This window comes from Phyllobates terribilis, unplaced genomic scaffold (assembly GCF_046119375.1).
Source record: "Phyllobates terribilis strain yellow unplaced genomic scaffold, ASM4611937v1 Scaffold_1__5_contigs__length_1240528914, whole genome shotgun sequence".
Lineage (NCBI taxonomy): Eukaryota > Metazoa > Chordata > Amphibia > Anura > Dendrobatidae > Phyllobates > Phyllobates terribilis.
In genome coordinates, this window is record NW_027362761.1 from 293,923,215 (window position 1) to 293,995,303 (window position 72,089).

Here is a 72,089-nt window from a genome sequence, read left to right on the forward strand (position 1 = left end):
TAAAAAAAAAAGATGCCATAAGGATGTTAATGCAGATGATAAAAACATTTTTTTTTCTTGATGAATTTCCTATGATTTTTTGATACACTCATATAAACTTAGCCTCACTGCAACGTAGGATTACTTTACTAGAGTTAGTGCAAAATCTAGTATGATTATTTTTCCTGTGAGGTACCAGCTGTGAGGAGGGGGGAGTTTCTCACGCTGCGAGCGGTGACGTCAGTAAGGTTACCGCAGTTCATAGGCCGGCTCACACAGAGTTTACCATGGGAAATGCTGCCTGCGACCTGCGGTAACCCTAATTACGTCACTGCTCGTCATTGCAGCCACGTTCTCAGGCTAAGCTCAGTGTGTTCCGGCTGGCGTGGTGAGCGGTCACATTACCACTCCCCACACTATTAATATGTTGCAGAGTTGTGGATAGTCGTGGTACCCCATCATTATGGATTAACGGCAGACAGGTGAGCAGTACTTTAATTTTTATTTTTAGGTTAATAAATAGGTAAAAGAGGGTAATTGTCAGGGAGTGATTTGTAAAATTAAAGGACTTTCCTCTGTGTGTGATTTTATTAATTTTGACTATGGGTTTAGTAATCTTTATGTAGCTTCACTATATCCGCATCAAACTGTGCAATAACAATCCTCTCTGGCTATTGCATCTTTTCTGCATTTCTTTATGCCCTTCTCCCCTTATTTGATGGGTATTTAGTGCATATGTGAAGCCGCATTTCTATTGTGCTTTTTATAGTGCAAAAAAGCTTTAATTCTGCACTTAAAAAATTAACTGGAGTTTTTTACATGGGTTTTTTTAGTCTCCACGTAGAAGCCTCCAAAGAAAAAAAGCACCAATACCGCAGAGTACACCAGCGTGTTTAGACGCATACTGGGCGAAGTTTTCATGAAATCACATCCGCTTTCCTTGGACAGTTAAACACAGCAGGATTTGTGTCCAAAAGAAACAGCAGAAAAAATGCAGCATTTACCCTACATGTGAACACAGTTTAAATATCTCAGCAAAGTGGATGTGATTTCATGAAATCTCCGCTCTCTGTGCGTTTGAAGATGCTGCTGTACTCTGCGGTTTTGGTGATTTTTTTTCTCAACAGGCTTCAGAGTGGATCCTGAAAAAAATGCAAGGAAAAAAAAAAAAACGCTGTTACATTTTTAAGTGCAGAATCAAAGCTTTTCTGTAGTATTAAAAAAGCATTAAAAACATGGCCTCACATCTGCACCAAAAAACGCATCAAATATGGGGGAACAGGCATAAAAGAAACACAGCAAGCATGCAATAATCAGAGAAGATTGTTATTGCATCATGTGGTGCAGACACCGGCAGAAAACATGCAGAAAAAAAGCAGCAGAATAAAATACAGCATCTACGCAACGTGTGAACACGGCCAAAGCGGTACATTTTTATTACATTTTTATGGGTTTAATAGTGAAAAAATATCAATCACGCCATTTTTTTTACACAATTTACCAATTCTGTAAGCAATCTAATCGCTGTGTTGTGTGGGTCATTACAAATACAGGAAAACCAAATAAGTATTTGTTAATTAATTATTTGTGATGTTTATTCTTTTTTTTAAAAAAAAAAAAAAGCAAATTAAAACTGACATTATTGTAATTGTTTTTCATAATTTTTGAGTAATTTTATAGAAAGAAAAAAATCTTTTTTATTTTCCCTCTACAATACAGAGACATAAAAATACACTGCTATGTACAGATGTATCTCTATGTAATCTGTCTATGAAGTCACAGCCTGCAATACTGATCAAGTACTCCCCATGACATCACCAGAGCCTGTGGAGTGGGCGGTTTCAAATAACACCTAAAGATAGGAAGGTACTGGTAAGGGTGGGATCCCCTGCCCCATTGGAGAGGAGGGGGAAACAAAAATGTGTGAGCTGTGCCTGTCAGGCTTATTTCGTTAGATGGATGGGTGGATGGAAGTCTTTTTTCATCCTAACAAACTATGTTACCATGTTGCATTTCTATTTTAAGTTCAGTTTAGTTCAACTTTGATGGAGCTGGTAAGGCAAATCCATTGGTAAGAGAGTAGACATACTTGCTTATTAATGGTATGCTCGTGGAAAGTTAGTTTTACTTAGGGCACATTTCGTTGCACCAATTTCTGCCATTGAAAATCGGTCCAATATGGTAGAATTGTGTTGTTTCTACAGCAAGTGATAGCTGCAAGCCCCATTCAGATGAAATGTGCCGCCATATACAAGCATACGCAGATCCACTACAGACACTGTTCTTAATAGGTGAGCTACATACGTGGGAAGATGAGAAGTTGTACATTATTCCAGAAAGTTTGTTTTTTTCCAAGGCGGATTTCCCCATTAATACAAAGTAGCAGGTGGGTGGCATTATGTCAGCCATATGGATTCCTCCCATTATGCTTTACAGATAGACACTGGAGACAGCTGGGGCTGCTCCATTATGCAGGTTAGGTCAAGGGAAGTTGTGGAAAATTTTATTTAAGTAAAATCAGTATGATTCTGTCATAATATAAGTGGATTGGCCAGTGAGAGGAAAGAGCATATCCTCCGAGAGATTTCCTGCATATGAAGAAAAAATATTCATCATTACATAATATTGTTTCAGCTGTCTCATAGAAATTTATTTTCATAATGAGGTCCAATTTCATACAGAAAACTTTAACACATCTACAATGTAAAGGAACTTAGATTAGATCACTTATCTGGATCTTATCTTACAATGATAGATAAAGCTTTTTCTTGTTAATAATTGTATCACCGAGATCCAGAAAAACTTAAATTCTAGAAATGAAAGCTCCAATTGGCATAATAGAAAAAGTCAGTAACATTAAGGTAAGAGTAAATTGTATGCCGCGCTCCCTGACAACACGCCCTAGTACTGTTATCATGTGGATGAGGAAGGAATAATGCATAAAGTTACACTTCTGTGAAACTAGATTCTAATTTTAAGCTACAGTTCACATCCATCATTTAGGACAAAGTGTTGACACCCAAAACAAACTCCTAAATCTTTGCCAAAGACCAGCCTGCTGTTTCTCGCAACAAAAGGCACATTTCCAGCTGAGTGGTGGAACACAGAACAAAAACCAACAAATTCAATGAAAAACATTTCACAGTTTCTGTATCTGCAGGAATCACAAGACTTCTTTCCATCTAGTCCCTATTGTTCTAATTGTTCTGATTGGAATGTTCACCTAGCAAAAGGCAAAGGCAAGTGGAACTGACCAGGTTGGCATCGTAGATTGTACAAAGATTCAAACCAAATAAATGTAGTTGTAAATGTAATCATTAAAGGGGTTGAAAGCTTTAATTATATTTTAACAGATGTGTCAGGGACAGGATTTGTAGCACCTACTGATATATAATTGTTACAGGTTCTCCTTCAATTGTTTGGGTTTCCTTCTCACATTATGCAGCTCTGATGTTCTCAGGATGGCTGCTGATAGAGACATGAAACCAGATCTGTCCACCAGCCTCATCCAATTGGAAAACACTGCCCTTGGGAAAGCTGTTTTACAATAGGAGGAAGCTGATGGACAGGTCTGGTCACATGCTCTTCAATCAGCAGCCATTTTTAGAGTAGGAGCGTTTTACTGCTGTGGAAAGCTGCTCTAAGTGCAGGAGGAGAACCTGTAATATTTATATTATAAGATTTAGACAAAATTCTGCAGATTAAGAATGCTTTCAAAAACAGAAGTGTTAATACGTATTTTTAATCAATTAACAAAATGCAAAGTGAAAGTACAAAAGAGAAATCTAAATCAAATCAATATTTGATGTGACCATCAACCTTTGCCTTCAAAACAGCATCAATTTTTCTACATACACTTGCATACAGTTATGGAAGCAACTCGGCATAGAGGTTGTCCCAAACATCCTTTAGAACTAACCACATATCTTCTGTGGATATAGGCTTATATTCATCCTTTTGTTTCTTCATGTAATCCCATACAGACTTGATGATATTGACCATGGCTCTATGGGGACTATATCATTTCCTCCAGAACTCCTTGTCTTCTATAAGCTGAAGATAATTCTTAATGACATTGATTGTATGTTTGGGGGTCACTGTCCTGCTGCAGAATACATTTGGATCCAATCAGACACCTCCATGTTAGTACTGCATGATAGATAAGTATCATGTATTTCATATCTGTATTTCACAGCATTGAAAACACCATTAATCCTGATCAAATTCCAAACTCCGTTTGCTGAAATACAGCTCCAAACTTCCAAGGAATCTCCACCATATTTCACTGTTGCCTGCAGACACTCATTATTGTACCAATCTTCAGCCCTGTGAACAAACTGCCTTTTTTTTCTTTTGTACATAATTTAGTCACATGGGCTTGTTTCCATCTTAAAAGTATGGCTTTTTGGCTGCCATTATTCCATGAAGACCACTTCTAGCCAGACTTCTATGAACAGTAGATGGGTGTAGCCAGATCCCACTATTTGCTGCCAGTTCTAAGCTGATGGCACTGCTGGACATGGGACATCTTCTGATTTCAAAGAGAAATAAGCATAATGCGTCTTTCATCTGTTGCATTAAGTTTCCATGGAGGACCACTGCATCTACTGTCCTCAACGTTGTTGATTTTTTGGTCCTTCTTCAAAAGAGCTTGAACAGAACATCTTGAAACCTCAGTTTACTTTGATTTTCCTGGGTGAGACCTTGCTGATTCAGTATAACTACATTGTGTCATGTTGTTGTGCTCAGTCTTGCCACTGTGTATGACCTGTGACATGAAACTGTCTTCCACAACCTCACATTTGTAGCAGAGTTTACCTGTTCCTGAATCATGACCCAGTTTAAGCCTCCCATGCAGCCACATCTGTTTTAGTTAATGACTGTTTTTCAATCTGCATATGAAAATGATGATCATTATTTCCCATTTGGTATAATTAGCTACTCATACACCTGATTATATTCCTACAAAATCTCTGACTTTATGCAAGTGTACCTAGATGAATTGATGCTGGTTTGAAAGCAAAAGGTGGTCATACCAAATATTGACTTGATTTAGATTTCTCTTTTTTTCCATTCACTTTGTATGTTGCTAATTGATAAAAACTACTATTAAGCCTTAAGGCTGTATTCCCATGATGGGTTTTAGGTGAGTTCTTGATGCTGAATATTATTGCTGTATCAAAAACACAACATCTTACAGTTCAGCAAAGTGGATGGGTTTTATTGAGATTTATTGCATTTTTTTTATGCTGTGTAAAATGACTTGCGGTGTGTGTTTCAAATTCACAACATGTCAATTTCTCTTGAGTTTTATGTGCGTATTTTCCCCAAAGAATTGCATTAAATGTAGAAAATCCACAGGTAAAAAACACATATCCGTTTTTAGAGTATTTCTGTTGCAACACACATTAAAAACGCATATAATCCACACAAAACTGTATCAATAACGTTTTGTCAAAGCCAAATGCTAGTAAGTATCAATACAAACAAAGCAGCCTTATTTAAAACATGACAAACCAAATATAGACAAACAACACAGCGTAAAAAACGCATTAAAAACGCATGATAAAAAAACGTAATCAAAAACATGGAAGTAACCTAATTTATGTAATGGGTGCAGAAATGATGCAGAAAATCTGCTACATCAAAATCTCATCTAAAGCTCATCGTGGGAATGTAGAATTACACTTCAATTTTTGAAAGCACTCTTACTTTGCAACATATTTTCCACACCCATCTAAAATTTTCTGTATAATATTGTATGTCTAATACAAGTGAGCCCTTATAATGTGGCAAACAACCTACAGTTTCGTTCCATTTATGTTTGATGAAAAATTTATGAAAAATCATCATTCAAAAATATATATATAAAACTAACTTTGTTCAATTATATAAAGGGTGGAGTGTGAAGGAAATACATTTTGTGTCTTTTAAAGATATGATAGAATTTAATGATTCTTTCTTTATCGTAAAACATTGTTTGAAAACAGGCAGGGAAATGTTTTACCTCACAGAAAGAATCAGCTACAATCCCCAGCTGTAATGTCTGTATTGTCTTTTGCGTCCTCCCTGCCCAGGAGCTGTGGTATCATCAGACCGTGTTCCGTACACGGTCAGACACAGACATTACCCAGCACACAGCAGGGGACATTTATAAGATTATCTCAGCACAGGAACATTTTATTTAAACACATCCAATTGTGGAACTTATTATTATTATAAGATCTATTGATTAAAATGAACTTTTCTTCATGGGAAAACCACTTTAACCCCTTAAGCCCCGAGGGTGGTTTGCACGTTAATGACCAGGCCAATTTTTACAATTCTGACCACTGTCATTTTATGAGGTAATTACTCTGGAACGCTTCAACAGATCCCCCTGATTCTGAGAATGTTTTTTCGTGACATATTGTACTTCATGATTGTGGTAAAATTTCTTCGATATCACTTGCGTTTATGTGTGAAAAAAACGGAAATTTGGCGAAAATTTTGAAAATTTTGCAATTTTCAAAATTTGAATTTTTATGCCCTTAAATCAGAGAGATATGTCACACAAAAGATTAATAAATAACATTTCCCACATGTCTACTTTACATCAGCACAATTTTGGAATCAAAATTTTTTTTTGTTAGGGAGCTATAAGGGTTAAAAGTTGACCAGCGATTTCTCATTTTTCCAACAAAATTTACAAAAACATTTTTTTAGGGACCACATCACATTTGAAGTCACTTTGAGAGGTCTTTATGACAGAAAATACCCAAAAGTGACACCATTCTAAAAACTGCACCCCTCAAGGTGCTCAAAACCACATTCAAGTACTTTATTAACCCTTCAGGTGCTTCACAGGAATTTTTTGAATGTGGAAGAAAAAAATGAACATTTAACTTTTTTCACAAAAATGTTACTTTAGACCCAATTTTTTTTATTTTCACAGAGGTAACAAGAAAAAATGGACCCCAAAATTTGTTGTGCAATTTCCCCTGGGTACGTAGATACCCAATATGTGGGGAAAAAACAGTGTTTGGGCGCACGGCAGGGCTCGGAAGGGAAGGAGCGCCATTTGACTTTTTGATTGTAAAATTTGCTTGAATAATTAGCGGACGCCATGTTGTGTTTGGAGAGCCCCTGTGTGCCCAAACATTGGAGCTCCCCCACAAGTGACCCCATTTTGGAAACTAGACCCCCCAAGGCACCTATCTAGATGCATAGTAAGCACTTGGAACCCCCAGGTGCTTCACAAATTGATTCGTAAAAATGAAAAAGTGAAAAAAAAAACACTTTTTCATTTTTATGAATCAATTTGTGAAGCACCTGGGGGTTCCAAGTGCTCACTATGCATCTAGATAGGTGCCTTGGGGGGTCTAGTTTCCAAAATGGGGTCACTTGTGGGAGAGCTCCAATGTTTGGGCACACAGGGACTCTCCAAATGCAACATGGTATCCGCTAACAAATTGAATGGAAAATCGGCTCAAATTGTTAGCGGACACCAAGTTGCGTTTGGAGAGCCCCTGTGTGCCCAAACTTTGGAGCTCCCCCACAAGTGACCCCATTTTGGAAACTAGACACCCCAAGGCACCTATCTAGATGCATAGTGAGCACTTGGAACCCCCAGGTGCTTCACAAATTGATTCGTAATAATGAAAAAGTGAAAAAAAAACACTTTTTCATATTTATGAATCAATTTGTGAAACACCTGGGGGTTCCAAGTGCTCACTATGCATCTAGATAGGTGCCTTGGGGGGTCTAGTTTCCAAAATGGGGTCACTTGTGGGGGAGCTCCAATGTTTGGGCACACAGGGACTCTCCAAATGCAACATGGTATCCGCTAGCAAATTGTCGGTTCAAATTGTTAGCGGACATCTTGTTGCGTTTGGAGAGCCCCTGTGTGCCCAAACATTGGAGCTCCCCCACAAGTGACCCCATTTTGGAAACTAGACACCCCAAGCCACCTATCTAGATGCATAGTGAGCACTTGGAACCCCCAGGTGCTTCACAAATTGATTCGTAAAAATGAAAAAGTGAAAAAAAAACACTTTTTCATATTTATGAATCAATTTGTGAAACACCTGGGGGTTCCAAGTGCTCACTATGAATCTAGATAGGTGCCTTGGGGGGTCTAGTTTCCAAAATGGGGTCACTTGTGGGGGAGCTCCAATGTTTGGGCACACAGGGGCTCTCCAAACGCAACATGATGTCCGCTAACAATTTGAGCCGACAATTTGTTAGCGGATACCATGTTGCATTTGGAGAGTCCCTGTGTGCCCAAACATTGGAGCTCCCCCACAAGTGACCCCATTTTGGAAACTAGACCCCCCAAGGCACCTATCTAGATGCATAGTGAGCACTTGGAACCCCCAGGTGTTTCACAAATTGATTCATAAATATGAAAAAGTGTTTTTTTTTCACTTTTTCATTTTTACGAATCAATTTGTGAAGCACCTGGGGGTTCCAAGTGCTCACTATACATCTAGATAGGTGCCTTTGGGGGTCTAGTTTCCAAAATGGGGTCACTTGTGGGGGAGCTCCAATGTTTGTGCACGCAGTAGCTCTCCAAACGCAACATGGCGTCCGCTAACAATTTGAGCCGATTTTCCATTCAATTTGGTAGCGGACACCATGTCGCGTTTGGAGAGCCCGTGATGTGCCTAAACAGTGGAGCTCCCCCACAAGTGACCCCATTTTGGAAACTATACCCCTCAAGGATTTTATTAAGGTGTATAGTGAACATTTTGAACCCAGAGGTACGACACAGAATTTGTTTGCATTAGGTCATCATATTGAATAAGTTGTCATTAGTCTTGAGCGCAAGTGCTCGCTACTTGAGTTTGCATCGGGTACTCAGGTATGCACCATGTACAGCATGTGCTCGAGTGACATGCTCGAGTCCCTGCTCCGCATGTTTCACGGTTATTAGACACCCAAAAAAAAACATGCGGGGATCGCTCGTGCATGGCAGGCAATCCCCGTAAAGTTTTTTTGGCCGTGAAGCAAATGGGGCAGAGACTCGAGCATGTCACTCAAATACCCATGATACTCAATGCATACCAGAGCACCCGATGCAAACTCAAGTAGCGAGCACTTGCGCTCAACACTAGTCGCCATATCGTCATCTTTTTTCTTACTTTTGAAAAAAATCCCAACCCCATCACAACCCTAACCCCAACCCTAACCCCAACCCCAGCCCTAACCGTAGCACAACCCTAACCGTAGCACAACCCTAACCCTAGCACAACCCTAACCCTAGCACAACCCTAACCCCAAACCCAGCCCTAACCCTAGCCCAATCCTAACCCAAGAGTTTATTTTTGACGTCGTTCCTCGTGCGGTATAAGTGATTAGACGACTTTATTCTTCGGGTCGGTGTGATTACAGCAATACCAGAATCATATGGGGTTTTTATGACTGACAGCTGTCACACACAAAAAGACGCATTTTTTGTAAAATCTAGTTTTTGCATCGCCATATTTTGAGAGCTATAATTTTTCCAGATTTTGGCAGACAGTCATGTGACGGCTCGTTTTTTGCGGGATGAGTTGACGTTGTTATTGGTGCCATTTTCAGGCACGTGACATTTTTTGATCGCTTTCTATTCCGATTTTTGGGAGGCAGAATAAACAAAAACCAACAATTCAGGAATTTTTTTTTTTTTTTATTCTGTTCCGCGTGTGGTAAAAGTGATAAGGTAGCTTTATTCTTCGGGTCAGTACATTTACAGCGGTACCACATTTATATCGTTTTTCTATGTTTTGCACTTTTACATAATAAAAGCAATTTTATAGAAAAAAAAAATTTTTTAGCATAGCTTTATTCTGAGAGCTATAACTTTTTTATTTTTCAGCTGATGGAGCTGTATGTTAGCTTGTTTTTTGCGGGACGAGATGACCTTTTCAGCGGTACCATTTTCATTTATATTCGTCTTTTTGATCGCGTGTTATTCCATTTTTTATTTGGCGGTATGGTGATAAAGCATTGTTTTTTGCTTCGTTTTTTTTTTTTTTTTTTACCGTGTTCACTGAAGGGGTTAACTAGTGGGACAGTTTTATAGGTCAGGTTGTTCCGGACGCGGCGATACCAAATATGTGTACTTTTATTGGTTTTTTTTGTTTTTTTTATAATAATATTTATTGATGGGTACATTATATTTTTATTTTTGGTGGATTATTTTATTTATTTTTTTTTTATATTTTTGCAATTTTTTTTTTTTTTTCACTTACTGACAGTTTTTATACTTTATTACTTTGTCCCACTATGGGACTTTCACTTTTTTTTCTCTGATCGCCTGCATGGCACAGGAATGCAGCACCATCCCTGTGTCATACAGGCTATCAGCGCTGCACAGTGAGAAGATTGTTTGGAGATGCACTGCGCATGTCCAAACAATCTTCCTGCTGTCTGGTGACCCGGATGTTGTCATGACGACATCGGGTCGTCATGGCAACACCCGGGAAGCCTTTGCAGACAGCGCTGGAAGCCGGAAGAGGAGGTGAGTATCTGCGATCACCTCCCCTTGCCCCCGCAATGCTGCGATCGGCTGCGATCAACTTCGATCGCAGCATCGCAGGGGTTAATGTGCTGGGAGCGGTGCAGGACCGCTCCCTGCACATAGTACCGGGTGTCAGCTGTGACAATCAGCTGACACCCGGCGGCGATCGCGCCCGCACAGCCTGTGTACGCGCGCGATCGCGATGACGTACTAATACGGGTCTGGCTCTTAAGTCCCAGGTCACAGACGCGTATTAGTACGTCAGATGTTATTAAGGGGTTAAGCACCTGCTTCATCTATACCAATAATTAATTCTCAGTCAAGCAGTTTTAGCTAGTACATTTGGCCCCACATGGTACTTGCAATGTACATGATATTCTCAGTCTCCTGGATCTGTTCAGAGTGATAATTAATACAGATGTGAGCCACTGACGCTAATCTACTTTTGTTATTTTTTTGTCATACATATACACACATATATATATATATATATATATATATATATATATATATATATATATATATACAGTACAGACCAAAAGTTTGGACACACCTTCTCATTTATAGATTTTTCTGTATTTTCATGACTAGGAAAATTGTACTTTCACACTGAAGGCATCAAAACTATGAATTAACACATGTGGAATTATATACTTAACAAAAAAGTGTGAAACAACTGAAAATATGTCTTATATTCTAGGTACTTCAAAGTAGCCACCTTTTGCTTTGATGACTTCTTTGCACACTCTTGGCATTCTCTTGATGAGCTTCAAGAGGTAGTCACCGGAAATGGTTTTCACTTCATAGGTGTGCCCTGTCAGGTTTAATAAGTGGGATTTCTTGCCTTATAAATGAGGTTGGGACCATCAGTTGTGTTGTGCAGAAGTCAGGTGGATACACAGCTGATAGTCTTACTGAATAGACTGTTATAATTTGTATTATGGCAAGAAAAAAGCAGTTAAGTAAAGAAAAACGAGAGGCCATCATTACTTTAACCCCTTAACCCCCGAGGGTGGTTTGCACGTTAATGACCAGGCCAATTTTTACAATTCTGACCACTGTCACTTTATGAGGTAATTACTCTTGAACGCTTCAACGGATCCCCCTGATTCTGAGATTGTTTTTTCATGACATATTGTACTTCATGATTTTGGTAACATTTCTTCGATATCACTTGCGTTTATTTGTGAAAAAAATGGAAATTTGGCAAAAATTTAGAAAATTTTGCAATTTTCAAAATTTGAATTTTTATGCCCTTAAATCAAAGAGATATGTCACACAAAATACTTAATAAATAACATTTCCCACATGTGTACTTTACATCAGCACAATTTTGGAACCAAAATTTTTTTTTGTTAGGGAGCTATAAGGGTTAAAAGTTGACCAGCGATTTCTCATTTTTCCAACAAAATTTACAAAAACATTTCTTTAGGGACCACATCACATTTGAAGACACTTTGAGAGGTCTTTATGACAGAAAATACCCAAAAGTGACACCATTATAAAAACTGCACCCCTCAAGGTGCTCAAAACCACATTCAAGAACTTTATTAACCCTTCAGGTGCTTCACAGGAATTTTTTGAATGTGGAAGAAAAAAATGAACATTTAACTTTTTTCACAAAAATGTTACTTTAGACCCAATTTTTTATATTTTCACAGGGGTAACAAGAAAAAATGGACCCCAAAATTTGTTGTGCAATTTCCCCTGGGCACGCAGATACCCCATATGTGGGGAAAAAACAGTGTTTGGGCGCACGGCAGGGCTTGGAAGGGAAGGAGCACCATTTGACTTTTTGATTGTAAAATTTGCTTGAATAATTAGCGGACGCCATGTTGCGTTTGGAGAGCCCCTGATGTGCCTACCATTGGAGCTCCCCCACAACTGACCTCATTTTGGAAACTAGACCCACCAAGGCACCTATCTAGATGCATAGTGAGCACTTGAAACCCCCAGGTGCTTCACAAATTGATTCGTAAAAAGGAAAAAGTATTTTTTTTCCACTTTTTCATTTTTATGAATCAATTTGAGAAGCACCTGGGGGTTCCAAGTGCTCACTATGCATTTAGATAGGTGCCTTGGGGGGTCTAGTTTCCAAAATGGGGTCACTTGTGGGGGAGCTCCAATGTTTAGGCACGCAGGGACTCTCCAAATGCAACATGGTGTCCGCTAACAAATTGAATGGAAAATCGGCTCAAATTGTTAGCGGACACCATGTTGCGTTTGGAGAGCCCCTGTGTGTCTAAACATTGGAGCTCCCCCACAAGTGACCCAATTTTGGAAACAAGACCCCCCAAGGCACCTATCTAGATGCATAGTGAGCACTTGGAACCCCCAGGTGCTTCACAAATTGATTCGTAAAAATGAAAAAGTGTTTACTTTTTCATTTTTACGAATCAATATGTGAAGCACCTGGGGGTTCCAAGTGCTCACTAGGCATCCAGATAGGTGCCTTGGGTGGTCTAGTTTCCAAAATGGGGTCACTTGTGGGGGAGCTCCAATGTTTAGGGACACAGGGGCTCTCCAAACGCGACATGGTTTCAATTTGTTAGCGGACACCATGTCACGTTTGGAGAGCCCCTGTGTGCCTAAACATTGGAGCTCCCCCACAAGTGACCCCATTTTGGAAACTAGACCCCCCAAGGCACCTATCTAGATGCACAGTGAGCACTTGGAACCCCCAGGTGCTTCACAAATTGATTCGTAAAAATGAAAAAGTGTTTTTTTTTCCACTTTTTCATTTTTACGAATCAATTTGTGAAGCACCTGGGGGTTCCAAGTGCTCACTATGCATCTAGATAGGTGCCTTGGGGGGTCAAGTTTCCAAAATGGGGTTACTTGTGGGGGAGCTCCAATGTTTAGGCACACAGGGACTCTCCAAATGCAACATCGTGTCCGCTAACAAATTGAATGGAAAATCGGCTCAAATTGTTAGCGGACACCATGTTGCGTTTGGAAAGCCCCTCTGTGTCTAAATATTGGAGCTCCCCCACAAGTGACCCCATTTTGGAAACTAGACCCCCCAAGGCACCAATCTAGATGCATAGTGAGCACTTGGAACCCCCAGGTGCTTCACAAATTGATTCGTAAAAATGAAAAAGTGTTTTTTTTTTCACTTTTTCATTTTTACGAATCAATTTGTGAAGCACCTGGGGGTTCCAAGTGCTCACTATACATCTAGATAGGAGCCTTGGGGGGTCTAGTTTCCAAAATGGGGTCACTTGTGGGGGAGCTCCAATGGCTCTCCAAACGCAACATGGCGTCCGCTAGCAATTTGAGCCGATTTTCCATTCCATTTTGGAAACTATACCCCTCAAAGATTTTATTGAGTTGTATAGTGAACATTTTGAACCCAGAGGTACGACACAGATTTTGATAACATTAGGTCATCATATTGAATAAGTTGTCATTAGTCTTGAGCGCAAGTGCTCGCTACTTGAGTTTGCATCGGGTACTCAGGTATGCACCATGTACTGCGTGTGCTCGAGTGACATGCTCGAGTCCCTGCCCCGCATGTTTCACGGTTATTAGACACCCAAAAAAAAGCATGCGGGGATCGCTCGTGCATGGCAGGCAATCCCCGCAAAGTTTTTTTGGCCGCGAAGCATATGGGGCGGAGACTCGAGCATGTCACTCAAATACCCACTATACTCAATGCATACCCAAGCACCCGATGCAAACTCAAGTAGCGAGCACTTGAGCTCAACACTAGTCGCCATATCGTCATCTTTTTTTCTTACTTTTGAAAAAAATCCCAACCCCATCACAACCCTAACCCCAAACCCAACCCTAACCCTAGCCCTAACCCTAGCCCAACCCTAACCAGAGAGTTTATTTTTTACGCCATTCCTCGTGCAGTATAAGTGATTAGACGACTTTATTCTTCGGGTCGGTGCGATTACAGTGATACCAGAATCATATGGGGTGTTTATGACTGACAGCTGTCACACACAAAAAGACACATTTTTTGTAAAATCTAGTTTTTGCATCGCCATATTTTGAGAGCTATAATTTTTCCAGATTTTGGCAGACAGTCATTTGACGGCTTGTTTTTTGCGGGATGAGTTGACGTTGTTATCGGTGCCATTTTCAGGCACGTGACATTTTTTGATCGCTTTCTATTCCGATTTTTGGAAGTCAGAATAAACAAAAACCAACAATTCAGGAATTGTTTTTTTTGTTTTTTTTTTATTCTGTTCCGCATGTGGTAAAATTGATAAGGCAGCTTTATTCTTCGGGTCAGTACATTTACAGCGGTACCACATTTATATAGTTTTTCTATGTTTTGCACTTTTACATAATAAAAGCAATTTTATAGAAAAAATTATTTTTTAGCATAGCTTTATTCTGAGAGCTATAACTTTTTATTTTTCGGCTGATGGAGCAGTATGGCAGCTTGTTTTTTGCCTGACGAGATGACGTTTTCAGCGGTACCATTTTTATTTATATTCGTCTTTTTGATCGCGTGTTATTCTATTTTTTGTTTGGCGGTATGATGATAAAGCATTGTTTTTTGCTTCATTTTTTTTTTTATTTTTACCGTGTTCACTGAAGGGGTTAACTAGTGGGACAGTTTTATAGGTCAGGTTGTTCCGGACGCGGCAATACCAAATATGTGTACTTTTTTTTTCTTTTTTTTTTATAATTATATTTATTGATGGGTATATTATATTTTTATTTTTGGTGGATTATTTTTTTTATTTTTTTTTTTTATATTTTTACAAATTTTTTTTTTTTTTCACTTTCTGACAGTTTTTACACTTTTTTACTCCGTCCCACTCTGGGACTTTCACTTTTTTTATTCTGATCGCCTGCATGGCATAGGAATGGAGCACCATTCCTGTGCCGTGCAGGCTGTCAGCGCTGGACAGGGAGAAGATAGTTTGGAGATGCACTGCGCATGTCCAAAAAATCTTCCTGCTGTCTGGTGACCTGGATGTTGTCATGACGACATCCTGGAAGCCACGGCAGACAGCGCTGGAGGCCGGAAGGGGAGGTGAGTATCTGCGATCACCTCCCCTTGCCACCGCAATGCTGCAATCGACTTCGATCGCAGCATTGCGGGGGTCAATGTGCTGGGAGCAGTGCGGGACCGCTACCTGCACATAGTACCGGGTGTCAGCTGTGACAATCAGCTGACACCCGGCGGCGATCGCGCCCGCACAGCCTGTGTGCGCGATCGCGATGACGTACTAATACGGGTCTGGCTCTTAAGTCCCAGGGCAGAGACGCGTATTAGTACGTCTAATGTTGTTAAGGGGTTAAAAAATGAAGGTCAGTCAGTCCAAAAAATTGGGCAAACTTTGAAAGTGTCCCCAAGTGCAGTTGCAAAAACCATCAAGCGCTACAAAGAAACTGGCTCACATGAGGACTGCCCCAGGAAAGGAAGACCAAGAGTCACCTCTGCTTCTTAGGATAAGTTTATCCAAGTCACCAGCCTCAGAAATCGCAGGTTAACAGCAGCTCAGATTAGAGACCAGGTCAATGCCACACAGAGTTCTAGCAGCAGACACATCTCTACAACAACTGTTAAGAGGAGACTTTGTGCAGCAGGCCTTCATGGTAAAATAGCTGCTTGGAAACCACTGCTAAGGACAGGCAACAAGCAGAAGAGACTTGTTTGGGCTAAAGAACACAAGGAATGGACATTAGACCAGTGGAAATCTGTGCTTTGTCCTGATGAGTCCAAATTTGAGATCTTTGGTTCCAACCACGGTGTCTTTGTGCGACGCAGAAAAGGTGAACGGATTGACTCTACATGCCTGGTTCCCACCGTGAAGCATGGAGGAGGAGGTGTGATGGTGTGGGGGTGCTTTGCTGGTGACACTGTTGGAGATTTATTCAAAATTGAAGGCATACTGAACCAGCATGGCTACCACAGCATCTTGCAGCGGTATGCTATTCCATCCGGTTTGCGTTTAGTTGGACCATCATTTATTTTTCAACAGGACAATGACCCCCAAACACACCTCCAGGCTGTGTAAGGGCTATTTGACCAAGAGGGAGAGTGATGGGGTGACCTGGCCTCCACAGTCACCAGACCTGAACCCAATCGAGATGGTTTGGGGTGAGCTTGACCGCAGAGTGAAGGCAAAAGGGCAAACAAGTGCTAAGCATCTCTGGGAACTCCTTCAAGATTGTTGGAAGACCATTTCCGGTGACTACCTCTTGAAGCTCATCAAGAGAATGCCAAGAGTGTGCAAAGCAGTCATCAAAGCAAAAGGTGGCTACTTTGAAGAACCTAGAATATAAGACATATTTTCAGTTGTTTCACACTTTTTTGTTAAGTATATAATTCCACATGTGTTAATTCATAGTTTTGATGCCTTCAGTGTGAATGTACAATTTTCATCGTCATGAAAATACAGAAAAAATCTTTAAATGAGAAGGTGTGTCCAAACTTATGGTATGTACTGTATATGTTTATGTATGATGTATGTATGTATGTTTATGGGGTACTCGGCAGCCGGGCGGTCGGTTCTTTTGGGATAGTCACGGCGGCGTGACCCGGTCCGTGGCCCAGGGCTGTCAATAAATAAAGAAAAGAGGGGATTAAAGGTTTGGGGATAAAGTTTTGTGACGCCACCCGTGTTATGCGGCTATAGGTGACCGCCGCTGCTGTTCATATGCACTGGGGCCGTTGGTGACGCAGCAGAGATGGTTCAGCTCTCCACGGGTAGAGCTAGGCCCCAGGGCAGTTAAATAGGAAATTTTAGATGTTGGTGGTGTAGTGCAAGGCAGGTGATGCAGCAATTAAGTCAAGGACACAGCAGTCTTCAAGTTTTTACTCAGTTTTTACGGTGCTCCAGGTTACAACTGCTAGCCATGTTATAACAGCCCACCGAGTCCTGTGTCCTCCGGGGAAGTGATCCAGCCAACTCTCAGATAACTTGGGTGCACTTGATCGGGACCCCCTTGTTGTGTATCTTCCCTGGTCGTCTCTCTGCGCTCGCTCTCACCCTCCTTCCCTGCGCCTCACACACAGTATACCGTGCCAGTGGCCGCGGGCTTTGTCGGGCGACGTCCTCTCTTTCCCCTTGGTCGTATATGGCCACCTTTTCAGCGGATGTGTGTGGTTTTTGGCTATAGCACTTAGAGATACCGCAGCCTCCGGTTTGCTAGCTGAGTCTTGCAGTCTTCCACTAGTCTGGGGCCGGTCCCCTACTGCCACCTGATCCCTTCACGGTCGGCGTGAACTCAGGTGCACGGGTAGACTCCGCACTCCCGTGGCCCTAAGATCTTTCTCTGTCTCTGGAGCCCTTCTCTGACTTCCTCGCTCCTCTTATTCTTTCTCTTACTAGGCCCCTCTGACTGGACCCTAGTCCTCAACGGTCCTCACTCACTGCGCTCTTACTCCTAGGACCCCCTCTCTGTCTCTGGAGCCTCTCACTGCTCTAGTCTTCTCTCTTCACTCCCTGTGATAGACTCCTGTCACCAACTGCTCTGACTGACTGACTAACTTTCTAGATCTTTCTACCCGTCTTTTTATACTACCTGTCATGTGACCCATGTCACCAACTGTCTCTCTACGTGGTCCCCTCTACCTTCAGTCCTTCCTTCAGTGCTCCCCTAAACTACTTCCTCCACCCACCTCCTCTACCTAGTTCCTCCCTCCAGACAGGGACAGGGACTGTGCTATCCCTCAGGAGCAATCTCGCCCTTCCCTACTGGAGTGATGTGGTGTTGGATGCGGGTGTGTGAGTCCCGGGTAATGCTCCCCTCCTTACCCGAGAGTGGGGTACCACACCTCTGGCTGAGATGCAGTACCTCTGTGGCGACTGGACCCGCAGGGGCGCCACATTTATGTGTGTGTATGTATATATAAATATATATACACTGTGTGCAGAATTATTAGGCAAGTTGTATTTTAGAGGATTATTTTTATTATTGATCAACAACTATGTTCTCAATCAACCCAAAAGACTCATAAATATCCAAGCTTAATATTTTTGGAAGTTGGAGTGGGGTTTGTTTAGATTTGGCTATCTTAGGAGGATATCTGTTTGTGCAGGTAACGATTACTGTGCAGAATTATTAGGCAACTTAATAAAAAACAAATATAATCCCATCTCACTTGTTTATTTTCACCAGGTAAACCAATATCAGTGCACAACATTTAGAAATAAACATTTCTGACATGCAAAAACAAAAAACAAAAAAAATAGTGATCAATATAACCACCTTTCATTATGATGACACTCAACAGCATTCCATCCATAGCTTCTGTCAGTTTCATGATCTGTTTTCAATCAACATTGCGTGCAGCAGCCACCACAGCCTCCCAGACACTGTTCCGAGAGGTGTACTGTTTTACCTCCCTGTAGATCCCATATTTTATGATGGATCACAGGTTCTCAATGGGGTTCAGATCGGGTGAACAAGGGGGCCATGTCATTATTTTTTCTTCTTTTAGACCTTTACTGCCCAGCCACGCTGTGGAGTAGTTGGATGCATGTGATGGAGCATTGTCCTGCATGAAAATCATGTTTTTCTTGAACGAAACAGACTTCTTCCTGTACCACTGCTTGAAGAAGTTGTCTTCCAGAAACTGGAAGTAGGTCTGGGAGTTCAGCTTCACTCCATCCTCAACCCGAAAAGGTCCCACAAGTTCATCTTTGATGATACCAGCCCACACCAGTACTCCACCTCCACCTTGCTGGCGTCTGAGTCGGAGTGGAGCTCTCTGCCCTTTACTGATCCAGCCTCTGGCCCATCCATCTGACCCATCAAGAGTCACTCTCATTTCATCAGTCCATAAAACCTTTGAAAAATCAGTCTTAAGATATTTCTTGGCCCATTCTTGACGTTTTATCTTATGTTTCTTGTTCAAAGGTGGTCGTTTTTCAGCCTTCCTTACCTTGGCCATGTCCCTGAGTATCGCACACCTTGTGCTTTTTGATACTCCAGTAACGTTGCAGCTCTGAAATATGGCAAAACTGGTGGCGAATGGCATCTTGGCAGCTTCACGCTTGATTTTCCTCAATTCATGGGCAGTTATTTTGCGCCTTTTTTGGCCAACACGCTTCTTGCGACCCTGTTGGCTATTTGCCATGAAACGTTTGATTGTTTGGTGATCATGCTTCAAAAGTTTGGAAATTTCAAGACTGCTGCATCCCTCTGCAAGACATCTCACAATTTTGGACTTTTCAGAGCCCGTCAAATCTCTCTTCTGACCCATTTTGCGAAAGGAAAGGAAGTTGCCTAATAATTAAGCACACCTTATATAGGGTGTTGATGTCGTTAGTCAACACCCCTCCTCATTACAGAGATTCACATCACCAGATTTACTTAATTGGTAGTTGGCTCTCAAGCCTATGCAGCTTGGAGTAGGACAACATGTATAAAAAGTATCATGTGATCAAAATACTCATTTGCCTAGTAATTTTGCACACAGTGTATATATATATGTGTATATATACATTGTGACAGAGTCCCTGGTGTTATATATGAGGGGAGGTACAGTATGTGTCACTCAGGTTGCTCTCCTGTGTGAACTGAGACCTACTTAATTTCTGCCAGCATGTTATATGCTGGGGGTTAACTCTTTTAAACTGTGTGGTTTTATGTGAATGACATAAGATGGGAGGGATTTATTATTATTATTATTTATTATTATAGTGCCAATTATTCCATGGCACTTTACATGTGAAGAAGGGGTATACATACAAGAACAATTACAATAATCTTGAACACAATGTGACGGCGACTGGTACAGGAGGAGCCAGGACCCTGCCCTTGAGAGCTCACAGTCTACAAGGGATGGGTGAGGATACAGTAGGTGGGGTTAGAGCTGGTCGTGCAGCGGTATTGGTGGAGTGGTGGTTACTGCAGGTTGTAGGCTTGTCGGAAGAGGTGGGTCTTCAGGCTCTTTTTGAAGGTTTCCACGGTCGAAAAGAGTCTGATGTGTTGGGGTAGAGAGTTCCAGATTAGGGGGGAAGCATTGGAGAAATCTTGTATGCGATTGTGGGAGGAGGAGATTAGAGGGGAGTAGAGAAGGAGATCTTGTGAGGATCGGAGGTTACGTGCGGGTATGTAGCAGGAGACTAGGTCAGAGATATATGGAGGAGACAGGTTGTAAATGGCTTTGTTTGTCATGGTTAGGGTTTTGAACTGGAGTCTCTGGGCAATGGGGAGCCAGTGAAGAGATTGACAGAGAGGAGAGGCCGGGGAATAGCGGGGGGACAGGTGGATTAGTCAGGCAGCAGAGTTTAGGATGGATTGGAGGGGTGCGAGAGTGTTGGAAGGGAGGCCACAGAGCAGGAGGTTGCAGTAGTCAAGGCGGGAGATGATGAGGGCGTGCACTAGTGTTTTTGCAGATTCATGGTTGAGGGATGTGCGGATCGGGGAGATATATTTGAGTTGGAGTCAGCAGGAAGTGGAAAGGACTTGGATATGTGGTTTGAAGGAGAGTTCAGAGTCCAGGGTTACCCCAAGGCAGCGAGCCTGAGGAACTGGGGAGAGTGGGCAGCCATTGACTATGATGGATAGGTCAGTTGGGGGGGGGTTGAAGGAGGGATGTCATTCACCATACCTCCCCTCAGATTGTGGCTGAGCATGGTTTAAATGTTCAGTTCTGTTTTTTTTCTGCGTTGTTGTCTGGAGAGGCAAGGTCTCCAGACTAGGAAAGCTTCATCTCAGGACAGAGCTGAAAGCTGGGACTACACCCTGTGTGGGCGAATTCCACATACCGTATTTTTTAGACTATAAGACGTACTTTTTTCCTCCACAATTTTGGAGGAAAGTGGGGGGTGCGTCTTATAGTCCGAACATATGTTCCGCTGTGGGTGGTGGAGGGGCTGTGGGGGAGCGGCAGCGCGGGATGAGCGGGGAACAGGAGGCAGCAGCCGCCTGCTGCAGCCTACACTGTGCCCGCTACTAAATAAAATGAATATTCACTGCTCCCCACACCCATGGGAGAACAGTGGGAGAATGAATGGTCACTGCTCCCCATGCACGCAGTCCCGGCGTGGGGAGAGAAGTGACTATTCCGGCACAGCATCGCGCTGTGTGATGGCGCATGGCAGTTACGCTATGCGCGGCTTACACAGTGAGAACCCTGAGGAGGCAGAGCGGGGGACACAGTGATGGAGGAGAGAGGAGATGGGTATATTTGTTTATTTTTTTTCTGTGCAGTGTGACAGGGAACATGGGGTGCCAAGCATACCAGGATGAGGTGGGCCATACATACAGGGATGAAGAGTGCCATACATACCAGGAAGAGGGATGAGAAAGGCCATACATATTGGGATGAGGCATGAGGGGGGCCATACATACAAGGATGAGGGGGGCCATGCATGCAGGGATGAGGCATGAGGGGGGCTATACATACAAGGATGAAGGGTGCCATACATACCAGGATGAGGGGGGCCATACATACAAGGATGAGGGGGGCCATACATACAGGGATGAGGCATGAGGGGGGCCATACATACTAGGATGAGGGGGGCCATACATGCAGGGATGAGGCATGAGGGGGGCTATACATACAAGGATGAAGGGTGCCATACATACCAGGATGAGGGGGGCCATACATACAGGGATGAAGGGTGCCATATATACCAGGAAGAGGAATAAAGGTGCCATACATATCAGGAAGAGGGTGAAGGTGCCACACATACCAGGATGTGTGTGAGGGGGGGCCATACATACCAGGATGAAGGATGCCATACATACCAGGAAGAGGGATGAGGGGGGCCATGCATACCAGGATGGGGGATTGGGCTGCCATGCATACCAGGATGGTGGATTGGGGTGCCATGCATATCAGGATGGGGATGAGGGCCACGTAAAACAGGAATGAGGGGGCCATATATACCAGGATGGGGGATATTAACAGAATTGGGGGACATTACCCCTATAAACAGTGTCAACAGCAGACCCCCTCCCCGTTAACAGGGCATCATGACTACATTTTTTGCTTACATTTTTTTTCTATTTTCCTCCTCTATAACCTAGGTGTGTCTTATGGTCCGGTGCGTCTTATTATCCGAAAAATACTGTACATATGGACTGTGCTATCATTTATCTTTTGTTTTCTCATTGTGCCAGTAAGGTCATGTTTATTGTTGCTGAAGTTGCAGGGCTTTATGCCATATAACAAAGCCTGTAGAGAAAACCAGTTTCCTCAATCTACTTCAGGAAGCAGCGGCCGAGCGAGTCGTCTTACCACAACATATATATATATATACACCGCGTGCAGAATTATTAGGCAAATGCGTATTTTGATCACATGATACTTTTTATACATGTTGTCCTACTCCAAGCAGCATAGGCTTGAGAGCCAACTACCAATTAAGTAAATCTGGTGATGTGCATCTCTGTAATGAGGAGGGGTGTTGTCTAATGACATTAACACCCTACATAAGATGTGCTTAATTATTAGGCAACTTCCTTTCCTTTGGCAAAATGGGTCAGAAGAGAGATTTGACGGGCTCTGAAAAGTCCAAAATTGTGAGATGTCTTGCAGAGGGATGCAGCAGTCTTGAAATTTCCAAACTTTTGAAGCGTGATCACCAAACAATCAAGCGTTTCATGGCAAATAGCCAACCAGGTCGCAAGAAGCGTGTTGGCCAAAAAAGGCGCAAAATAACTGCCCATGAATTGAGGAAAATCAAGCGTGAAGCTGCCAAGATGCCATTCGTCACTAGTTTTGCCGTATTTCAGAGCTGCAACGTTACTGGAGTATCAAAAAGCACAAAGTGTGTGATACTCAGGGACATGGCCAAGGTAAGGAAGGCTGAAAAACGACCACCTTTGAACAAGAAACATAAGATAAAACATCAAGAATGGGCAAGAAATATCTTAAGACTGATTTTTCAAAGGTTTTATGGACTGATGAAATGAGAGTGACTCTTGATGGGCCAGATGGATGGGCCAGAGGCTGGATCAATAAAGGGCAGAGAGCTCCACTCCGACTCAGACGCCAGCAAGGTTGAGGTGGGGTACTGGTATGGGCTAGTATCATCAAAGATGAACTTGTGGGACCTTTTCGGGTTGAGGATGGAGTGAAGCTCAACTCCCAGACCTACTGCCAGTTTCCGGAAGACAACTTCTTCAAGCAGGGGTACAGGAAGAAGTCTGTATCGTTCAAGGAAAAGATGATTTTCATGCAGGACAATGCTCCATCACATGCATCCAACTACTCCACAACATGGCTGGCCAGTAAAGGTCTAAAAGAAGAAAAAATAATGACATGGCCCCCTTGTTCACCTGATCTGAACCCCATAGAGAACCTGTGGTCCATCATAAAATGTGAGATCTATAGGGAGGGAAAACAGTACACCTCTCAGAACAGTGTCTGGGAAGCTGTGGTGGCTGCTGCACGCAATGTTGATTGAAAACAGATCAAGCAACTGACAGAATCTATGGATGGAAGGCTGTTGAGTGTCATCATAAAGAAAGGTGGCTATACTGATCACTAATTTTTTTTGTTTTTGTTTTTGCATGTCAGAAATGTTTATTTCTAAATTTTGTGCACTGATATTGGTTTACCTGGTGAAAATAAACAAGTGAGATGGGATTATATTTGGTTTTTATTAAGTTGCCTAATAATTCTGCACACTAATAGTTACCTGCACAAACAGATATCCTCCTAAAATAGCCAAATCTAAAAAAATCCCACTCCCACTTCCTAAAATATTAAGCTTGGATATTTATGAGTCTTTTGGGTGGATTGAGAACATAGTTGTTGATCAATAATAAAAATAATCCTCTAAAATACAACTTGCCTAATAATTCTGCACACAGTGTATATATATATACAGTGCCTACAAGTAGTATTCAACCCCCTGCAGATTTAGCTGGTTTGATAAGATGCAAATAAGTTAGAGCCTTCAAACTGCAAACGAGAGTAGGTTTTATGAACAGAAGCATAAATCTTACAAACCAAAAAGTTATGTTGCTCAGTTGAATTTTATTACATTTTAAACATAAAAGTGTGGGTCGATTATTATTCAACCCCTATGTTTAATATTTTGTGGAATAACCCTTGTTTGCAATTACAGCTAATAATCGTCTTTTATAAGACCTGATCAGGCCGGCACAGGTCAGTGGAGTTATCTTGGCCCACTCCTCCATGCAGATCTTCTCCAAGTTATCTAGGTTCTTTGGGTGTCTCATGTAGACTTTATTCTTGAGCTCCTTCCACAAGTTTTCAATTGGGTTAAGGTCAGGAGACTGACTAGGCCACTCCAACACCTTGACTTTTTCCCTATTGAACCAGGCCTTGGTTTTCTTGGCTGTGTGCTTTGGGTCGTTGTCTTGTTGGAAGATGAAATTACGACCCATCTTAAGATCCTTGATGGAGGAGCGGAGGTTCTTGGCCAAAATCTCCAGGTAGGCTGTGCTATCCATCTTCCCATGGATGCGGACCAGATGGCCAGGCCCCTTGGCAGAGAAACAGCCCCACAGCATGATGCTGCCACCACCATGCTTGACTGTAGGGATGGTATTCTTGGGGTCGTATGCAGTGCCATCCAGTCTCCAAACGTCACGTGTGTGGTTGGCACCAAAGATCTCGATCTTGGTCTCATCAGACCATAGAACCTTGAACCAGTCTGTCTCAGAGTCCTCCAAGTGATCATGAGCAAACTGTAGACGAGCCTTGACATGACGCTTTGAAAGTAAAGGTACCTTACGGGCTCGTCTGGAACGGAGACCATTGCGGTGGAGTACGTAACTTATGGTATTGACTGAAACCAATGTCTCCACTGCCATGAGATCTTCCCGGAGCTCCTTCCTTGTTGTCCTTGGGTTAGCCTTGACTCTTCGGACAAGCCTGGCCTCGGCACGGGAGGACACTTTCAAAGGCTGTCCTGGCCGTGGAAGGCTAACAGTAGTTCCATAAGCCTTCCACTTATGGATGATGCTCCCAACAGTGGAGACAGGTAGGCCCAACTCCTTGTAAAGGGTTTTGTACCCCTTGCCAGCCTTGTGACCCTCCACGATCTTGTCTCTGATGGCCTTGGAATGCTCCTTTGTCTTTCCCATGTTGACCATGTCTGAGTGCTGTTCACAAGTTTGGGGAGGGTCTTAAATAGTCTGAAAAGGCTGGGAAAAGAGATCTTTAATCCACACATGTGAAGCTCATTATTCTTGGTGCCTGAACTACTTCTTAACACTTTAGGGGGACCAAACAGAATTCTTGTGGCTTGAGGGGTTGAATAATAAATGACACTCTGAATTAACTTTTAACGTTTTAAAAAAAAAAAAAAAAAAAAAATTTGCTGCAGTGCATTTCCCACTTCCAGGCTGATCTACAGTACAAATGTCACAATGCCAAGTTAATTCCGCATGTGTCAACCAGCTAAATCTGCAGGGGGTTGAATACTACTTGTAGGCACTGTATATATATATATACTGTATATATATATATATATATATATATATATATATATATATATACTGTATATATACACTGCTCAAAAAAATAAAGGGAACACTTAAACAACAGAATATAACTCCAAGTAAATCAAACTTCTTTGAAATCAAACTGTCCACTTAGGAAACAACACTGATTGACAATCAATTTCACATGCTGTTGTGCAAATGGAATAGACAATAGATGGAAATTATTGGCAATTATCAAGACACACTCAATAAAGGAGTGTTTCTGCAGGTGGGGCCCACAGACCACATCTCAGTACCAATGCTTTCTGGCTGATGTTTTCGTCACTTTTGAATGATGGTTGTGCTTTCACACTCGTGGTAGCATGAGACGGACTCTACAACCCACAGAAGTTCCTCAGGCAGTGCAGCTCATCCAGGATGGCACATCAATGCGAGCTGTGGCAAGAAGGTTTGCTGTGTCTGTCAGCGTAGTATCCAGAGGCTGGAGGCACTACCAGGAGACAGGCCAGTACACCAGGAGACGTGGAGGGGGCCGTAGGAAGGCAACAACCCAGCAGCAGGACCGCTACCTCCTCCTTTGTGCAAGGAGAAACAGGAGGAGGACTGCCAGAGCCCTGCAAAATGACCTCCAGCAGGCCACAAATGTGCATGTGTCTGCACAAACGGATAGAAACCGACTCCATGAGCGTGGTATGAGGGCCCGACGTCCACAGATGGGGGTTGTGCTCACAGCCCAACAACGTGCAGGATGCTTGGCATTTGCCACAGAACACCAGGATTGGCAAAGTCACCACTGGCGCCCTGTGCTCTTCACAGATGAAAGCAGGTTCACACTGAGTACATGTGACAGACGTGACAGAGTCTGGAGACACCGTGGAGAGCGATCTGCTGCCTGAAACATCCTTCAACATGACTGGTTTGGCAGTGGGTCAGTAATGGTGTGGGGTGGCATTTCTTTGGAAGGCCGCACAGCCCTCCATGTGCTCGCCAGAGGTAGCCTGACTGCCAATAGGTACCGAGATGAGATCCTCAGACCCCTTGTGAGACCATATGCATGTGCGATTGACCCTGGGTTCCTCCTAATGCAGGACAATGCCAGACCTTATGTGGCTGGAGTGTGTCAGCAGTTCCTGCAAGATGAAGGCATTGAAGCTATGGACTGGCCCGCCCATTCCCCAGACCTGAATCCGATTGAGCACATTTGGGACATCATGTCTCGCTCTATCCACCAACGTCACATTGCACCACAGACTGTCCAGGAGTTGGCGGATGCTTTAGTCCAGGTCTGGGTGGAGATCCCACAGGAGACCATCCGCAACCTCATCAGGAGCATGCCCAGGCGTTGTAGGGAGGTCATACAGGCACGTGGAGGCCACACACAATACTGAGCCTCATTTTGACTTGTTTTAAGGACATTACATCGAAGTTGGATCAGCCTGTAGTGTGTTTTTCATTTTAATTTTGGGGGTGACTGCAAATCCAGGCCTCCTTGATTAATAAATTTGATTTCCATTGATAATTTTTGTGTGATTTTGTTGTCAGCACATTCAACTTTGTACAGAACAAAGTATTCAATGAGAATATTTCATTCATTCAGATCTAGGATGTGTTATTTGAGTGTTTCCTTTATTTTTTTGAGCAGTGTATATATATACAGTATATATATATATCGTGGTAAGACGACTCGCTCGGCCGCTGCTTCCGGAAGTAGACTCAGGAAACCGTTTTTCTCTACAGGCTTTATTATATGGCATAAAGCCCTGCAACTCCAGCAACAATAAGCATGACCTTACTGGCACAATGAGAAAACAAAAGATAAATGATAGCACAGTCCATATGTACAGTATTTTTCGGATAATAAGACCAGCGGACCATAAGACGCACCTAGGTTATAGAGGAGGAAAATAGAAAAAAAATGTAAGCAAAAAATGTAGTCATGATGCCCTGTTAACAGGGAGGGGGTCTGCTGTTATATTTACTGAAAATATAAATGTTTTCAAAATTCTTTAAAGAAAACATGATTTTTATATCCAGATTTTTTAAGTACTACTATAAAACAGCATTCACTTTCATCTATTCTCTTTACTGAATTATACTTTCCTATCTGGGGCTCAGTATCATGTAATATGGCATTTATTTTAAACCTTAAGAAAAAGATTACATTTATTGGCTACCCAATGTTCTCAGATTCCAAACAGTGATACCCACTTCAAGTAATCTTTCCAAAGAAGAATGAGTTGCGATATGGTCTCATAGCAAAGTGTGTACACCATGCCTGTATTGAGACCAAGAGTCACTATGGCTTCTTATTACTGAGCAATAGTGGATGGTGTGCTAGTGGATGGTTCCTTTCCAAGACAATAACTCTGTCTAAAAATTAAAATAGAGACATGATGTGTTGCTATTCACTACTCATGGATAAATCCTGAAGCTGGGTAGTCAAGAGGTCCGAAGTCAAAAGCCAAGAGAGTACATCAGAGACAGAGGGGGTGAGACAAAGGCATAGTCAGAAAACAGTCCGTGGTCAATATTCCAAGAAGGTAGCGGATCATGACAAAAGGATTAGGCAAACTGATGGTCAAGACAAATCCTAGGTCAAGCAGGAAAGATCAGAATACCAGACAAGAAGCAAAGCTACAATTTGCAGCAATCAAAGGCAGAGAGCTGGTTAAATAGCCAAGTAATTACTCTGGACAAGAGACACATGGATGAAGCCCCGGGACACCCTGTCCTAATTGGATGGCGAGACTGTCACTTCAGAAACTCACAGCTCAGCCCCCCCCCATTCCTAGAGTGGACAACAGAACTATCATTCACTGCATCCGGACGGTCAGATAGGAGGAATCATGACACATGGTGAGAGCATAATTGGAATGGTTGCAGATAGTATAAGGGTAAGTTTACATTTACCTATTTTTCTGCATTAAATGACAGTTTAAAAGCCTGTTCACAGAGGCAGACCGCGCTTCAGATGAGCACTGAACGATCTGTAATAGATCGTTCAATGTGCATTGGCTGCCATTGTTCTCAGCAGCGCAGGTCCTGTAAACAATTTTTTTATGAGAACTAAACGATCATTTCACCTGACAGATGAGTGTTTTAGACTTGTTTAGACTGAAAATTCATCATGAAACAAGCGTCCTGAAGAATGCTTGCTAGCATTAATTGTCCAGTGTAAATGCACCTTTACACTTGATTTTTTTTTTTCTTATGAACTATTCACAATGTATTATTTCCAACACATATCTACACTAGCATGACCTAATGCTCCTTCATCCCAATGCCTATTCTGTAACTGGACCCATACCCACCTACCATGTGCTATTTATTATACTGGTGCCCTTTTTGTTGCAGAAGACGTTTTTGGGCCCCCTCAGGTAATAGAGCCCAGTGTAACAAGTATTTCTGCATTTTCTGTAGGTACATTTCATTGTATCTATAAAAAAATGTACGAAAAAAATCAGTTTCCAATATAAGAACATTTAGGGTAGGTGCAAAAAAAAATCTTTTTCAGGTGAATTCTTCATGCAACCCGTCTGAAAAAGCACTGAAAAAAAACGCCAAAAAAAATGAACATTTGCACAGCAATGTCAAAACGACTTGTGAATATGTTTCGCCTTTTGTCACTTCTTTTAAGCACTTCAGGCTTCGCAAAAAGAAGTGACTGGTCCATTCTTTTTCTATTCCACTATCTTATAGGTGAAGTTATAACACAGCCAACATTTACTTGAAGCATCTTATTGTAGCAAAAATATACTGTTACACCTGCGCCTAAAAGACGTCATGGTCACATACCCTGAAGGTCCATCTCCTTCAGAATAGTTTCAAGGAAAGGATTTGTCGCCTTGATCATCTCATACCAGTAGTGCACCTTTCACAGCAGCACCAGCAAAACCAATAGGATACAGGTACAAAAAGCAACTAAATGCCAACTGCAGCCATAAGACAGAAGTGGTGAGTCCACATAGTTCTGCTATGTCAGGATTTTTACTGATTGTGAAAAAGCGTATTTACTTTTTACTCTAAAGCCCCCGTCTCACATAGCGAGATCGCTAGCGAGATCGCTGCTGTGTCACGGTTTTGGTGATGCAACAGCGACCTCACCAGCGATGTCGCTATGTGTGACACTTTGCAGCGATCAGGCCCCTGCTGTGAGGTCGCTGATCGCTGCAAAGTGTCCTGGACCATTTTTTGGTCGTTGCCCTCCCGCTGGTCAGCACACATCGCTGTGTGTGACCAGCGGGAGCAGCGATCAGGCTGGTAACCATGGTAAACATCGGGTTACTAGGGGCACACGCGCACCTAGTAACCCGTTGTTTATCATGGTTACGAGCCTGCTAAAGTGAGCGGTAACCTCCCGCTCACCGTAGCAGAGCGGTAACCATGATAAACAACGGGTTACTAGGTGCGCGTGTGCCCCTAGTAACCCGATGTTTACCATGGTTACCAGCCTGCTCCTGCTTCAGCAGGCTCGTAACCAGGAGCAGGACATCGTGGAAAGATTATTTCCACGATGTTGCTGCTCCCCTGATCGTTGGTGAGCCTGCCTGTTTGACAGCTCACCAGCGACCACATAGCGACGCAGCAACGATCCCTGACAGGTCGTATCGTTGTCGGGATCGTTGCAGCATCGCTAAATGTGACGGGGCCATTAGGCTATGTGCCCACGATGCAGAAATGCTCCGGATTTTTCCTGAGCGTTTCTGCATCTCCCTGGCAGAAAAAAACGCATGCGGATTGTACATGCGGATTGTACATGCGTTTTTCCTGCCAGGGACATGCGGATGTGAAGCGTTCTTCACATGCATTTACGCATGCGGGTTGACAAGCGCTTTACAGGCGATTTTAGCATCACTTGGAAAGTGCTTGACAACTTGGTCACACTATATAAATCCATGCAAACGGCTGCCCAAGGTCCCACCCCATAATATAGTGTGTTGGAGATGTCATACCCCTGGCCATATTGCCGCCCGGTGTCCCATAAACTCTGAGCCAATGGACTGCAACATGGGCCGGCATTGCTCCTATTTTGCCTACCCCGCCTGCAGCGCGGTTCCTCAACACGGCGAGGTCCCTCAGGCATGCTCAGTGTCAGTAAACGGGGTACAAGTATCTGGACTATTGGACTCAGGAAGTTTGGTGACCCTGATAAGGGCCACACTCCCTCATCGACTGGTTCCTGGGAAGGTGGTGGGTGTCCGGTGTATCCATGGGGACGCTAAGAACTATCCTGTGGCCCGGATGGATGTAAACACAGACTGTGGCACCTCATCTCATGAAGTGGCAGTCGTTAAGGACCTATTGCATCCTATAATAATTGGACATGACTTTGCATTATTCTGGGAAATGTGGGGGAAAGCGGGGACACCTGGTTGCTCGGACGACAGCCAGATCGCCCTTAAGGAAACTTACCCGCAGAACATGGTAGATGAGTTTCCCATGTGTGTTTTTGTGGGCGATGAGGATGAGGCAACATCCCTGAGCTGGAAGTGTCCGAGGGAAACTTTGGAACTGCCCAACTCAGGGATTTAACTCTGAAAGGGGCCTTTGAAAATGTTACTGTGTTAAATGGGGTGCCTCAGGAATCGGGGGCTGACACTAGGTTCCCTCATTGTGCTGTGAATGGGGATTTGCTGTACACAGTTACCAAGCCAAGGGGTGAGGTAATAGAACAGTTGCTGGTGCCAGGGCTCCATAGACACAGGGTGTTAGACATGGCTCATTCTCATGTGTTGGGTGGTCACCTGGGTGCAGACAAGACTCAGGAACGGATCCTCCAGAGATTTTACTGGCCAGGTTGCTATAGAGAAATAAAGAGTTATAGTCGTTCCTGCCCCACATGCCAGATAACCTCCCCAGTGGCCCACTTCCACAGTCCCCTAGTGCCCCTACCCGTCAACGAGGTTCCTTTCGAACGCATAGAAATGGATCTAGTGGAGCCTCTGGTCAAGTCTGCCCGAGGGCATCAGTATATTCTGGTGGTATTAGATTATGCTACACGGTATCCGAAGGCCGTACCACTACGAAACTCCTCCGCCAGGTGTATAGCCGGGAGTTAATCCACAAGTTTTCAAGAACGGGGTTGCCTAAGGGGATCCTAACAGACCAAGGAACTCAAAGGTCATGAGGGAATTGTGCAAGACATTGCAGATTGCACAACTGAGAACCTCCGTGTACCATCCCCAGATGGACGGACAGGTCGAGAGGTTTAATAAAACCTTGAAAGCAATGTTGAGGAAAGCAGTGGAAAAGGATGGCCGAGACTGGGACTGTCTACTTCCCTATCTGTTGTTCGCCATCAGGGAAGTTCCCCAAGCTTCCACAGGTTTCTCCCTGTTTGAACTACTCTATGGACGACACCCTGGAGGACTCATGGATGTGGCGAAAGAGTTCTGGGAAGCTGAGACCACTCCCTATAGGAGCGTGGTGGAGAACATTGCCCAGATGCAAGAGAGGATTGCCCACGTGATGCCCATTGTGAGGGAGTACCTTCTCAAGGCAGAAGAGGCACAGTCCAGGGTGTATAATAGGTCGGCCAGGGTGAGATCGTTCAACCCAAAAGATCAAGTGCTTGTGCTAGTGCTCACAGTGGAGAGCAAGTTCATGGCCAAGTGGCAGAGCCCCTATGAGGTGGTAGAGAAAGTGGGGGAAGTCAACTATAAAATCCACCAACTGGGGAAGAGAAAGCCCTACCAAATTTACCATGTTAACTTGATTAAGCCATGGCAAGATAGAGAGCCCGTGGAAGCTCCCTGCTTAGTGGCTGAGGCTGTGGCCAATTTGAAAGAGGTCAAGGTGGCAGAGTCACTGTCACGTGCCCAAAAGCAACAGTGCAAAGTGTTGCTACAGCGAAATAAAGACCTGTTTTTGGAGTTACCAGGGCTCACTCAGGTCATAGAGCATGAGGTTCTCACATAGCCTCATGTTCGCGTCAATCTAAAACCATACTGGATCCCCAAGGCTCGCAGAGAGGTGATCTCAAAAGAAGTGAGGTGGATGCTTAACCTGGGAGTCATTGAAGAGTCCAAAAGTGGATAGTCCAGTCCTGTAGTCTTAGTGCCGAAACCAGATGGAGAATGGCGGTTTTTCAACGACTATAGGAAGCTGAATGAGGTCTCGAAGTTCGACGCCTACCCAATGCCTAGGGTAGATGAGCTTATCAAAAGGCTAGGACCCGCTCGGTACATCACCACTCTGGACCTCACCAAAGGATATTGGCAAATTCCCCTGTCCAAAGATGCCAAGTTGAAGACAACCTTCTCGATGCCAGACGGATGTTATCAATACGTCAGGATGCCGTTTGGGTTACAGGGATCTCCGGCCACCTTCCAGTGAGCCATGGACCGGTTCTTAGCACCCCATAAAAAGTATGCAGCGGCCTACCTAGATCACATCGTCATATTCAGTCAAGACTGGGAAAGTTATCTGGACAAAGTTCAAGCCATACTTGATGCCCTAAGGAAGGCCGGCTTTACTATCAACCCGAAGAAATGTGCCATGGTGATGGAGGAAGCCAAGTACCTAAGGTACGTGGTTGGTAGAGGGGAAATAAAACCACAAATAAATAAGGTTGAGGCGATCTTGAACTGGCCACAGCCCCTCTCGAAGAAGCAGGTCAGGGCATTTCTAGGCATTGTGGACTACTTTTGAAGGTTTGTCCCTAACTTTGCCCTGATAGCAGCCCGGTTGACGGATCTTCTGAAAGGGACGAAGTCGGCTATGGACAAGTGGTCCCCGGAAGCAGAAGCGGCCTTCCATGAATTGAAACTGGTCCTCTGTAATCAGCCAGTCTTGGTGGCGCCCAACTTCTCCAAGGAGTTTGTGGTCCAGATGGATGCATGGGATGTCGGGCTGGGAGCAGTCTTGTCCCAGAAGATTAAAGGAGAAGAACGCCCTGTAATATACCTCAGTCGGAAGCTCTCCACTTTTGAGAAGAACTACTCCATTGTAGAAAAAGAATGTTTGGCCATTAAGTGGGCGTTAGACACTCTGAGGTATTACCTGTTAGGTAGAAGGTTCAGGTTAGTGTCAGACCATGCCCCACTGAGGTGGATGCGAGAAAAGAAGGGGAACAATGCCAGAGTGTCTAGGTGGTTCCTGGCTCTACAAGATTTTAGTTTCCGGGTAGAGCATAGGCCTGGGAAACAACATGGGAATGCTGATGCCTTGTCAAGGGTTTATTGTATGGTGACAGAAGGTGCCAAGCCCCCCAGCTTTTGGAAGAGGGGGGGTATGTAAGGTGGCTGCCGGTCAGGTTGTGGACGGGAGGTATGTGTCCCCGAAGTGCCAAGCTTCGGTGATGTAGGACCCGAAGAAGCAGGCTCCAGCACACATAGTGCTGAGAGGAATTTAATGGGCCCGGATTACATGGCGGGGTTTTATGAGCGGCTGAAAGAGCTGGGGGGGGGCAGCTGCTCACTTACCTCCAGTCCAGGTCTTGGAAGGCTGATTTAAGACAGCTGCACCTGTCTCAGTCTCTGTGTATATGTTAGGCAAGATGAGCAGACCTTGCATGTGCTTAGACTCTGCAGGAGGCAGAGGAAGGCACTTTGTTTAAACACCTGAGGCCGTGCTGCATGGACTTGTTATTTTGAGCTTTGTTCTGTTATTCCTTTTTTGTGCCAGGAAAAGGCTGTTACTTTTGTTTCCTCACCGGTGTATGGACACTAAATAAACCACCAGTTTGTTTGAACCCGCAGACTGCATCACTGTGTGAACCCATGCCTACCGCCAACGCGGCTCAGTGAGTACAAATCCCTACACTAGGAATGCACTACTGTTTTTTATATAAAAGTCCTTGTAAAAAAAAACATGCGTCAACAAGTCCTTAAATACATCAGTGTGTTGAGGATCTGTGTGAACAAGTCTTAATGCAAATAAAATGCATTATCATAGAACATGTGAGGTATGGTGTAATGTTTCCTAATAATACGAAACAGCAAAAAAAAAAACAGGTATTAGCTTGCCCCCACCTTGTTAGATTATCTAGCCTTTCGTCTTTTTTCATTTTAAAAAACAGCGCACTCTGTCCGTAGGTTGTGGTTGGTATTACTTTAATGCAGATGAGCTGCAATATCAGGAATAACCTATAAACAATAGGGCTTGAAAAATCTCATACAAACCTTTTAAATGCTAGGTTAAAGGGAATCTGTCATCAGAGACAATGATTCCAATGATGTGTCATTTACTGGGCAGCTTAATGTAGTTTTGATAAAAATCACTGCTTTATCAGCAGGAGATTATCATTAGATGATTAATCAAAACTGCTGTCAGGCAGTCAAACATATTCATGACTTCTGTATAACCCTGCAACCACCACTGATTGGCAGAAGAGATGAACGGGCCCGAACTTAAAAGTTCAGGGTTCATATCGGACAGTTAGTGTCCCCTGCTAAACGTCGAACACTTCTCCCGGAAGTCCGTTGCAGAGAGAGAATTTCTTCTAGCTGCAAAGTTCGGGTCCCCATACATTTCAATGGAGTTCGGGTTTTAGTTCAAGTTTGGGTACAGTTCTGGTACCCGAACCGAACTTTGGACTAAAGTTCAGGTCGGGTACCAGAGCCTGAACTTCCTCTGGTTCACTCATCCGTAATTGGCAGCTTTCTGTGTACACTGTGCATAGGCAGAAAGCTGCCACTTCAGAAAATTGCAAGATCTGCAGCAGATAAAGCAGTGATTTTATAAAAAAAAAAAAAAACAGCAAGCAGCCCAGCTAGTGACACATTGCTGGAATCAGGGACTTTGCCCTATATTATGCTGCTCTCAGACAGGATAGTAAAAAACCTGCTGACTAGTGATGATGGAGCGTGTTCTATTAACTCTTTTGGCGAGCACGCTTGGGTGCTTGCCGAGTATTTGCGGCATGCTCGGCATCTATGATAGTGTCACCATGGGTGCATGTGTCACATCTGTTAGACAGCTGTGACACATGCATGGATAGCCTGTTTGTCAAGCAATCCCTGCTTGTGTCACAACTGTGTAACAGCCGTGACACAAGCAGCCGTGGCGGCTGCAACTGAAATGCAGAGCACGCCGAAACAGCTCGGCGAGTACCCGAGCGTGCTCGTTTAAAAGAGCACGCTTGCTCATCACTACTGCTGACAGATTCCCGTTGAAAGACTTTTTCTGCATCCACTTTGCCTATAGCACAACATAAGAATTAGATTAGCATAAAACTGTGTATAATTAGAGCTATTAAGTATTTTCACGACAGTCACATATTTCTAGCTTCCTATTATAAATGTATAAAAAATGCTCTGAGGCTCCTATGTGTATGGTTATTATAAGATCAGCCATGGAAATCTAGATAACTATGGAGTACATAGGCTGCATGGCTGCTCTGCTAACTCTATCAGGGAGGGCAGTGACTCATGATCATAAGAGAACGAGTTCAGAGAACACTAGAGAGTAATTATCTCAGTAAATGTATTGCTTTCTATTCATTTTTGCTTGCTTGAGCACAATAATGAAGTTTGTAAGAGGACATGTGCTTGGGCGATCTTGCTGGAGGTAACCTAATACAATCCATTACTGGGCGCTAGTGAGCTCGCACAGTAGGCAGACATTTGTGCTTCTACAATTAGTCTTTGTAACGTAGCCTGCTTAAGCCAAATCCTGCAGATTATGAGGGGGCTATGAAAATGAGCAAATCTGAAATAATAATGCTCAGGCAAACATACCTGTGTGAATTACAGGCTAACCTGGTGCTATGTGAAAAGGGTTTAGAGCCAAGCAGAACACATTGGCCTGATATTTTCTCCCTTCGACTTTTATGATCGTTTGCACTGTTTGCTTTAACCTCATAAAGTTCATTTGTGGCATTTATTTTGTTCCAGATCCAAGTTTTTATCTGCGTCTGTTCCCTGATTGGTTAACAAGGGCCTGAGTGCAAACAGCTTACGTCTGTGTGTTATTTAGCTTCATCTAAATTGCTTTAATCAAAGTAATACCTGATGATTTTCAAAGATGTGGAGCCCGGAGTATATAGAAGTATTTCTAAAGCTAAATGAGTCTGTAACAATCTGGCCTAAATACAAGTTATTTTTGGTTTAACAAGCAACAATTGCTTCCTATACCTGAGTGCTGAACAGGAAACCAAGGTCACACTGCTTTTCCATTCAAAACAATCTGGATCGCATCTCCATAAAACCATTGCCACAGTCTGACAGCTGTTGGGAAAGCACTTCATTATGGAGTTATGCAATCATCGGCCATGTGATAGGAGTCTGTAAAGTTTGTATATAGTACATAGCACATTGTACAATAATGAGCTACATGGCCGGTGTGTATGCCACAGTGCAATGGACGGGGCTCTCCTACACATCTATATTTCAGCTGCCAGTCTGTTTATCTTAATATCAAATGACTGCGGGATTCCTGTGTTCTTCAATTGTTTGTTTTCCAGTAAATAAAGCCTGAGAAACAGGGCTGTCTAGGGGATTTGATGTAGTCTAGGTGAAATTCCATTTTGTTGCTGCTCGACAGAAAACTAAATAATAATCATTTTACATAAACACTAAAACAAACAAGTGTATAAATACCTAAATACATCGTGCACAACAGCAAATACAGTACCTACGTGCCTGGGTGAAGTGCCAGACGTCCTGCCAATCTGGCCATCAATACTATTGTTAATATTATTATTAACATCACTACACTGTGAGCAGAATTATTAGGTGAGGATTTTGACCATATTATCATATTTTATCCCTCCGTCACATACAATATCGGTTCTAACGAGTTCACATACAATGTGACTGTCAGGCGCAGGCTAGAAAAATACCTATAATATCTAATGTTTGCAATTTCAGTGTTCTAACAGTGATCAGTGACCTTCATAGGGATGTAATAAAAGAGACTACACATAATCAGGTGCAAAAAAAAAACTTTTACTTAACATAAAACTAATAACTCTGAAATACAAACATTTCAAAACTCCCGCCAAATAGTCCCCAGTTCGACTCTGTCAAAAAACTCTACAAAGAAAATTTATGGAAACAAACTTAATTTTAAGGTACCTTAAGTACTATTAAACACATATTCAATCAGAATTAGATCCTGAAGTTTCCCCAGAAAAATTACACTTGCAGAGCAAAGAGCAAGAATTACACATCATTTTTGCATGTGTCAGGCAGATTGCATTATGACATTTGTGACATTCATAATTAGAAAGCCTTCTGATTCCGCTTTCCGTGGTGCAGGTGGTGCATCTCCTTCTTTTGGGAGGTGGTGCAGGTGGTGAATTTTCACTATCATCTTCTGGGCGGAATCTTTTGAGCTGAACTTGAAGGCGAGAGGGGATACCGATTGTTTTCATACTTCTCCTGCGTAGCTCTCCAAGCACTAGTTCATGGGCCAATTTTTTCAGATAGAATCGTCTACGGAGTGGTTCAAGCTTGTTTTCAAGGTAAATGACTTGTGAATTTATACCACCCAAATTCAACATAGCAAAAAATATGACCATTGGCCAGCGTTTGGTGTTTCTGCTGATGTTGAAAGTTGAGCACATCTGATCAGCTGTATCAACACCCCCTTTGGTTGCATTATAAAATGTAATTATCTCCGGGTTTTTTTGTGCCTCAGTCCCAGGATCGATGGCATCATCATCATGAAGTGTTGATAGAAGAAGTACAATTTTTTTTGCTTGTGGTACATAGGAAACCAAAACCTTTCCATTATGGAATGCAAATGTAGCACCCTGAGGACTCGGCTGCTACAGGGGTATTACACCTCAAGCCAGAGGTGTGGTATTCCACTCCCGGGTAAGGATGGAGTGTGGAACTGAGCTCAGATAGCTGCATACACTACATACATCCCATTTCCGGGGGACAGATCGACGGTACTCCCACCAATATATGTGCAGGTACGATAGTGTCTGTCCCTGGCTGGAGTGGGAGGGGGTTGGAACATCCCAGTAGTGTAGGGGCAGATAGGGGGAGCAGTCTGGGTAATGCTAGGAGCTCATTGGGTGCTGGTCACCTGAGCTCACACATAGAGGGAGTATATAAGGTGGGCACCATCTTAGGACAGGGTCAGTCTTTTGTAGAGTGAGTCAGTCTGTAGCAGAGCAGAGAAACTCAGCCAGAAGGGCTGACAGGGAGTTGTGGTTCCGGCTGGGCCCAGCTCCAAGGCCAAGTCTGAGAGAGAGAGAGAGGAGTCAGAAGGACCCAGAGAGAAGAAGAAGGAACCCCAAGACCCCAGAATACAAACAGCAGGGTGAAGGGTTGGCACCCAGGGTACCGGATCCCAAGCTGGCAGAGAGAAAAGCACACCTTAGCCAGAGACCGGAGGTCGTGGGCAGGATCTGCCACGACCCTCACTAAATCCACTAGGAAAGCATACCAAGTATAGGGTCAGGGAACCCAGAAGAGGTGTACCCACCAAGAGACCCGAGGGAGCCGGACAAAAGTGGATCCCTAGTGAGAACGGCCAGAAGAGAGGGAAAGTCAGACAGGAGCTCAGGACCACGCTCCAGAATTGCTTGGGGGTTGGCCGAGTCCAGGACCTGGTGGACGCAGCACGGCTCGGGTGGTCGCTTCAGGCCAGAGTGACCATAAGAACACCCGTAAGTAAAAACCCCTGAACTGCACAGCCCGACTCTGAGTCTTCTTGCTTAGCTCTCCTGCACCTGCACAACCACCATCCTCTACATCTGACCCCCTGAGGCTATACCCCTCCCGTTGGGGGTTATACTACCAAAGCTGCACACATACCAACAGCCTCAGCGGACCCTGCTGCAGCGGCGGCCTTTTGACCGCAAATCAACGGGTGGCGTAGTCGACACTAAAGAACACCAATAACATCTATCAAGACTGCCACACACTGAGTTTGACACCCTGGGCACGGACCGGGTCGCCGCCACTCGGAGACTACAACCCCCATCTGATCCGACTCCGGGTAATCCCCAAATAGCACTGGCCCAGGGGGCGCGTCAACTTTGGCGTAGTCGGCAGGATTTCGTGCCCACAACCACCGGGTACTGCGTGCCTGAAGAGAAGTTCAAATTTACCTTAAGAAAAAGTCTCCCGCCGGTTCCAGAGGGTCCCCGCCATGGGACGCCATCACGGATCGTTTCCCGCCGGTTGCCCGCCATCTGCAGCTTTTTCCCGCCATCCGCGGAGTTTCCCGCCACTGGGAGACGATTCCCGCCATTTCCAGAAGATTTCCCGCCTTGGAAGAGCGGACGCCATTATGGGCGTGCCAGAGGGTGGCAAGAGGTCACCTCCCATCGTGGGCCAGGTCAAGGAATGGCGCCAAAAGCGGAAACCGCCCCCACCAACAGAGACTGTGATGCTGGAGATGTCCATCAGCGTGAGAGAACTGCCCCTGGAACTGACAATCAAAAAGTTGCCCCGGGACCACCTTCAATGTGGGCGGAGACAGAACAAAACAGAGAAGATGGGTGCAGCCTGGAGGAGTCTGGAGAGAGCGCACCCGGAGACAAGAAGTCTGGAGAGGACTCCGGAGAAGCCGTACCCGGAGATGGAGGGAGAGGCAGGCAGCACCGACCCAGTGGTCAGGAGCCTGTTGCAAGCGACAACCCCAGAAGGCCTAGTGGAGATCCTGACACAGCTCCCCCGAGACCGGGAGCGTGCACAGACCGCACTGGAGGGCTTGGCTCAGAGGATGGCCCGAGTGCAGCGGGACGTACTGGCCGCATGGAGCAGAGAGATGGCCCAGCAGGCAAGAACCCGCCAGCGAAGCACGCCACCCGAGACGAGGAGACAGACCGCCTCTGAGGATGGTGCAGGAGGAGTGAAGGCCGGAGACGGTGCCGAGAAGGGAGTTGGACAGATGGAGGCAGGTAAAGGGGACGTCACAACCCCGAGCCGAGAAACCGCGTGCCTGCCCCAGCTCCCCGTCGCAGAGCCCGAAATTCCCCCTGCCGTGCCCGTCGCTGCATCGTCACCGCTCCAGACAAGGCCTCAAGCAGAAGCCGCGGCCGCGACCCCTGTGACGTCACGCGCCTCAACCCTGAGCGCGGCAAAGCAGGAAACACCACCGGCCTGGTCGCAAGGTCTAGTACCCCCGGGCGCCGCAGTACCAACAGCGCCCTCTACCTCCACTGAGCCACCGGCCTGGTCGCTGGGCCAAGTAACCCCGGGCGCCGCCGTCTTCACGGTGCTCTTTACGTTCAGGGTACCCCAGGCCTGGTCGCAAGGCCTGGCGAACCCGGGCGCCGCCACCACCACCGCGCCCTCAACATCTAGAGTGCCGCACCTGGGTGAAGATTTGTTTGCCCAGCACACGTGCCCGGATGGGCAGCCCTTTGTGTGGCCACCGGAGTACCACCATCCCCGACTACGGAAAGAAAGACCCCTAGATGAGCCCCTGATTCCGGTTCCGAAGCCCGTTAAGATCACCCCACTCTCGTTGGAGGAAGCGCAGTTTGCGTGGGACCCCACCGGAGGAGACCTCATGGGATTCACCCAAGAGACTCGGGCAGCCGCAGCTGAGCGTGCGGAGTGCTGCCGGCAGCAGTTAGAGGTCTTCGACCGGGAGCGAAGAGAGAGGCGGGTCCGTGAGCAACGGCTGCAGGAACAGAGCGCAGGGCAGAAGAGCCGGACCAGGAGGAACCCCCATGCAGCCCACGGTCCCCGTGCCACCGGGACTGTAATTAAATTCCAACTGCAGCACGGTTGGGGTTTCATCAGGGATCATCACACCCCCGGCGACGTCTTTGTCACCCGCAGAGACGTGGAGTCCCATCTGCCGGAGGGACACAGAGGTCGTGACCTATATGTAGGGGACGAGGTCACGTTCACCCGGCACAAGTGTGCCAAAGGACCCTACGCCCTCCATGTACACCGGCTGACGGAGGAGGAGCTACGGTGTGAAGAGGAGCAAGAGGATCCGGACGGGTCTGAAGGAGGAGCAGGAGTACGCCGTCATTAAAGTACGGTAAAGAGACTGTACATAGTTACCCGTCAGGGTATATGCCATGCTGCTAACTTAAAATAAGGTCCCCGTTGGGACAAGTGTGAACTGTTCCAGTGTGTCCCATCTCCCCACAGGCTGAGGACTGTGAGCAGCCATCCCTTTTCCCCACTGGTCGAGGACTGAGAGTGGCCATACCTTCCCTTGTATATAGTTGCACTTTCTAAGGCGCCCCCTACCGGTTTTATAGGAAACTGTTGTTTTTACTACAAGAGACTGTCGCACTTTACCCGGTCACAAGTTGCACCGTGGCCGGAGGAACAAGAGTGTTATTTATGACAAGCTTTATATGAAAACTTTATGCTGATAATATATGATGTTTTATATGTTTACGTTTTATGAAAAAAAAAAATGTATGTTTGTGGATGTTTTTGTTCTCTTACAGCCCGAGGACGTGCTGTGATTTACCAGGGGGGAATGTAGCACCCTGAGGACTCGGCTGCTACAGGGGTATTACACCTCAAGCCAGAGGTGTGGTATTCCACTCCCGGGTAAGGATGGAGTGTGGAACTGAGCTCAGATAGCTGCATACACTACATACATCCCATTTCCGGGGGACAGATCGACGGTACTCCCACCAATATATGTGCAGGTACGATAGTGTCTGTCCCTGGCTGGAGTGGGAGGGGGTTGGAACATCCCAGTAGTGTAGGGGCAGATAGGGGGAGCAGTCTGGGTAATGCTAGGAGCTCATTGGGTGCTGGTCACCTGAGCTCACACATAGAGGGAGTATATAAGGTGGGCACCATCTTAGGACAGGGTCAGTCTTTTGTAGAGTGAGTCAGTCTGTAGCAGAGCAGAGAAACTCAGCCAGAAGGGCTGACAGGGAGTTGTGGTTCCGGCTGGGCCCAGCTCCAAGGCCAAGTCTGAGAGAGAGAGAGAGGAGTCAGAAGGACCCAGAGAGAAGAAGAAGGAACCCCAAGACCCCAGAATACAAACAGCAGGGTGAAGGGTTGGCACCCAGGGTACCGGATCCCAAGCTGGCAGAGAGAAAAGCACACCTTAGCCAGAGACCGGAGGTCGTGGGCAGGATCTGCCACGACCCTCACTAAATCCACTAGGAAAGCATACCAAGTATAGGGTCAGGGAACCCAGAAGAGGTGTACCCACCAAGAGACCCGAGGGAGCCGGACAAAAGTGGATCCCTAGTGAGAACGGCCAGAAGAGAGGGAAAGTCAGACAGGAGCTCAGGACCACGCTCCAGAATTGCTTGGGGGTTGGCCGAGTCCAGGACCTGGTGGACGCAGCACGGCTCGGGTGGTCGCTTCAGGCCAGAGTGACCATAAGAACACCCGTAAGTAAAAACCCCTGAACTGCACAGTCCGACTCTGAGTCTTCTTGCTTAGCTCTCCTGCACCTGCACAACCACCATCCTCTACATCTGACCCCCTGAGGCTATACCCCTCCCGTTGGGGGTTATACTACCAAAGCTGCACACATACCAACAGCCTCAGCGGACCCTGCTGCAGCGGCGGCCTTTTGACCGCAAATCAACGGGTGGCGTAGTCGACACTAAAGAACACCAATAACATCTATCAAGACTGCCACACACTGAGTTTGACACCCTGGGCACGGACCGGGTCGCCGCCACTCGGAGACTACAACCCCCATCTGATCCGGCTCCGGGTAATCCCCAAATAGCACTGGCCCAGGGGGCGCGTCACAAACATACTGCTGTACTGTTGTCTCCCTTTCACACTTACAAACTGTGTAGGCAATTCTTTTTTATTTTTTCTTACAGTTCCGACATATAAAAGCTTCTGCATTTTCAGATAATCAATCAGATCACAATTTGAAAACCAATTGTCAGCTGTTATATTGCGACCCGATCCAAATAAGGGCTCAGCCAGTCTTTTTACAACATCACTGGGTTTGTTGCTGACACAGTAAGGACCTTCTGGTTGTTTTCCTGCATAAACTTCCAGGTTGTAAGTGTAGGTCTTACTGGCATCAACAAGGGCATACATTTTTATTCCATATTTGTTAGGCTTTGATGGAATATATTGACGAAAGGCACATCTACCACGAAAACCAGGGAGCATTTCGTCAATAGTGAGATTCTCCCCAGGGCAATAGCTTTTTTTACAGTTTTCAACAAATTTTTGGAATATATCACGAATTGGAGCAAGTCGGTCATGTGTTTTACGTTCGGTTCGGGTAGTTCTGTCGTCAAACCGAAGGCAACGAATTAGAAGCTTGAATCTGTTTATGGACATAACAAGGCCAAATTTTTCAACTCCATCCCCATCTTTACTCCAAAGTTCCTCCAAACTTTGTCTATTTGCCCTATAAGCTCCTGCAAGGTATAATAATCCAAAAAAAGCACGCAGTTCTATTTCATCTGTGGCCTTGATGGTTCTGTTGCAGATGAACTTGTCCTTTATAATGTCTATATATTGGTTGGTATATGTGACAATAGAGTCCAAAATGTCATCTGTGAATAAACTATTCCAGCATTCAACTGCAGTTTTTGCATTACTTGCAGTTCCTGTAACTGCAGGAAGGTGAGTAATAATGTTTTGAGGTTCCCTACGTTTTTTCTGGAGTGGCTTCTTGTTCCATTGTTTTTTTTATCTTTTCCCATATAATAAGATTCTACATCTTCATCCTCATCACTGTCACCATCTTGCTCTGTTTCAGAATCCACTTCACATCCACCTCATCATGAGAATCAATCTCACTTTCCTCACCTAAATCCTCATTCAGTGTGGGGTCTGCATCATCTAACAGCATGTTTGTTACTTCCTCAACATCAAGGTTTTTTGATAAATTGTACATTTTCCTCTCCATTTCAGCAGATAATCTGAAGCAAGAGAAGGAATATGTGTTAGGGAACTACTGTATATGCCTGAGCAGCACACTTTCTTTTTTAATCTGCCTTATTTCTATGAAATATCCTCACACTTTGTGCTATATATTCATAAAACAAGCTAAATAAACAATTGTGATGAATAAAAACATAAAATACCAACCTTATTGAGTGTGACGTGTTCACATACAATGAGCCTGAGAGATTAGCGCAGTTATATCTGTCCTCCTGAAGCTCTGCAATCCAACTGTGGTATGAGGTTTCACAGAGCTGCTAGAGAGAGACTAGGAGACTACCTGGAGGGAGGGGATTTCCTCACAATCTGGTGAGGAAGGAGAAATGAAAGTAAAAGAGATGTGCCTGTCAGGCCTATTGTATGTGACGGAGGGTTAAGCATATTCTTCACTCCAGGCTGTTTAACCTTGAATGCTTATTGGATGAAGCAGATCAGATGATGTGCATTTGTGTAATGAGGGAAGGTGCAGTCTAAGGATATCAACGCCCTTTATCAAGGTGTGCAGAATTAGTAGGCAGCATGTTGTCTTCAGGCAAAATAGGCCAAAAGGAGATTTAACTGACTCTGAAAAATCAAAATTTGTTAAAAGTCTTACAGAGGATAGCTGCACTTTTGAAATTGCTAAAATAATGGGTCGTGATCACAGAACTATCAAACGTTTTTGTTGCAAATAGACAACAGGGTCGCAAAAAAACGTGTTGAGAAAAAAAGACCAACATTAACTGCCAAGGATTTGAGAGAATTAAATGTGAAGTGACCGGGAACCCATTATCCTCAAGTGCTGTCATGTTCCAAAGTTGCAACCTCCCTAGAGAAGTATAAGGTGTTTAATGCTCAGAGACATGGCCAAGGTGTGGGAAGGCTGAAACCCGACCACCACTGAGCAAGACACAGAAGTTGAAATGTCAAGACTGGGCCAAGAAATATGTGAAGTCAAATTTTTTAACTGTTTTATGGACTGATAAGATGAGAATGACTCTTGATGAACCAGATGGATGTATTTGTGGTTAGATCAGTAATGGGCACAGACTTCAACTCAGATGCCTGCAAAGTGGAGGTGGCGTACTGCTATGGGCTGGTATTATTGAAGTCGAGCAATTTGGACGCTTTTAGGTTGAAGGCTCAAAATCAACTCCAAAACTTGCTGCAAGATTTTAAAAGACACTGTCTTCAAGTCAGGGCCACCATGAGGGCATTACTGCTCTTACTAATGTATGGGGACCGGGGCCCCTCTGCTCACTGGGCTCCAGCGTAAGAATCCTGCAAGTTCACTAGCTGAACTAACTGAAAATCTATTGCCATGCGGAAAGTCGCACGGAAATACAGTACAGACCAAAAGTTTGGACACACCTTCTCATTTAAAGATTTTTCTGTATTTTCATGACTATGAAAATTGTACATTCACACTGAAGGCATCAAAACTATGAATTAACACATGTGGAATTATATACTTAACAAAAAAGTGTGAAACAACTGAAAATATGTCTTATATTCTAGGTTTTTCAAAGTAGTCACCTTTTGCTTTGATGACTGCTTTGCACACTTTTGGCATTCTCTTGATGAGCTTCAAGAGGTAGTCACTGGAAATGCTCTTCCAACAATCTTGAAGGAGTTCCCAGAGATGCTTAGCACTTGTTGGCCCTTTTGCCTTCACTCTGCGGTCCAGCTCACCCCAAACCATCTCGATTGGGTTCAGGTCTGGTGACTGTGGAGGCCTGGAGGTGTGTTTGGGGTCATTGTCCTGTTGAAAAATAAATGATGGTCCAACTAAACGCAAACTGGATGGAATAGCATGCCACTGCAAGATGCTGTGGTAGCCATGCTGGTTCAGTATGCCTTCAATTTTGAATAAATCCCCAACAGTGTCACCAGCAAAGCACCCCCACACCATCACACCTCCTCCTCCATGTTTCACGGTGGGAACCAGGCATGTAGAGTCCATCTGTTCACCTTTTCTGCGTCGCACAAAGACACGGTGGTTGGAATCAAAGATCTCAAATTTGGACTCATCAGACCAAAGCACAGATTAAAACTGGTCTAATGTCCATTCCTTGTGTTCTTTAGCCCAAATAAGTCTCTTCTGCTTGTTGCCTGTCCTTAGCAGTGGTTTCCTAGCAGCAATTTTACCATGAAGGCCTGCTGCACAAAGTCTCCTCTTAACAGTTGTTGTAGAGATGTGTCTGCTGCTAGAACTCTGTGTGGCATTGACCTGGTCTCTAATCTGAGCTGCTGTTATTCTGCGATTTCTGAGGCTGGTGACTCGGATAAACTTATCCTCAGAAGCAGAGGTAACTCTTGGTCTTCCTTTCCTGGGGCGGTCTTCATGTGAGCCTGTTTCTTTGTAGCGCTTGATGGTTTTTGCAACTGCACTTGGGGACACTTTCAAAGTTTGCTAAATTTTTCACACTGACTGACCTTCATTTCTTAAAGTAATGATGGCCACTCATTTTTCTTTACTTAGCTGCTTTTTTCTTGCCATAATACAAATTCTAACAGTCTATTCCGTAGGACTATCAGCTGTGTATCCACCTGACTTCTGCACAACACAACTGATGGTCCCAACCCCATTTATAAGGCAAGAAATCTCACTTATTAAACCTGACAGGGCACACCTATGAAGTGAAAACCATTTCCGGTGACTACCTCTTGAAGCTCATCAAGAGAATGCCAAGAGTGTGCAAAGCAGTCATCAAAGCAAAAGGTGGCTACTTTGAAGAACCTAGAATATAAGACATATTTTCAGTTGTTTCACACTTTTTTGTTAAATATATAATTCCACATGTGTTAATTCATAGTTTTGATGCCTTCAGTGTGAATGTACAATTTTTAAAGTCATGAAAATACAGAAAAATCTTTAAATGAGAAGGTATGTCCAAACTTTTGGTCTGTACTGTAGTTACAAGCTGGCAGCCAAACACAGGCCGGCAGCTGACGTTGGAGCACACGTTGCCGGCGTATGACATCACTGTCATGCGTAGATGTGTCCGCGTCTGAAATGGATAAGAGAGAGCCAGGCACCGCTTGACCGCGGTCAGGTAAGGATAAACTTTTTTTTTAACTTGTTCTGTGTACTGAAAGCGGCAAGCTGCAATATGGGGACAGAGGGGCAGGATGGAGACACATGGGGCAGGATAATGCTACAGATGGAGCAGGATGTAGACAGATGGGGCAGGATCATGGGACAGATGGGGTAGGATCATGGGGCAGATGGGGAAGGATAATGGGACAGATGGGGCAGGATGGAGACAGATGGGGCAGGATGGGAGATCATATGGGGCAGGATGGGAGATCATATGGGGCAAAGGCAAAGAAGGCAGCTGCGGACTTATAATATCAGGCTAGGAAGGGCCAGATAACCATGGACCTTCCCAGCCTATTAATATCAGCTCACAGATGTCTGCTTTGCCTTTGCTGGTTGTAAAAAAATGGGGGGACCATAAAAAAAAATGATGTGGGGTCACGCCTCAGTTTTGATAACCAGCAAAGGCAAAGAAGACAGCTGTGAGTTGATATTAATAGGCTGAGAAGGTCCCTGGTTATTGGGCCCTTCCTAGCCTAAAGAGACAAGCACGCAGCCACCCCAGAATTAGCGCATCATAGATGCCCCAATTCTGGCACTTTGCCACGGCTCTTACGATTGCCCTGGTGTGGTCGTAAATAGTGTTGAGCCACCCCCGTAGTGTTCGAGTTCGGTTCGGTTCGTCGAACACCCGTGTGTTCGCCGAACTGTTCGTCGAACTGTTCGACGAACACCTTCGAACACCGTTAAAACCAATGGCAGGCAAACAAAAACACATAGAAGCACATAGAAAACACCTTCAAAGGTGTCCAAAAGCTGACAAACTGCTCAGAAGACATAACTAACACATGGAAAAGTGACAAGTACATATAGTCATGCGAAAATAAAAGAGGTGGAGGAGTAAAAGGAGGGGGAGACACAGATATAGGCATGTCATGCCCTTATAAAATCCAAAAAGTGAGAAGCCGACACGGCCAGTCCGCTCCTGCCCGTGCCACCTCCGTGTCGCCGGGTTTGTGCCAGAGCCGCGGTGAACCCTGATGGCCAGCCCCCCTCTCCCAATACTGGTGCCTGTCCGCTGGTGGGTCGAGCGAGCCCCCCTGTGGTGGAGGCAGCTCTAAGCTTTTTAATTTAAATTGTCTCTCTAATTTGAATGAATACACTTTAAATCCATTTACAAGGATCTATTGGAGGGCAAGTCTCATGCCAGCAGCCGCGTAATTCCAGCTCCAGTAGCGTCCACTAAAGCTGCTGCAGTTAAAAAGCTTTTATAAGGATCGAGCTCGGCTGTCCACCGCAAGGCATCCTACTGCCAGTCCCAGCCCCTATGCCTTGGGGTGCCTCCTGATGCTCTTCACTGAGTATCCCGTGGTCCCGAAGCATTTCCTTTGAAAAAATTAAGTGTCCAAACTACAGGTGGTGTAGCTTGCTTAACAGCCGGGATAATCCGCTGACTAACAGACCCTGCTACTAGGCACAAAGTATTTCCTGGGCTAGATGCAGTTAAAAATTTGTAATTAGATACTCTCGTTGGATGCTGAGAAAGCATTCCATAGAGTCTCCTGGCACGCCATATATGATTCTCTTAAAAAGCTTGGGGTAGGGGTCTAGGGGACCCTTTTATAGCCAAAATCACGGCCCTGTATCGCAATACGTCACCTAGGCTGAAGATAAATGGAACTGTAGCACCCTGAGGGCTCGGTTGCTACAGAGGTATTGCACCTCACCCAGAGGTGTGATATCTCACTCTCAGGTAAGGATGTAGTGTGGATCAGGACCCGACACCTGCATGCATTACACCACATTGCCGTGGGGCAGGGCGACCAATATGCCCCTGAGATGGGCACGACAGTCCCTGTCCCTGGCTGGAGTGGGGGGAGGGAACACTGAGGAAGGGGAACCCTGTAGTGCAGGAGCAGGGAGGAAGCAGTTCCTGGGTGCATTGAGAAGGGAGTATAAAAGGTGGGCACCATCTTAGTTCAGTGCAGAGAAGTCTGAGCAGAAGTGGCAGGGAGCAGGGGCTCTGCATGAGCTCTGCTCCGGAGGCGGGCCTAGTAACAGAGGCCCAGGCCTGGAAGAGGGAGAAGGAAGGAAGAGGAGCGGAGAAGGCTCCAGGAACGAGGAACGAAGGGATCTCAGGGGTGCGGACGGGCGAGTCGCCACCGCACGCCAGAATCCACCTGCGTGGAGGGGTCAGGCCAAAGGGGGAGACCGGTCCCCGAAACTAGTGGAGGCAGGAAACGACCCTTAGCTAGAAACAGGAGGCTGTGACATTTTATGTGGCGCAGCCCCTCGCTACACCCACTAGGAAGGCACCACATAGGGTCAGGGAAACTGGCGCCAAGTTTACCAAGAGGAGGCCCGAGGCAGCCGGACAGAAGGGTTGGTAAGAAAGGCCAGACAAAGGACACACAAAGGGGGTCCTGTGAAGCGCTCCAAAGTTATGTGGGAGTTGTCTGAGCCCCTCACCTGGTGAGCACAGTACGACGTGGGCAGCCGTTACCTGCAGACGTGGTCTGGATAATAAGAACTGTGAGTAAAGGCCCTGGACTGCATCACTGACTCCGTGTCATTACTGCTGCTGCCCTGCACCATCACCCCCATCCTCCGCATACACTGCCCTGAGGCTATACTCCTCCCGTGGGGAGTTATGCTACGCTCTGCTGCACCCACAACACCAGCCTCAGCGGTCTGCCCTGGAGCGGCGGTTCACTCTGACCGCAATCCACGGGTGGCGTAGTCGGACATTTAAACATCAAAACCACATAAATAGTTCCGCCACTGGTTTGACCGCCCTGAGCCACGGAACCGGGTTGCCGCCACGGAGACTACAACCACCAGCATTCACCAAAAAGGGTCCTGCTCCGGGTGTCTCAAGGCCCAGGGGGCGCGTCAGAACATTTTCATCACCTTTCACAATCACCAATGGGACAAGGCAGGGATGTTCTCTGTCCCCTCTCTTATACATCCTAGTGACGGAGCACCTGCTCTCATCAATTCGCCATAACCCCAATATTAGGTGGATTGAGGTGGGAGGCACCGAGTACAAGTGCTCTCTATTTGCTGATGATGTCCTAGTATATATCACTCAATCACATATATCCATCCATGCTGTTATGGCTGAAATAGATCACTTTGTTACATGGTCAAATTTTAAAATCAATGCAGCGAAGTCTGAGGCCCTCGATGTCTCCCTCCCCAAATCCATATAGGATTCCATCCAGTCCAACTTTCCCTTTGCCTGGCCCTCACAGGGTATCAAATACTTAGGAATTCCTATTCATAGAGACCTCTCCCATCTATGTTATCTTAATTTTGGGCCCTTTATTGAACAACTCCATACAGACCACGGTTGGCAAGTTAGAACTGTAAGATTCACTACGTGAACCACTGGTGTTTTGTGGAAAAGCACATGTACACTGTGTTCCAAATTATTATGCAAAAAGTGTTTAGGAGTGATAAGGGAAGAATTTGTTTGTTTGTCAGTTAAACTCATTGATGGTGATGTGTGTCAGGGCTCTTTATATCACTGTAAGCAATTGCAGACACCAGTGCTAATTAGTTTGTCAGGTGTGTCCAATGAAAGGCAAGACTACTTAAGAAGGCTCTCTCACATTATTCAGCAGCCTACATTTTCTGCCAAAATGGGAAAGAAAAAGGATGTGTCGGCTGCTGAGAAGCAACAAATTGTGGAGTGTTTAGGTCAAGGCATGACTACAATCAACATTGTGCGATGATCAGGATGAAGTGTCTTGGCAATCAAGAAGTATGTAGCTGATTCACAGTACACACGTGTGCGTGCTGATAAGGGCAAATTGAGGACTCTTTCCTACAGGCAATTACGTCAGGTTGAAAGAGCAGCGGCAAAAAAGCCTTGTCATAGCAGCAGACAAGTTTTTGAAGCTGCTTGTGCCTCCAACGTCCCCCGAACAACAAGATGCAGGGTCCTTCAGAGGTTTGCAGCTGTGCATACGCCATCCTGTCGACCTCCTCTATCCACTTCACACAAGCAGAAACGGCTCCAGTGGGCCAAACATTACATGAAGACTGATTTCAAAACTGTTTTGTTCACGGATGAGTGCCGTGCAGCGCTCGATGGTCCAGATGGATGGAGTGGAGGATGGCTGGTTGATGGACACCCCACGCAAACACGGCTACAGCGCCAACAAGGAGGAGGTGGAGTAATGTTTTGGGCTGGAATCATGGGGAGAGAGATTGTCGGCCCCTTTAGGATCCCTGAAGGCGCTAAAGATGAACTCCATAATGTATGTGGATTTTCTCAAACAGCACTTCCTGCCATGGTTCAAGAAGAAGAACCGTGTATTTCACAGCAAGATCATTTTTCTGCATGATAATACACCATCTCATGCTGCACATAAAACATCTGCATCTCTGGCTGATATGGGCATAAAAGGGGACAAACTTATGGTGTGACCCCCATGCTCCCCTGACCTCTACCCCATTCAGAACCTTTGGAGCATCATTAAAAGGAGTGTCTATGATGGCGGGAGGCAGTTCACATCTAAGCAACAGCTCTGGGAGGGTATTCTGTCCTCATGCAAAACAATTGAAGCAGAAACCATCCAAAACCTGACAAATTCAATGGACGAGAGAGTTCAGAAGCTCCTTTCGAACAAGGGGTCCTATGTGAAAATGTAACATCACCTAGAATAAAGTTTTGAGTTGAAAACTGTTTGATTTCAGTTTCTAACAACCTGCTAATGCTTATAATTTCAAAAATGACCATTTTTTTGGTCTTTATTAAAATGAAAAGGTTGATCGAAAAGTTTGGGGGATCTAAGAGTGTGGCAACCCAGTAGTCATGATTACTTCGAATTCTGACAATATGAGGGTCATGCTGCAGGTAGTGCAGCAAGAAGGCACTTATGTGTCTTGCGCATCTCGGAGCCCCAAAATTATTTTCCGGACTAGATGCAGCTAAAAATTATTTTTAATTTTAAATCTGGTGGAGCTTATTATAGATGGCCTAATAGGATCAGTGCTGCACACTGCTACAAAGCCCAAATTATTTTCCAGTCAAGATACAGATAAACATGATTAGTAATTTGAAAGCTTAAAACGGTTGGTAGGGTGATTTTAACCAATCATCAAGCTTTTACTCTCCCCAGGATGACACAGGGGTAGAAAAGTCGTTTCGGATCCATGATTTGTTCATCTTTATGAACGTGAGCCTGTCTACATTATCAGTGGAGAGCCGCGTGCGCTTATCTGTCAGCACACCACCAGCAGCGCTGAACACACGTTCAGACAGAACGCTGGCTGCGGGGCATGACAAGATCTCCAAGGCGTAAGTGGCTAGCTCCGGCCATTTATCCAGATTGGAAGCCCAAAAAGAGCAAGGGTCCAGTGACACAGTCGTGGCTTCAATGTTTACTTGGAGATACTCCTGTACCATCGTCTCTAGGCGTTGACTATGTGTCAGACTTCTTGTCTCCTGTGGCCTTGCAAAGGATGGGCTAAAAAAGTGGTGAAATGATTCCGCAAAATTGATGTTACCACCAGATACTGTGGTTCTGTTACGGTTTGAGTGCTGAACACTTGACGGTCCCACGGTTGGCAAGTTGGAACTGTGAGATTCACTACGTGCACCACTGGTATTTTGTGGAAAAGCACATGTAAGATTCTGCAACAGTCTCTGCTGATACTCCTGCATGCGTGCATCCCTTTCTATGGCAGGAATAATTTCTGCAAATTTACTTTTGTACCGGGGATCTAACAGTGTGGCAACCCAGTAGTCAGGATTATTTCTAATTCTCACAATTCGAGGGTCATGTTGCAGGTAGTGCAGCAAGAAGGCACTCATGTGTGTTGCGCATCCAGGAGCACCAAGTCCCTGTTGTGTTGGTGGCGAGGTAACAATCATGCTTCCTTCCTCTGTCCTCTCCCCCAACCTCGCACAACAGAAATGTGATCAAGGTCTCCCTCATCTGATGAGTCTTCCATCAGTTCGTCCTCCACTTCTTCCTGGGCTCCTGCACCTTCCTCACTAGTTTGGCTGCTACCATGCACCCTGGTAAAACCATCTCCCCCACCCTCACATGCCTGCCGCCTTGGTGCTGCCGACCGTCTGGACCTTGCAGATGTTAGCCCTTCCGCATACAACTCTTCCTCCTCTACTTCCTCCACCTCCTCTTGTGCCACCACCTGACTCCGAATTCTGTTTAACATGTGCTCCAGCATGTAAATCACCGGAATAGTCATGCTGATAATGGCATCGTCAGCACTAAACATCTTCGTCGCCATTTCAAAACTGTGCAGAAGGGTGCATAGGTCCCTGATCTGAGACCACTCCTCCAGCGTGATTTGCCCCACCTCTGAATCTCGTTGGCCCAGGCTATACGTCAGAACGTATTGCACCAGGGCTTGTCGGTGCTGCCACAGTCGCTGCAACATGTGCAGAGTTGAATTCCACCGGGTAGGCACATCGCATTTTAGTCGGTGAAGTGGCAGGCCCAACGACTTCTGTAGAGATGTAAGTCGCTGAGCTGCGGGATGCGAACGGCGGAAGTGAGCACACAGCGACCGTGCCCTCTGCAGAAGGCCATCTAGTCTGGGATAGTGGGCTAAAAATTGCTGGACAACCAGGTTCAACACGTGAGCCATACAAGGCACGTGTGTGACATTGCCCCGGCGAAGGGCCGCACCCAGGTTTGCAGCATTGTCGCACACGGCCTTCCCTGGTTTCAGGTCCAGTGGAGACAACCATTCATGAAATTGGTTCTCCAGAGCTGACCACAACTCCTCAGCTGTGTGACTCACATTTCCCAGACATTTCAATGTAAAAACCGCCTGATGACGTTGAGCCCTACTGCCAGCATAGTAAGGAGGTGTGCAGGATCCCTTCTGCGCAGTTAGAAAGCTTGTGGCATGACCAGACAGGCTTTGGGTGCAGGTGGAAGACCGAGAGGAGGTTGAGGAGGCAGAAGCAGTGGAGGAACTTTGACATAAAGAGGATTGACGCACAACTCGTGGGGACGGCAAGACTTGGACAGCAGCCCCTTGTCCTGCTGTCACCATAGTTACCCAGTGCCCAGTCAGCGACATGTAACGCCCCTGTCCATGCCTACTCGTCCAAGTGTCTGTGGTGAAATGCACCCTGTCACACACAGAGTTTCTCAAAGAAGCGGTGATGTTGTGTGCGACATGCTGGTGGAGTGCAGGCACACCTTTCTTTGAGAAGTAGTGCCGACTGGGCATCTGGTACTGGGGCACTGCGACGGACATAAGGTCTCGAAAATCCTCTGTGTCCACCAGGCGGAAAGGCAGCATTTCTGTAGCCAAGAGCTTGCAGATGGTGAAATTCAACCTCTTAGCTTTCTCATGGCTAGGAGGAAATGGTCTTTTACTTGTCCACATCTGAGGGACCGAGGGCTGGCTATTGTGCTTAGACGGGGTTGATAAGGGTGTCCCCGGCAAACTGCCGGTCTGTGAGGAAGATGCAGGCGGACATGTTAGGTTGCCTTGATCCAAAGGTGGTGCTATCGATGTCGGACAGCGCTCAACACCAGCTGCTGTTACCACCTCCAAAGAAAATGATGACCTGCCAATCACGCTGGCTGTTGCGGGTAAAGAGGTGGCAGGTCTGCGCCCCAAAACAGGTGTGACTGCTGTCCCCCCAGTCACAGAGGATGAAGAGGCCGCGGATGCACAAGATATGGCAGACGGTGGTTGGCCCGGCCGGCTAGGCCGCATTGTAGCACACTGAGCTTCCCACTGCAACTTATGCTTCATGTCCATGTGCCGGTTCATGCATGAAGTACTCAAACTATGTATTTTTTGGCCTCTACTTAGCTTTTGCTGACAAATGTTACAGATAACACGAGTTGGGTCATCTTTATCGATCTGAAAAAATGCCCAGGCTATGCAAGGCTTAGCACCCATGCGACCTGAAGAGCCACCACGACTTGTGGTGAGAGGCAGAGTTGTGTTTGAGGATGCAGTTGTTGACGTGCTTCCAGTACTACGTCTCTGTCCAGGAAGGCGCAACCTGACCTCGTCGTCACTACCATCTTCCTCCACCTCCTCTGCTGACCTCATCTCTTGGCTGACTGTGGGTTGACAGTAAGTGGGATCTCCAACCTCATCATCATCACCCTGTGTGTTATCACACCCGTCGTCCTCAGAGCCAACCTGTTCCTGCCCTGACAAAAAACTAAAGTTGTCGCTCCAATCAGGTATTTGAGTCTTATCATCGTCTTCCTCATTGTCTCCACCAACAGGAGTTACAGTTTGGGAATGAGGGTCTACATTATGGTCAGAACCTTCTGCGTCTGGTCCTGGATCCGACTCATAAAGATTCTGGGCATCAGTGCAGATCATTTCCTCGTCTGGATTCACAGAAGCGCTGGAGTCGACCTCTGATTCCCAGGCTATAGTATGAGTAAACAGCTCTGCAGACTCAACCATCTGTTCTACCTCATACTCAGACGGGCAGCTGGAGATTTGGGAGCTGTGAGGAAGCAAGTGCGATTTGGGTGACACCTTTGAGGACTGGAGTATTTGTGATGTTGAAGTTGATGTGGAGGAGAGCCCACTTAAAGGAGCACTTGATATCCGTTGAAGCACCTGCTGTTTTTGTGCCTCATCTGGAATTTGTAGTGATTGGCGTGGCCGTAAGAAAGGGATCTTATCACATTGTCCGCTAAAAGAAGTAGACATTTTAGTTTGGCTGGAAGATGGTCTTTCTTCTGCAGATGTTACTGTTGCTTTAACACCTACCCCACGGACACAACCTTTTTTCCCCTTCCCAACACGCCTATTCCCCTTTCCACCAGCAGCAGGCCTTTTTCCACTCATTTTGGTGGTTAACTAATTCACAACTCTGGAGTTGTTTGCACAAAAAAACAATGGATGGTAACCGAGCAGAGCTGAGTGGCCAAACTGTGGTATTAGGCCAAAACTATTGGCTGGGTTAGATGCAGAAAAAAATATATTCAGTTTGCAACCTGATGGAGGTCAGTATAGATGGACTAATAGAGAAAGTCCGACACACTGCTACAAGGCCAAATATTTTTTCAGAGGTAGATGCAGAAAAAAATTATATTCAGTTTGCAACCTGATGGAGGTCTGTATAGATGGATTAATAGAACAAGACCCACACACAGCTAGAAGCCCAATATTTTTTCAGAGGTAGATGCAGAAAAAAATATATTCAGTTTGCAACCTGATGGAGGTCAGTATAGATGGACTAATACAACAAGTCCCACACACAGCTAGAAGCCCAAATATTTTTTCAGAGGTACTGTAGATGCAGATACAAATTATTTTTAATTTGCAACCTGATGGAGGTCAGTATAGATGGACTAATACAACAAGTCCCACACACAGCTAGAAGCCCAAATATTTTTTCAGAGGTACTGTAGATGCAGATAAAAATTATTTTTAATTTGCAACCTGATGGAGGTCAGTATAGATGGACTAATAGAGAAAGTCCGACACACTGCTAGAAGGCCAAATATTTTTTCAGAGCTAGATGCAGAAAAAAATTATATTCAGTTTGCAACCTGATGGAGGTCAGTATAGATGGATTAATAGAACAAGACCCACACACAGCTAGAAGCCCAATATTTTTTCAGAGGTAGATGCAGAAAAAAATATATTCAGTTTGCAACCTGATGGAGGTCAGTATAGATGGACTAATACAACAAGTCCCACACACAGCTAGAAGCCCAAATATTTTTTCAGAGGTACTGTAGATGCAGATAAAAATTATTTTTAATTTGCAACCTGATGGAGGTCAGTATAGATGGACTAATACAACAAGTCCCACACACAGCTAGAAGCCCAAATATTTTTTCAGAGGTACTGTAGATGCAGATACAAATTATTTTTAATTTGCAACCTGATGGAGGTCAGTATAGATGGACTAATACAACAAGTCCCACACACAGCTAGAAGCCCAAATATTTTTTCAGAGGTAGATGCAGAAAAAAATATATTCAGTTTGCAACCTGATGGAGGTCAGTATAGATGGACTAATACAACAAGTCCCACACACAGCTAGAAGCCCAAATATTTTTTCAGAGGTACTGTAGATGCAGATACAAATTATTTTTAATTTGCAACCTGATGGAGGTCAGTATAGATGGACTAATACAACAAGTCCCACACACAGCTAGAAGCCCAAATATTTTTTCAGAGGTACTGTAGATGCAGATAAAAATTATTTTTAATTTGCAACCTGATGGAGGTCAGTATAGATGGATTAATAGAACAAGACCCACACACAGCTAGAAGCCCAATATTTTTTCAGAGGTAGATGCAGAAAAAAATATATTCAGTTTGCAACCTGATGGAGGTCAGTATAGATGGACTAATACAACAAGTCCCACACACAGCTAGAAGCCCAAATATTTTTTCAGAGGTACTGTAGATGCAGATACAAATTATTTTTAATTTGCAACCTGATGGAGGTCAGTATAGATGGACTAATACAACAAGTCCCACACACAGCTAGAAGCCCAAATATTTTTTCAGAGGTAGATGCAGAAAAAAATATATTCAGTTTGCAACCTGATGGAGGTCAGTATAGATGGACTAATACAACAAGTCCCACACACAGCTAGAAGCCCAAATATTTTTTCAGAGGTACTGTAGATGCAGATACAAATTATTTTTAATTTGCAACCTGATGGAGGTCAGTATAGATGGACTAATACAACAAGTCCCACACACAGCTAGAAGCCCAAATATTTTTTCAGAGGTACTGTAGATGCAGATAAAAATTATTTTTAATTTGCAACCTGATGGAGGTCAGTATAGATGGCCTAATAGAGAAAGTCCAACACACTGCTAGAAGGCCAAATATTTTTTCAGAGCTAGATGCAGAAAAAAATTATATTCAGTTTGCAACCTGATGGAGGTCAGTATAGATGGATTAATAGATCAAGACCCACACACAGCTAGAAGCCCAATATTTTTTCAGAGGTAGATGCAGAAAAAAATATATTCAGTTTGCAACCTGATGGAGCTCAGTATAGATGGACTAATACAACAAGTCCCACACACAGCTAGAAGCCCAAATATTTTTTCAGAGGTACTGTAGATGCAGATAAAAATTAGTTTTAATTTGCAACCTGATGGAGGTCAGTATAGATGGACTAATACAACAAGTCCCACACACAGCTAGAAGCCCAAATATTTTTTCAGAGGTACTGTAGATGCAGATACAAATTATTTTTAATTTGCAACCTGATGGAGGTCAGTATAGATGGACTAATAGAGAAAGTCCGACACACTGCTAGAAGGCCAAATATTTTTTCAGAGCTAGATGCAGAAAAAAATTATATTCAGTTTGCAACCTGATGGAGGTCAGTATAGATGGATTAATAGAACAAGACCCACACACAGCTAGAAGCCCAAATATTTTTTCAGAGGTAGATGCAGAAAAAAATATATTCAGTTTGCAACCTGATGGAGGTCAGTATAGATGGACTAATACAACAAGTCCCACACACAGCTAGAAGCCCAAATATTTTTTCAGAGGTACTGTAGATGCAGATAAAAATTAGTTTTAATTTGCAACCTGATGGAGGTCAGTATAGATGGACTAATAGAATGATGCTATGCCCAAAAGATTTTACTTCACTAGGTGCAGTAAAAAAATTGGTATTCTATACACAGGTGGTATATCTTGCAGCCCAGATACGCTACTCCACTGACTAACACACTCTGCAATAGGCCAAAAAGGATTAGCTTTGCTAGATTCAGCCAAATGCTGTGAAAAAAACTTGCACAGCACTGGCACAGACCTGCCTGGCAAAAACTGATAGGAACTGATGTAACCTAGTCCTGAAAAGGACTCCAATTACAATTAGTCTTTACTCCCACAACCTATCTATTTAAGAGCACAGACCTCCCTGATAAAAGTCGTAGGAAATGCTGTAACCTAGTCCTTAAAAGGACTGCAATCACAACTATTCCCTACTCCCAAGCTATCTGTATATTTGTGCGAAAATTGGCTTGAAATTAACAAGGTATAGCGCACACAGCAACAGCGGTGCCGTCTAACACGCAGCTGCAGCAGTGAGAAAATGGTGGCGACGGGGAAAATGGCTTGGTCTTATAGGGCAAGGACATGTGACATACACTGCCAATGACACATGCCCTTGCTTGTGTGAAAAAAAGCACTTCGCTCCGTGTGTGCACTGCTGATAGGCTGACAGATTGCACCTCCCCACTGCAAATGTGGGAAAGAGAAAAAAAAATGGAGATCTTCATTGTTCCTGCAGAGATCCATCCCCTGCCCCTCCCCCCACCCCGCTGTACACTCAAACTGCGTATTAACATTAATTTTCATCATTACTGAGAAAAAATCCAGTTATGATTTTGGTGCACGAACAGTTATCGAACATAACCTCGAACAGCCGAATTTTTATCAAATTGTTCGTGTTCGCCGAACGGCTCGAACACCGCCCAAAACAGCTCGAATTTGAGATTGGCGAACAGTTCGAGTAGAACAACGCTCATCTCTAGTCGTAAACTCATAATCAGGGTAATGGTTTATGGGGTTGATGTCAGTTTGTAATGTCAGCTGGCATCAAGCCCAGGGATTAGTAATGGAGAGGCATTTATCAGACACCCCCATTACAAACCAAGTAATTTAAAAGAAAAACACACACAAAAAATATTTTATTTAAAAAACACTACCCCACACCTCGTTCACCAATTTAATAAAAAACACAAAATAAAAAAAACCCATGAAGATCCGAAGTAGTCCTGGGAATCAGAAGTAGTCCAGAAATGGGAACCTGAAAAACATAAAAAGAGAGAATTAAATAAACAAAGACAAGAAACACTCCCTCAGTCACCAATTTATTATTAAAAAAAATTCCCTCAGCTACGACGTAATCCATCTCGATCCCATGACGTCCAGCGATTGGTATGGTTTTTACTATTCAGGGGATACATGCATCTGACAATTAGATTGGTAACCTTATGATCAGTTCATTGTGCTACTTTGGGCTATTTCTGTCCTCCATTTTTAATGATATTGGTAGAAGTTAAAAAAAAAAAAAAGGGTTTACAGATGTTGCCGGGTACCCAAAGGCTGGCTAGATCTGTGTTACACTTGCTGAACAAAACCAGTGTATTGGAAAACCATCTGTAACACTTTGGGAAATACATTCACATGGTTTCTTGAATGGTTATAAGTGAAACAATTCTTCATGCACCAAGAGACAGGGTGCGAGTTGGCGTCCAGCCTTAGATAACAGGAATGGAATCATTTCTGTTCTCATTTACGTATTATATTATTCATAAAACTCTATGGTTTGGCTGCTGATCCTATAGCCTAGTCTCCTACATATGATGTTTGAGGGTAACCTAAGCCTTTAATTATATACATTAAAAATTAAGCTAATTCACATCTGTACCATAAACTTTGTAAAGATTTGTAAAGCAACTAAAAAAATGAATCATGTCCTGTTAAACGTAAGAATATTAGCATGATAATTTTTGTGCTTGCTGCTTGACTAGGTCTAGAACGTCATTGGCGGCTCGGTGTGCCAATACTGTGTCATCCAATATTTCTTTATTAATGAAATATTTGTAGCCCAATGAGCCTGATGGAACAATGTAGGAACCAGGGATTTTTTGGTGTTCTTTGAATTGTTGTTTCATTTACCATCACCTCAGGCCCTACAAAAGGTTTAACACAATTTTAACCAGAGTTCCATTTAAGATAGATAATGGTACTGAAACAGTTAAAAACTACTAGTAAAACATTTGGACTGTTAGGTTATGTTCACACTGAATTTCATGATGCATTAAAAAATTTGGGGAGGAAAATAGGAAAAAAAAATGTTTTAATAAAATGGTGGTGCATCTTATAGTCCAATTTTACGATAGCTTACTGGGGAGGGAGGCGGTTGTGGTGGAGCGGGATTCTATGAGGCAGGGAAGCTGGCAGCGGTGGCAGGAGTAGGGCGATGCTGTGGGCTTCGGAATGGGCGGAGGGGGTGTTTGGCAGTGCAAGGCTGCGGCGGGCCCCGGACTTTTAGAAAATGATGGTGGAGTCCCCGCACTTCCCATTGTTTTCACTGTGGTGGACATTGGGAAAATGCCCACCGGAGGTGGCACATGCACAGGTTGAGATCATGGGAGCCGATTACAAGATGCACCACCAATTTCTTCCCAAATTTGGGGTGAAAAATGTCTCATAATCCGAAAAATACGGTACTTTGCTCTTCTTATGTTTAGCATTTTGAGTGTTCAAGTTTTTCCAACAACTTTCTGTAAAAAGGCACATGTCACTTTTTCTGCAACATCAAAAACTCATCGTGGGAACGTAGCCTATGGCCCCATGGACACGTTAAGCATTTGGTGACCTTTTTACCTCAGTATTTGTAAGCCAATATCAGGAGTGGGTGATAAAGGCAGAAGTGATGACGTGTTTCTATTATACTTTTCCTCTGATTGCTCCACTCCTGGTTTTCCTGATCTATACAGGTGACATGTGCCTGCAACAGACGCAGGTGGAATCATGATCCACCTGCACTTGTTAACTAGTTCAATGCCGCTGTCAATCTCTGACAGCGGCATTTAACACGTTAACTTGCGCTTCCGGGAAGCGCGTCATTGGCCCCGCCCATTGGCGACCCTGTCACTTGATAGCGGGTCACCGATAGGTTGGCATGACAACCCGGGGTCTGCAGATGGTTGTCATTGCTATGAGCGCCACCCAGTGGTCGGCGGTCATTGCAAGTGAGCAAATCAGATCAGACAACTGCAGCTTCTAGTCTCCTATGGAAACTATAGAAGCAAGCAAAAAGAGTAAAAAAAATGTTTTTAAAAATATAAAAAAAATATAAAAGTTTAAATCCCCCCCTTTTGCCCCGTTCAAAATAAAACAGTAAAAAAAAAAACCACATACACATATTTGGTATCGCTGCGTTCAATATCGCCCGATCTATTAATATGATAAAAGAATTAATCCGATCAGTAAACAACGTGACGAGAAAAAAATTCTAAATGCCAGAATTACGTTTTTTTGGTCGCCACAACATTGCAATAAAATGCAATAACGGGCGATCAAAACATCGTATCTACCCCAAAATGGCATCAATAAAAACGTCAGCCCGGTGCACAAAAAATAATCCCCCTCCAGCCCCAGATCACGAAAAATGAAGATGCTACAGGTCTCTGAAAATGGCGCCTTTTTTAGCAAATTTTTGATTTTTTTTTCACCACTATACATATACATGTTTGGTAGATACAAAGTAGATAATGACCTGAATAATAATAATGGCAGATCAGTTTTAGCATTCAGTGAATGTGGGGAAAAAAAAAACATTTGTGGAATTGAACTTTTTTTGCAATTTCACCGCACTTGGAATTTTTTTCCCATTTTCCAGTATAACAATATGGTAAAACCAGTGATGTTGTTCAAAAGTACAACTTGTCCCGCAAAAAATAAGTCCTTACACAGCCATATTGACCAAAAAATAAAAAAGTTATGACTCTGGGAAAAGGGGAGCAAAAAAACCCGCATAAACGGAAAATGTTCCAGTCATGAAGGGGTTAAAGTACAGCATAAACAAATGTAAAGTTCAACAAAACAAACACGGCCTTTCTGGCATAACTGGAAAGCAGAAAATGTACAGCACAGTCCATACGTCTGTGGGGATCCACCCGCTCAGGATACAACTGGGTTCAGCACAGTTTAATAGAACACTTTACTGGAGGTGTCGCTTCTAGACCCACTGAACACCCAATGACTCAAAAGGCTGGCTATTTATCCTCTAGACCCCAAACTGGGGTGGAGATATGGTGAACAGCCTCCCATATGTTATACAGCTGTTCACATAAAACCTAGCCCATTAAAAATGGTCAATTAACCCCTCTCAGTGCGGGAACAAACTTCTAGGTTTCAAATCACTGAATCTAATAGCCTCAGTGAAACATACCTCCCCTCCAGTACTTTGCCAGTGACTTTGTAAAAACACAATGGCCATGAAATTTCTATAGATACCTTTTACTTTGCTGGAACTGTAAGATGCCACATTTTTCGAGCAGCGAAAACATGCAGTGTCAACAATTCTTAATGGGGATTTAACTTAGTCCGAGTGCAATTCGACAAAACATTGGCTCACACTCGGACCAATGCTATTCTATAGGGCAGTCGGACTGAGCCACTATGAGGAGTAAATTGCAGCATGCCCAAGCTGGATCCGATATTTGGATTGCACTCGGCCATGCAAGTCAATAAGTCTGTGGAAAACATCAGACTTGCAGTCTGATATTCACAGACTTACAGAATGGAGAAGATGGAGACTTTTTTTATATATATTCTCATCCAGGAAAATTGGATCATACTATGATCACACTCTGATCAAATTCTGATCAGAGTTTGATCAGAGTATGATTAGCATAATGGGCCCGATTCTCTCGGATGTGAGCCTTTACGCTGATGTGATCCTTGCCTCAAACTGTGAATACCTTCAATTCACTCACTCATCAAAGTTAGTTATTGTTCTGATCAAGATCATACAAACCAGTAAGGTTTCTTTATTTAGCCCGACAGTCATGTCTCCTGTATGGGATGTAAAGTGACAAAAAGCAGAAGAATTTTTTTGATTGTCTATAATAGTTATTTAAATTAGCTGTCCAATTAGAAAACGAGCTGTCCCATTAGGAAAACCAGCAAGTCCATATTTTGTCCCTAAGCATGTTCCTTATGAATATTCTAGGATATCTCATGGCATTATGAAGAGAGCTTGAAATATTCTGATGGCCAAACACAAGTATTAAAAACACCGTAGTGCTTAACGCCTTACTCTGCTCAGCTGCTGATTTTAGACAGACCTGGAATTAGAGTATTTGGTATCTGTGCAAGACTGTTCTTATGTGATGGGCAATATATTTCAAGCTTTCTAGTCTATAGGATCCTATGAGGAGTCTGGCATATTCCCAAATAGTATAGAAGGACAGAGAAGAAGGCTTGCAGGGGTTATTGATTAGGAGAACCCCTTTTTCACAAGCAGTTCCACCTCATGATATTACTACGATAAGATGGCAGTGATCATAAACTTTGTCCACGGTAGCACGGAGGTTCAGTGATTAGCACTGTTGATTTGCAGCATTGGGGTCCCGGGTTCAAGGACAATGTTCTCCATGTTTCCACAAACATACTATAGGGAATTTAGACTGTGAGACCCATTGGGGACAGTGATGACAATTTCTGTAAAGTGTCATGGAATTCTTGGTGACATATAAGCTAAGATAAATGGAGTTGTTTTGTGTAGCATGACGGGAGATAATACGGCAGAGTCCTCTAGAATGAGAACAGATCTATACACTAATTCTAGAGCTAACTCCCGATATAGTATTTGGGCATTCGTTATCCTTATGGTGAATTTACTGCACATAAAACCAAATGATTTTCCTAATATTATGCACTTAATATCTTCAATGAAAGGATGTGTGTGTACGGATCATTCATGCAGAGTTGGCTACTTACTACACACAGAGTACGCACATTGCTGCTTTGGAAAGTGGAATATTTCTGGAAGAAGAACTGGAAACCTCGTGATAAACAGAAAGGTGATATAGTGAAGGTTATTGAATTTTCCAAACTCCTCTAACACATACAGTTTACGCACATTTCTTGGATAAACTATTTTTGAGATAATTTAATCAATCTCATCTGCTGTTTGACCCAGTAACACGCCGTGAAGCCTATCACTCACTCAGATTACAGCGCAGTCCATCACAACACCAAATTGAAGTGTTTCTATCATTCCAGTTTGACTGTACTGTTCCATTATTTAATCTTGATGATGGGATTAACAACAGCTCCATGTCTTGCCAAATCGTCTTTAGGGCAAAGGGAATAACTGAACTGTAGCCATCTCGCTGAGTAGTTGGTTATGAGTGTACTGACATGTAAAATGTTAATCACTCCCTTGAGTGTGGTGAAAGAAAGATTTACTGTGCAAGGCTGGACCGCTTACTAAAAGCTGCTGCATTTAAGACTGTGCTGTTGCTATGGGAAGAAAAACACATCGACACCAAGAAGTGCCTGTTAATTGCCACTCCCCCACTGCAGAACGCTGGCGTAAAAAAAGGGATTTCTTGCCGGAATAATGTGGTTCCAAGATCTGTCCAAAAGTATAAATTGTAGCAAAGTTAATATAAATTAAGGTGGGAAGCTCTAAGTAGTGAGAAACTGTCGTCTCATTAAGGTGTATTAAAATGAAATATGACATTTCATAAATGATTCACATTTTGGAGAACTCTACCAAGGCATTCCTAAAGTCAGAGCACAGCCTGTTATAGCTGGCAATGCCCCATGGATGATCCAAGCTAAGCACAAGTCCACTTACCATTGATCGGCTACAAAATAAATCTGGCCGATGCGCCCAGGATTCATTTGCACAACCAAAATGCCCATCGGTGTGTATAATCGCTATGTGAACGTTATATGGAATATTAAATCCAATCAGTAGTTTCTGAACGTTTCCATCCAAATAATATTCCAGTTCTAGTCTATGACTGCTTAACTTCTTATATGCTGTACTAGATGGTGGCCCGATTCTAACGCATCGGGTATTCTAGAATATGTATGCGGCCGACCAGGCGCAATCAGCAGAGCGGTGTTTAAATTTGGCGCCAAAATAGCTGATTGGTTGCGGCCGGCAACCGCGACCAATCAGCAGAGCGGGGTTTAAATTTGGCGCCAATAATGCTGATTGGTCGCGGCCAGCGAACGTGACCAATCAGCAGAGCAGGATTTAAATTTGGCGCCAATAATGCTGATTGTTTGCGGCCAGCGGTCGCGACCAATCAGCAAAGCGGTGTTTAAATTTGGCGCCAATAATGGTGATTAGTCGCGAGCGGCAACCGCGACCAATCAGCAGAGCGGTGTTTAAATTTGGCGCCAATAATGCTGATTAGTCGCGGCCGGCAGCCGCGACCAATCAGCAGAGCGGTGTTTAAATTTGGCGCCAATATCGCTGCTTGGTCACGGCCGGCAGTCGCGACCAATCAGCAAAGCGGTGTTTAAATTTGGCGCCAAAATCGCTGATTGGTCGCGGCCGGCGGTCGCGACCAATCAGCAGAGCGGCGTTTAAATTTGACGCCCATATCGCTGATTGGTCGCGGCCGGAAATCAGCGACCCGACCGGCGGCGCCGCTGACCTCCATGCGGCTACAGTCGGGACCGCTGATCTCCTGACGGAAAGTGTGAACGGTGGACCGGGGAGCGGCGCTGCCTGTGCGGGTACTTCCGCTGCAAGCTGGGAGATGAGCGGCTGCTCGCAGCAGAAGCATCCCGACCGGCGGCGCCGCTCCCCGGTCCACCGTTCACACTTTCCGTCAGGAGATCAGCGGTCCCGACTGATCTGTAGCCCCAATGCTTCAAAGTCCTTGCAGATTGTCGGTAGGTCCTTCCTTGCCGTGTCATTGGTGCTAACATGTATCAGAAGAAATGGGTGGACATCCTTGGAACTGATGAGCTTCGGTATCCTATCGGTAACATCCTTGATCTTCGCACCTGGGAGGCAGCATACTTCTCTTGCGGTTATGTCCGGTCTGCAGATAGCTGCTTCTGTTCCTCTCAGTAGTGAGTCTCCCACCACCACCACTCTTCTTCCCTTCTTGGCTGTCCTTTTTCTTGTCGCTTCTGGGTGTTTCTGGGTGCTCTTTTCTTCTTTGCTTGCTGGTAGTGCCTCATCCTTAGGTGTGCCATCTTCGTCCTCCACAAGTCCTTGGAATCTGTTTCTCAGTTGTGTGGTTGGTGGTGTCTCCATGGTCTTCTTGCTTCTTTTGGTCACTTGCCTCCACTTGTCTGCCTCTGGAGGTTCTCTGACGCTTCCTTCACTTTCCGTGACCAGTAGTGACGCTTCTGTTCTGTCCAGGAAGTGTTCATTTTCCTTGATGACTTTTAATGTCGCAATTCTTTCTTCCAGTCCCCGCACCTTTCCTTCTAAAAGAGCCAGTAGTCTACACTTCTGGCAGGTGACGTTGGTTTCATCTTCTGGTCGATCTGTGAACATGTAGCACATGTTGCAGCTCACCATGTAGGTTGTCACATCTGCCATGCTCCTCCTTGTCCCTGCTGACTTGATGTCTGTCTTCTTTCTTGTGATACCCTATCGAGGTTTGGCGATGCTTTCCAAGCAGCTGGTCCCGGCTGGTCCCGGCTGTACCCAAAGATCTTCTAGCTGAGGGAGACTCTTCGCTTTTCCCAGATGGCACCTGGAATATGCAAATTGTCCTCTTCAAGCTTCAATCCCTGGTTTGGCGATGCTTTCCAAGCAGCTGGTCCCGGCTGTACCCTACGATCTTCTAGCTGAGGGAGACTCTTCGCTTATCCCAGAAGGCACCTGGAATATGCAAATTGTCCTCTTCAAGCTTCAATCCCTGGTTTGGCGATGCTTTCCAAGTAGCTGGTCCTGGCTGTACCCAACGATCTTCTAGCTGAGGGAGACTCTTCGCTTTTCCCAGAAGGCACCTGGAATATGTAAATTGTCCTCTTCAAGCTTCAATCCCTGGTTTGGCATTGCTTTCCAAGCAGCTGGTCCCGGCTGTACCCAATGATCTTCTAGCTGAGGGAGACTCTTCGCTTTTCCCAGAAGGCACCTGGAATATGCAAATTGTCCTCTTCAAGCTTCAATCCCTGGTTTGGCGATGCTTTCCAAGCAGCTGGTCCCGGCTGTACCCAACGATCTTCTAGCTGAGGGAGACTCTTCGCTTTTCCCAGAAGGCACCTGGAATATGCAAATTGTCCTCTTCAAGCTTCAATCCCTGTGGCTCAGTTCTGAGTCACCAACGAGGTCGTTGGTAAGGTGTCAAACACACCGATGCATTCTACCCAGTGGGACCTCAATGATCAAAAAATGGTCCAGGCCATTTCGACACCACCAGCGATCTCACAGCAGGGGCCTGGTCGCTGCTACGTGTCAAACGTAGTGAGATTCCTGCTGAGGTCGCTGTTGTGTCACAAAACTTGTGACTCAGCAGCAATCTCGCTAGCGATCTCGCTTAGTGTGACGGGGGCTTTACAGCTGAAGCTAGGCTTGCCAGGCTTCACAGTAATTGCCCAAACACAGCACCTCTGCCAGTGCAAACAGAATACATCTGTGGGAAAATACACTTTGTAGATAACTTACATATAAATCATTTTTCTCATAGGGGTTAATATACCAATATATATATGGAATTTTGTTCCTAGTTTATTTATATTAGTTTGGTAATTTTTTTTGGGGTGGTTGCATTACACCACATGTACCTAACATTAAATTTTTGTCAGCTAGGAAGGGAACCTGTTGTGAAAATGTGAATCACACCCTACTCTGACCTTTGCTTAACTGCAGCAAACAACACATTCTTGGTCATGTATTGTAAATCTCATGAGGAAAGTATGTAATGGCAATTACAAAGGTTCACTGATCACTGATGAATTGGACCAGAAGTTGTATATTTTAAGAAGAACCATCAACAAAATGTTTCACATGAATATTTCTACAAAATTGAAAGCTGGTGGAAGATTGCGCACTGAAACACAAGATCAGGATGAAAAGGAGGAAATGAAAGACAATGTCTATTTATTTGACTAGCTAAGTGAGTCTGCGTAGAGCGTAGCTTTTAGGCACATGATTATTTCATTAGTACACAAGTGTTACTTGAGACCTCACAAGACTTTCTCTTCATCATGACTTATGCAGACAATTATTTGGATATCCTTCCTGCTCCTATAGACTATGGATTGAAATGGACTTGCAGGTGGAACACTTGTGCAATTCATTAGCACAATCGGATACCTAAGTTGGTTTACATTACATTTGTGTCGTGTGCCGATAAAGGAAGACTACTTAGAAAAATAAACAAGTTCTTATAAATATTGCAGAAATACCCACAGGAACTGCTGTATTTGATGTAGCTCAGTGTTGCCTAACATCTTTGGTGGGCCCGATGACATAAACATTGAGATTCATGTTTCCCATGTGTCTCTAAATATAATGCACCTCAAACGAGACAAGTGCTATATTCATTTTTTCAGTATCAGCCTTCTCATACAAAGGAATTTGGGTGAATAAACAATCCACATCACACAAATTACTCAAAAATTACACCCCCAACTTTTCTTATACTTTGAACAGATGTCCATTACTGTTGACCTATTTTTTTCTACAGTGTAAATTCCTGAACTTTCTGTACTTTGAATTCTCACATAGGGATAATTGGAGACAGACTGGGCACATGTGACACCTTTATATCAAGAATGGCGCATGGACAACCCCATTTTAAAGCTCATTGGATGGTCCCAACAGCAGATTATCACTGGTCTGTGTTTATTAAAAATATTCTTTATGGGATCACTAGGTACACTACTACAGGTGCATCTCACTAAATTAGAATATCATCAAAAAGTTAATTTATTTTAGTTCTTAAAATACAAAAAGTGAAACTCATATATTATATAGAGTCATTACAAACAGAGTGATCTATTTCAAGTGTTTATTTCTGTTAATGTTGAAGATTATGGCTTACAGCCAATGAAAACACAAAAGTCATTATCTCAGTAAATTAAAATAATTAACAAAAAACACCTGCTAAGGCTTCCTATGCGTTTAAAAGGGTCCCTTAGTCTGTGTCAGTAGGCTCCACAATCATGGGAAATAAACCAAGCACACCATTGTTTTTCTTATGCAGTTCTCAATAAGTTTGATGTGTCACATGACCCTCTTCCCATTGAAAAAAATAAAGTTGGATCCAAAATGGCCGACTTTAAAATGGCCACCATGGTCACCATCCATCTGGACAAGTTTTCCCCCTCCCATATACTAATGTTCCACAAACAGGAAGTTAATATCACCAACCATTCCCATTTTATTTAGGTGTATCCATATAAATGGCCCACCCTGTACAATGTGCACATTCCAAAAAGAACAAAGAAAACATGTCATGATACTGTAGCAGGATTTCCCTGTGGCAATTGGCTCATTCCTTGTTCATCAAGCTAGGGGGACCCTAGGCTATCCCTGTACCCCAGATTACCCCTTTAGGTGGAGATGCTAGGGTCTTGTACCTTGCTATGCTCCTATATGCACGCTGATCTGTTTCTGCCCCCATCCAGGGAGGTATGGAACAGAAGTGTATAGGAAATACACAAACTTGACAGATAGGGAAAACAGACAGAGATAAAAGAAAACTGCATTAATGCAAATGCACTCATCAAACAACCAAGTTGAAATCAAGGGAACAGTAGGAGGGGTAAACCAAATGGGAGAGGATTAGGATAAATACACAATACCAAATCCATGCTGATACCTACTGTAAACTACACCAACCGACTGATACTAATTCAGAATTCTCCTTCACCACCAATGCAGGTAGTAGAATTATCACTGGCAACTCCCAAGTGCCAGTGACAAGCATATATATCAGAGGGGCCAACACAGAACAGCTAAGACAATTCAGGATGGAGAGCTCCAGGAGATCAGCTGAACTTATTAACCCTTGCAATGACAGAGCAAGGAAAACCTGCAATGTTTAATAGGATACTGAAGCAATTCTAATAAGGGCAGGAGTTCATGTAACCAGACGTCGCAATCTTCTGGCCCCTCCCTGTCACGGTATCTCCATTACAAAACCATTGCATGAACAGGTGTGTCCAAAATTTCAAGTGGAACTGTATATTTTATATTATATCACTAGCTGTACCCGGCCACGCATTGCTGTGGCTCAGTGTTGTTAAATGGAAAAGAAAGAAAAGAGAAAGTGCACGTTTCTAAAATATTTTATTTCACAATGCTTGTGGGGATACAATATCTTTTGTTGTTCCATAGTCTGTGTAGATATAGAGATTGTCTGGTTTTCCGACTCTAGAACACGTAACGTATAATTTTCCATGGGAGAAGCAATCCGTGTCTAGATTTAGACCGCACAATTCTAAAGATTGGCCCTGAGCTTTGTTGATGGTGATTGCAAATTTCAAAATCTTAAATCTCCCAAAGTTCTTCAACGATTCCTTTGAAATTTTGACACATTCAGGTGTGACAGTGGAGCCGGGCATGTCAGGGATTGCTAGTTATGCAATTTCCTAGTACAGAGGGAATGTGACAAGGGGGGGTGCAGAGATCAAGGCAGGCGGCAGAGGAGGAGGGGGTGATCCGCTTGACATGTCCCAGGCTGGTACCGGCCACATCACAGCGCCGCTTCCGCCGGTGGTGCAGTGGGATTTGCACTCGCTCGCTATCCGCCCACTGCTGCGAGGCTCGGTCCCAGCTCAGCGCCCAGAGCAGAGTCCGCAGCCTGCGCCTCTTCATGCAGCCTCCCTCTCTCCTTCCCTCCCTCCCTCGCTTGTTGTTGCGCAGTCAGAAATTAAGCTCAACTGGCGGGGAAGAAGAAGCCGCAGCAGCGGTGCTGGAGAGCAGAGGCGGCAGCCTCTCAGGCGGTGGTGGTGATGAGCAGCAGCGTCTTTCGGCCTCAAACAGACAGTCTCATCATTCCCCTTCCCCAAACACCCACGGGGGAC